The sequence below is a fragment of the Triticum dicoccoides genome, chromosome 3A (assembly GCF_002162155.2).
Source record: "Triticum dicoccoides isolate Atlit2015 ecotype Zavitan chromosome 3A, WEW_v2.0, whole genome shotgun sequence".
Lineage (NCBI taxonomy): Eukaryota > Viridiplantae > Streptophyta > Magnoliopsida > Poales > Poaceae > Triticum > Triticum dicoccoides.
In genome coordinates, this window is record NC_041384.1 from 578,838,744 (window position 1) to 578,902,500 (window position 63,757).

At 46.1% G+C, this 63,757-nt stretch overlaps 4 protein-coding genes and 2 long non-coding RNA genes across 10 annotated transcripts; 1 reads left to right on the top strand and 5 right to left on the bottom strand.

The window, feature by feature from the left end:
• Positions 1 to 580: 580 nt before the first annotated feature.
• Positions 581 to 1,921, bottom strand: LOC119269325. 2 transcript variants are annotated; one of them, XR_005133561.1, is made up of 2 exons: positions 1,241 to 1,921; positions 581 to 905 (listed from the first exon to the last, which is right to left on the bottom strand). It is a non-coding gene; the product is annotated as an uncharacterized LOC119269325 (long non-coding RNA). The 2 variants fall into 2 exon arrangements; XR_005133562.1 differs by having other exon boundaries at positions 1,237 to 1,921.
• A 2,674-nt stretch (positions 1,922 to 4,595) lies between these two features.
• LOC119272204 lies at positions 4,596 to 8,679 on the bottom strand. Of its 2 annotated transcripts, XR_005134710.1 has the most exons (5): positions 8,402 to 8,679; positions 8,080 to 8,305; positions 6,462 to 7,322; positions 5,101 to 5,387; positions 4,596 to 4,959 (listed from the first exon to the last, which is right to left on the bottom strand). It is a non-coding gene; the product is annotated as an uncharacterized LOC119272204 (long non-coding RNA). The 2 variants fall into 2 exon arrangements; XR_005134709.1 differs by lacking the exon at positions 6,462 to 7,322.
• A 737-nt stretch (positions 8,680 to 9,416) lies between these two features.
• On the bottom strand, positions 9,417 to 13,952 carry LOC119269327. The gene is made up of 8 exons (XM_037551125.1): positions 13,500 to 13,952; positions 13,332 to 13,423; positions 13,163 to 13,237; positions 11,930 to 12,036; positions 11,789 to 11,844; positions 11,476 to 11,626; positions 10,680 to 10,994; positions 9,417 to 10,454 (listed from the first exon to the last, which is right to left on the bottom strand). Exons 1-8 carry the CDS (start codon positions 13,860 to 13,862, stop codon positions 9,595 to 9,597), a joined length of 2,019 nt encoding a protein of 672 aa, XP_037407022.1. The 5' UTR covers positions 13,863 to 13,952; the 3' UTR covers positions 9,417 to 9,594.
• On the bottom strand, positions 13,822 to 25,223 carry LOC119269326 (disease resistance protein RGA2-like). Of its 2 annotated transcripts, none has more exons than XM_037551124.1 (2): positions 21,690 to 25,223; positions 13,822 to 13,952 (listed from the first exon to the last, which is right to left on the bottom strand). In XM_037551124.1, the coding sequence occupies exon 1, from the start codon at positions 25,221 to 25,223 to the stop codon at positions 21,693 to 21,695; it is 3,531 nt and encodes a 1,176-aa protein (XP_037407021.1). In that variant the 3' UTR covers positions 13,822 to 13,952; positions 21,690 to 21,692. The 2 variants fall into 2 exon arrangements, with proteins under 2 accessions (XP_037407021.1, XP_037407020.1); XM_037551123.1 differs by lacking the exon at positions 13,822 to 13,952 and adding an exon at positions 14,178 to 14,280.
• A 1,908-nt stretch (positions 25,224 to 27,131) lies between these two features.
• Positions 27,132 to 31,103, top strand: LOC119269328 (dihydropyrimidinase-like). 2 transcript variants are annotated; one of them, XM_037551128.1, is made up of 13 exons: positions 27,142 to 27,546; positions 27,642 to 27,812; positions 28,192 to 28,246; positions 28,334 to 28,603; positions 28,688 to 28,899; positions 29,047 to 29,167; positions 29,472 to 29,559; positions 29,629 to 29,707; positions 29,938 to 30,025; positions 30,118 to 30,158; positions 30,256 to 30,308; positions 30,415 to 30,571; positions 30,655 to 31,103. In XM_037551128.1, exons 1-13 carry the CDS (start codon positions 27,466 to 27,468, stop codon positions 30,853 to 30,855), a joined length of 1,617 nt encoding a protein of 538 aa, XP_037407025.1. In that variant the 5' UTR covers positions 27,142 to 27,465; the 3' UTR covers positions 30,856 to 31,103. The 2 variants fall into 2 exon arrangements, with proteins under 2 accessions (XP_037407024.1, XP_037407025.1); XM_037551127.1 differs by having other exon boundaries at positions 27,132 to 27,546; positions 28,334 to 28,899.
• Positions 31,104 to 31,527: 424 nt separating this feature from the next.
• Positions 31,528 to 37,084, bottom strand: LOC119269329 (transcription factor HBP-1b(c1)-like). The gene is made up of 12 exons (XM_037551129.1): positions 36,832 to 37,084; positions 36,514 to 36,718; positions 35,354 to 35,457; positions 35,096 to 35,169; positions 34,787 to 35,008; positions 34,113 to 34,187; positions 33,977 to 34,036; positions 33,638 to 33,715; positions 33,487 to 33,538; positions 32,824 to 33,095; positions 32,401 to 32,649; positions 31,528 to 31,956 (listed from the first exon to the last, which is right to left on the bottom strand). Exons 2-12 carry the CDS (start codon positions 36,606 to 36,608, stop codon positions 31,810 to 31,812), a joined length of 1,428 nt encoding a protein of 475 aa, XP_037407026.1. The 5' UTR covers positions 36,609 to 36,718; positions 36,832 to 37,084; the 3' UTR covers positions 31,528 to 31,809.
• Positions 37,085 to 63,757: the final 26,673 nt, after the last annotated feature.

The window sequence follows — 63,757 nt, forward strand, 5'->3', positions numbered from 1 at the left end:
CCCAATGAAGAGATGGTTTCTAGCTATGGTATGAAGCTCACTTCCTATTTTTCACGGCCGCTTAATTTTAAAATGTACTCTCTTCGTCCCAAAATAAGTGTCTTAAACTTAGTACAACTTTGTATTAGAGCTAGTACAGAGTTGAGACAATTATTTTGGGACGGGGGAGTATTTCATGGCGCCACACTTTTTCATCAATTGCAAAGTTTTGTGTGTGTCACATTGACATGGTGAATTTCAAACAATGACACACGATACGGGTATATCCAAACAACGGCCAAAATTAATATACTGATCTACTGGGGTTACCCATGATATTAACTAGATAATACCCCGCGCGTTGCGGCGGGAATTTGTAGCAATGAATTTTTTTGAACAAAATACCAAATATATTATATGCATGTGACAACAAATAATGTACTAATGCAGAAATGTCATGTATGAATTCTCATCACATCAAATGATGTTTCGACCATTTAGAAAAAAAATCAAGCCACCTAAAAAGGTAAATAATAACAGCTTATAACCACCTAAAAATGATAATTAATAACAACTTAACCTTTTGGGTATACCTGTGGTCAGGTTGAAAGGTTTCAATTTCGTAAAATCATCTAAACCAATAAGATGTTCACAAAAGTCATTACAATCTTGGCCGTATTTACATATCACACATATTACAGATTTTTTTGAATTACATAACAATAAAATGAGTATCTTACATTTGTCGATCTTCTGTACATGCATGAGAAGAATTTGGCGGTAACTAAATGTTCTTTCTGAAGTACGATCCGAAAGCTCCAAACTTGAATGTTTCGGATAGACATGACCTAGAGCCCTCAAATGAGAAATAAAAAAAAATCAGTGTACCAAGTTTTTTCTCCACCTCGAATTCAGTTTGAATACTCCTGAAAATATTAGATGGATACCATATGAAACAAAAATAATAATAAAATGCTACCGGTTTCTGTTTTTTTTTTGGAGAAAAGGGATCACACTTGAAACCAAAACTTTGCTAACTTAGCGACTTGTGTCTTCTTAATTTTTTTAATTGTTACTCCTTATGCCTGCTATGATATGGCACTTCAAACTAAAAACTGCAGTTCGCGCTTTGCTGACAAATAAATAAATAATAATGCTTCGAGATAAAATAATCAAATGGGTTGGGCTGTGTGAAGTAAGTAACCATCAGAAGTTAATAGAGACCGATCCGTAGAGAAGGATAAGGATAAGACGTACATACAGTAGTAGTGGGAAGGATAAGAAGGAGTCGCTCATTGTTCTGCTGTGGCGCAGGTGGCCGGATCAGCATGCACCGGCGGCTGTGCAGCCGATGTGGAGGTAGCCCATGTTGGCCGCGGCTAGTTGCTGGATAGCAGCACGGTCCAGATTCTTGAGGTCATCCTCTCGTCGCAGATCTGCAGCCCTGCGCCCCTGCCCGACGCCGCACCAGTGGCTGGTCTGATTCCGGTGGAACCGACCAGAACCAATCTCCCCAACGGCGTCGGAGCTCCCTTGGCCAGAATAGAGTAAGAGACGAAAGGTAAGGACCATGTCTCCACGGCAGTCATCTCGACTAAACACACGGGGATATGGGAGATTGTAGGAAAAAATGACTTGAAGATCAGAGAAATGAATCTGGTACAGAGAGAGGGAGGGAAAGGTCACTGCACAGGGAGCACCCATCTGTCCCCAACCAAACCTCGCAATCTTCGCTACTCCGTCGCTTCGCTCAAGCATAGCCGCTCATACCATGGAAGAGAGATATTTGTAGAGCGGGGGAGAAGAAGGATCGTGAAGGGGAAGAGATTGGGCGGGGGATAGGAATGGCCATGAGGACGCGGATGGCCCGGCGGAGGAGTAGTGGGGAGTCGAGGATAAGAGGCGATGTGTCATCGGTTATAGAACAACAGGAACACGTCGACGGGCGGAACTGTCGCTGGAGATCCTTCGCTACTCTAGCTATTTATATTGGAGGGGTTGTGGGGAGTCAGGATAAGAGGCGATGCATCATCGGTTACAGACCAACATGAAGATGAGCCAATACTAAATTAAATCACACCATTTACTTCAAAAAATCATACCATTAACTGAAACAGAGAAAAAATGAATTGCTGACATGGGTGGGTTGCTGATGTGGAAGGCTGCTGATGTGGATATGCTGCATGTTAAGATAAATAGATTAGTGGGGATGAACTTCTTAAGTATATAGGATTAGACAAACCTCACTTCCATGGCTGGTAGCTTTAAACTGTGGTATTGTATAAAAATTGTGGGTAGACAAGGCTGATCGTGAAGATTAGAACATGCAAAAAAATAAACTGACATGTTCTTCCCAGCCTTCAATGACGGGTGGATGATAAGGTGTACTAGAGTACTCGCAAACATTGAATTATTAGCGGGTGAACTACCGAAGAATGAGTTACTCAGCATCCTAGGCCGGTGGATATAAACTCACTTCTTCGTTTCATATAGTATTACATGGCCTGCAAGTGAAGTACTGAGAAGAAACACGACACAAAGGAGACAATCAAGCAAGAAGGAGCATATGGAGTGGAGCATGTTTTTGAGTGTCTTGGTAGCTATCCGGATGTACAAGGGAATGGGATGCATCGGGAATTCGAGCAGCAGTTGCACACGCTTGCCCTGCAGCTGTTTCTGGCTTGTATGAAGGAGTATGCCCTGGTTCATGCGAGGCCGGTCAAAGGATCTCCCGGATCTCGGTTGTTAAGCAGCCGAAAACTGATGGTCCTAAACAGAAACTCGTAAGCTGAGAATTAGTTCCAGCAAAGACTCCGCATGCTACTGGTCTCGTGCAGGAAACTGACATGACTGTCTGTACACAACAAGTCCATGAGTCTCCTCAAGTGCGACACCACGTGTTAGAATTGCATGAGCTTTTTAACATGTACTCCATCTGTTCACTTTTATAAGACCTTGAAGACATTTCAGACAATGTGCAAAACAATCCATTTTGAGTTGTCTAAAACAACTTACAAAAGTGAACAGAGGGAGCACGTGTTAACAAAAATACTCTCTATTGTCCCAAATTGTGAAGGAACTGAGCAAAACTGATTAGCGAGGGTTCTTCTCATACCCCAAGAAAAAGCTACTACCATTTGATCGATTACAGAAGAAAAATATTTTACTGCTGAGTGGGGAGAATAACTAGCCAATATCACAACAAAATTTTCATGCTTGACTTTATGGAGACCAAGTCTTCTTCGGTGACCTTTTTCCACACGCCACCAACCAGTAACGTACCCCTGAGACCAAAGGTCCGCTCTGGAACATCAGAAATCCCATGTTCAGGTGGCGATCTTGATATCTCTAGGATGCCTTCACCATCCAACTGCTGCTCCGGGTGAGAATAACAGTCGAAAATTTCGATCTGACCATCAGGCTCAAAATTTCCATGTTCTGCTGTGTCATGCTTCAGTTCATCATCAATGACATCAAGGACCGGAAGAACAGCAGTTGAACTATATGAACAAGGTATCATTCCTGGCGGACAGGGGGTCCAGGACTTCGCTATAGACCACCTAGTGCGTTTATCTGGCATGCTTGTGTTGAGCGTTCCCTCAGTTCCATTTTCAGCTGAACACGCATTATCCGGTTTCCTCAACTGCAACTTGAACGCTTCCAGCTTCTGTGTTGCGCTTTCAACCGATTCTTGTCCATTGGACAAGATTCTGGATTCAAGGAGGGTACAATCTTTGGGTGACCTTCACAGGGACAACAAAGGAAGCTTCCTTAGTTTCTCCTTCATGTTGTTATCGCCGGTCATCTTAATCAGCAATAGTGCTATTGCTGCTCATCCACTTCCTCAAAGTATTCCTGCTCATCTAGATTGCCTAGTGTCGGAGAGGTCAGAGGAAAGAGCGAGGGAGAGGCGCATGGTGTCGGCAAGTGAGTGGAATAGGATCATGGAGGAAGAAGGCGAACTCCTGATGCGCCAGCCCCGCGCCGTCGACGATCGGTACGGTATTGAGCGGCACGAGCACGAAGCCCAAGAGCTAGGGTTAGGGTCGCACTGCATTAGGCGTCGAGTAGAGGGTTTTGGATGGCCGCCGACTTGCGGCAACGCTCATGCTCCACATCCCTCTGCAACACGTCCAAGATACTCACGATCCATAGCTAACCCACCTCCGCCTCCACATCTTTCTTTGGTTTGTTGTAGGCAACCCGAGCGGCGGCGGCGAGAGTTAGTTGCGGTTGGAGGCGCTGGAAACCTACAAGTGGGGTTTGTAGGAAAGATCGGTGAGAGGGAGAGGGGCACGGAGACCTTCGCAGGGACAAAGCTCCCTTCCACGGTTGGGAACATTAAACTGCGCTATTGAACGGAAATGATAGTAAGACAAGGACAAGTGTGAAGATTAGAATATGCAAAAAATCTCTGAATGTGTCCTGCCCAGCCCGTCCTTCAACAAAGTGTATGATAAGGTGTACAAGTGTACTCCCAAACATTGAATTACTAGTGGGTGGGTGAGCTACCGAAGAATGAGTTACTCAACATCTTGATCCTGTGGATATAAACCGACTACTTCGTACGAAAGTCCTATTCTGAGCTCGAGCTCAGATGGACCTGTTATCCCAGCCGTTGTCTGGCGCTAAGATTCGCACCAGGAGATGTATTTTACTGCGTATTCTGAGTAGTATGAGATGCTTTTCTATAGAATAGGGCCCACTCACCGACCGCATTTATTGGGACATCCATCATCCAGCACTAGCCGGCTCAGATGGACACTAGCGTCGTGGTCCACGGCTCAGCCGTTACACACCTAACGGTGGCTTCCAGCAAACATTTTTTTAATATATACATGCACTGCATCGACCGCACACACCCTTGCTCTGGAAGATTCACTTTTCTTCCTTGCAGCCTCAGGAAGTGCTGCCACCTATCCCTTGCCCCGACTACCTCGACAAGGTGGTCACCTTCGCCTCGCGCGCGCCGAGCTTGCTCTACAAATGCGTCAGGAAAGATGTAAGTGCCCATCTACCATGAAGAACAATCTTTTGGAGCTTGGATCCCCACTCCGTGTCTGAAGTTAGAATCCATGCAGGTTGAGCTATGCGGGTTCATTTAGACCCACGGACACGTACCTGCCCGAGCTGACTCGCGCAGGGCTGACGCAGCCGTACGTGCTGCAACCCCCCTTGCTATGCACCCGTCGGCTCCCCTTCAGCAGAGATACAGGCGAGACCACAACTTCGACCATAGCAGCCAGGCGGAGATTCAGCCAGCACATGTGCGCATGCAGCCACAGATGCAGCAGCTGAGCCTCCCCCGTGCCGCGCCTCCACGCTGCTCCGCCGACAGCCAGCGCACGACGCTGCTCTTGGCCGGAACCAACTTCATCCTCGTCCTGCCAACTAATCCAACCCTAGTCCTGCATGACAAATCAGCAAACTGATTACACATCCTGGCCGAGATTGTTCGTTTGTAGTGGAGCACATATACTTAACACATTTCTTTTATCATACTTCTGCATAATCATGGAAATTTCAAAACATACTCGGAAAACATTACAATTAAACCTATTTTTTGGGCAAATGACTCCTGAAAAGCTCACCGGATATTCTTCACACAAAACGTTACTATCACTAGTGCCTAATCATAATTTGAACAAATAATTTTTTTACAAACACTTGATCTCCGGCTATGGTGATCGGTCACAACTTTATGTATTTTGCATAGTGCTACAGGGCCTAAGTTTAGATGAAACACACTCGCTGCTGTCTAGCCGCTACATACATTCAGGAAAAGTGGAAAACCCATGCCTTTAAACTAGTTTTGTCTTAGTAAGTTTAGACATTTCCAAAATCAGCAGCACTAATTTATATGGTCAATTACTTCGAACTTCTGTTCATAATAAGCATCAATTTTATAAAATCCAAGGGGCCCTACAGATTGCAATAAGCTGAATATTAACCGTAGACATTTCGAAAATTCAGCAGCACTAGTTTCCTAAAATTCAGCAGCAGTAGTCTGTCATATTAAACCTACACATTCCGAAATTCAGCAGCAGTAGTTGTCCTCCCGTAGTCCTAGTCAATTTCTTAAAATCCAAGGCTAAGGGTTTTACCTTCAAATGCATGCACACAAGTTCATGAAAACCTGGGGACAAGCCAACATTTGAAACTAAACCAGACATGCCAAGCTGGAACACAGTTCGACTTATTACATTACCTAGCCACTGGCCAATATGCAGAGTTACGAAAAGCATGTCAACACCTAAAAATTAACCATGGTTTAGATTACGCCGAAGCTAAAACATGTCACCTACAGGCATATGCCTCAATAGCAAATAAGATAATTGAAAAGACATCATGAGCCCATCAGCTCCTACCCAGTGCATTCCCCAAACTGCATTCTACTTGCCAGCCTTAGTTCCATTGATTTATTAAAATTATTTTGCGGGTGCCCCTCAAACTGCATTCTACTTGCAAGCCACAGTTCTTACATTTGGCAGGCTTCCGAGGTTGCTTAGGGACATCACCACATCAGGGCATTTAGTTTGCTTATGCCCTTGTTTTCAGCATATCGTGCAAAACCTAGTCCTCTTGCTTAGACCTTCATATGGAGCCTTCTCCGTACTTGTCGTTGGCCATCCCATATCTTTCTTTTTCGCTGGAGCCAGCAGTCCTTCCAACCTGTTGCTTGTCCTCGAAACCGAATCATTGTTAGCTAAAACAGCAGTAGCTGCTTTGGCGTTCATGTTTTGTTCCGCCGAAACCAGCTCCATGGGAGTCTGATTCACCACAGCCCCCCTGTCTGCCAGTCTATCCTCGAGGCCAAGACCATCCCTAACTTCTGCATAGGGTAACATCACTGTCAAATTCGACTTGAACAACTCCATCAATTGATTGTAGGCTTCAAAACTAGTGTCGCCCAGCCTGACTAGTTCCATTGCGTGCATGTACATCGTGAAGTTTCTGTACGAAAAAGGGTTGTTCTACATACTGTCCTTCTGGTATTGTATCAGATGAGGTGGCAGAATGTCGCGAGCATCCCTCGTCCATGTCTTCACTATATGCTTAGCTGGTATTTTTTAGCCCTAATGAAACCAAGCATCTCTTCATTATGTGCACGCTTTTCATGAGCTTCTCAGATAAAAATTGTACTCCATTGTATCTGATTTACTAACAACAAATCAGTGAGAGCATCACCAGAAGCCTCGCCCAAGGAGTCGAATGTAATGCCGAGAACAGGTGTGATCACATTTTCAGCCGGTTTCTCTGCAAAACATTTGACAGCCTTGTCGAACGCACTGATTCGATTTGGGCATGGTGTCCTGATTGGTGCAGCAGCACCAAGCCTCAGCCTGCAAACACCAGGCAGTAGGTATGATTTATCCAAATGCATTGTACCAACTGCTCTGAATCCACAAAGCTATAGCTGACTGATTTCTTTTCTGCAATCCAATTTTCTATAATAAAATCTTTGCATCTCTCATATCAAATGGTTTCATTTTAATACAGTTTGCTAACTACTCTGAACCCATACATCTCTAGCTGCCTGATTTCTTTAGTGTTGTCAATTTTATTTAATAAAATAATTTCCATCTGTGATCACATAATTAAGCTTTTCATTATCTGACTGTCTGATTTTCATCTGTGATCACATAATTTCCATCTAGCAGTGTACTTATTCCTCTGAACTCAGCAAACTGCAGCTGCCTGATTTCTTTACCGCACTCAATTTTTCTTTACTAAAATCTTTGCATCTCGCATATCAATGAGTTACAACTGAATGCAGTGCACAAACTACTCTGTTTTACTGAAATCTTTCCTTATCTGATGACATAAGGAAGTTTTTTCTTATCTGAATTTCAACTACGTGAATGCAATGGAGTTAACCCGCTAAACCTGGTAAATTACAGCTGCCTGATTTCATTAGTGCTACCAATTTTTCTCCACTAATTTCTTTGCATCTCTCATATCAGGAGGGTTCAGCTAAATGCATTGTACTAAATACTCTGAATCTAGAAAGATATAGTTGCCTGATTTCTTTACTGATGTCAATTTTTCTTTACTAAAATATTTGCATCTCTGATGACATACGGAAGCTTTTCCACTGACCTCTTATTCCATCCGGGCGCCTGGGGATTCGTCTTCCCCGTTGAGAGCTCGAGCGTCGGAGGGGAGCTATCCCTTCTGCCCGCTGCGGCCTCCGCCCCTGATTTGTGCTTTGCCGCTGTCCGCCGCCCTGTGATGCTGCCGCACCGCATGCTCCGCCACCACTTCGTCATCGGCAACCAGAGGGGCAGGCACCAGGCTCTCTTCTATCTCCTCAAGCACAGCAGATCTAAACCAAGGGAAAAAACAAATCGCTGTCAACAAGCTGACCCAGACGCCCGAAAAATGCAGACAACCTCGCGCGGCGAAGGAAGGATCGATGTACCTGCCGATCGGCTGCATCAAGAACTCCATGTTGGATCGCCGCTGCCGCTCCTGACCTTTATCTCCCAGTCGTCGCCTTCAAATCGCCAGTCGCTTTGCAAGAGAAGACGACTGGACTCTGGATTCAACTCGACTCGTGCGGCGAGACAGTAAAGCGAATTTCCTGATCCACGGATCAGACGGCGGCTCTGATTCTGATCCATGGAACACCTCCCCGACGGCAAACTGCCATCCTCCCCAGCGTTAAATCTGGCTCACTGGACACCGCTGCCGGGGACGTATTTTGGAACAATACCCGATTTCTGGATGACCACCAGCGCTAGGATAAATTAATGGCACACATCCAAAGAGGCTAACCAACGACGTGGATAACGAGCTCATTTGAGCTCGCGCTCAATTACTCCACGTCCTCCTACTTCGTATTGTATTACAGGAGTGAAGTGGTAAGAAGAAAACGTGGGACAGAGGGAACAATTGAGCAAGGAGGGGCGTGTTTTTGTTAGTTGAGTTTTTGAGTGGCTTGGTAGCTATCCGGATGCACACGGGAATATGATGCGTCGGGAATTTGAACAGCAGCCCCACTGGTTTTTCTTGCGGTTCTTTCCGGGTCTGATGCACAGGTACGCCATGGCTCACACGAGGCCAATAAAAGAATCCTTAGGAACCTCAAGAACACAGAGGTGTCAGCACGTCTTGTAGGAGTCACATAGCCTGAAACTGGTGGCCCTAGAGACATACTAGTAAGCACGGAGCTGACGCAAACACATGCGAGAAGACGGCATCTGTCTTCGTGACTTGGAATCGTCAGCTTCTGTCTTCGTGACTTCAATGGGCTGTGCAGAAGACGGCATCGCCCCGTGCGAGAGTTCGTGTCAGATGAGCAACGAGATGTCCCCATAGTGGATACTTTAGTTGTATCCGCCAAAGAAAAGAAGTTGGACTTTTGCACTTGATCTCCTTTTTGACAGCGCCCAGAAACAGATTTATGTTACTCGCACTGAAAACATTTTAAGTGATAACAGAACAAAATCTCAATTCAGGTCAAAGAAAAAAATTGTCTCTGTTATCTAAAATAGTGAAGAAACTGAGCAAAACTGATTAAAGAGGGTTTTGTCATGCCCCAGTAAAAGCTAACGTTTGATCGTTTACAGAAGAGAAATATTTTACTAATGAGGGGAGAATAACTAGCCAATATTACAACAAAATTTTCATGCTTGACTTTATGGAGAGCAACTCTTCTTCGGTCAGCTTTTTCCACACGCCACCAACCAGTAATGTACCCCTGAGACCAGAGGCCATTTCTGGCATATCAGAAATCCCATGTTCAGGTGGCGATCTTGATATTTCTAGGATGCCTTCACCATCCAACTGCTGCTCAGGGTAAGAATAAGAGTCGAAAATTTCAATCTGACCATCAGGCTCAAAACTTCCATGTTCTGCTGTGTCATGCTTCAGTTCATCATCAATGACATCAAGGACGGGAAGAACAGCAGTTGAACTATATGAACAAGGTATCATTCCTAGCGGACAGGGGGTCCAGGACTTCGCTATAGACCACCTATTACGTTTCTCTGGCATGCTTGTGTTAAGCGTTCCCTCAGTTCCATTTTCAGCTAAACTCGCATTATCTGGTTTTCTCAACTGCAACTTGAACGCTTCCAACTTCTGTGTTGCGCTTTCAACCGATTCTTGTCCATTGGACAAGATTCTGGATTCAAGGAGGGTATCTTTCGGTGACCTTCGCAGGGACAACAAAGGAAGCTTCCTCAGTTTCTCCTTCATGTTATTATTGCCGACCATCTCAATCAGCAATAGTGCTGCATCTGCAATGCATCTTTCACCTATAGCGGGCAAACTCAATAACTTCTGCAGAAGTTTTGCGAGACAGAAACGAGGGACCGCATTCCTGTCCGAAGAGAGTACTCCTATCTCGTGGACAAGTCCAATACGGCCGGAATCCTTTAACTCTTTTATGCTTGTGACAATCCATAGAACCAGGGAGCACAAGTTTTTCATTGTTGATGACTCAGCTGGCAGGCATACATATGATCCACCTATACATATAACGAAACTAATAAGACCAGTATATCTGTACAAACAAAAGTCTACAAGAGCCGTGAACGGAAATGCTAGCATCAAGTTTGAATAATGAAATAAAACATAGCAAGCCATCCAGTCCAGGATTGTGATGTGAAGCAAATCATGGTATAAATCAAGGAAATAAGGTTGCAGAGATGGTAGAAAACTGAAATTAGGACACCCAAATATCAGGGCAGTACCTTTGTGTTCAAGGTCGTTCCTGGCCTCAATCATTTCAATTACCGACTTTAGTAAGCCAAGAAGCACTCTTGGTTCTTTTTCTGATAGTTTTGTTATAATGGTTTTCATATCTCCATTTGATATTTGATTCTGAATTTGAACATCAGATGAGTGATTCACATCCAAACTATCAGATTGATGTATATCGCTGTTTTCAGAGATTTCTGGGGCATCGAGCTGACAAAACTCCAAAAGAACAGAGACAGCCTCAGTGGGACATGTATAGTAAAGTTGACGTACATATTTGATGGCATTTAAAATATGTTTCTGGGAACCTGCAATTTAGAAAACAAAACTCAATTAATACTGAGCTATGCTGATCATGAGATACACTGGGCTGAGAGAGAGTTATAATTATAAATAATTCTGTCATAGCTTGAAGCACTACCGAAAGTTTTGTCATAAATACTACAAGTAATTGATATTCATGTCACTATCAGGTGGTGGAAAACAAATTAACTCGAGCATATTCACAAAGCAGATCAATAGATGGCAGCAAACAGATGACGACAAGAACAGTTATTCCAGCATTAATATATGTAATACTTCTGGGCAGTTCAGATTAATGGAAGATATCACTAACTCAATCCAGATTTGGTAATCAAGAAAGCATTAGTCTCTTACTGAACACAGAAAAATCTGAGGGCAAACCAAAGCAGAGAAGACCTATTTCTGACAACCCATATCCCAAAGAAACAGAACAAGCCCAAGTGCCAAGCTTAATCAGAGTTCATGCTACAGGATGACGATACTCACGTTTCCTTTTGGAACCTGATTTTGCACTTTCAGAATCTTTTCCCTTCAGCGACTGAGCGATGTCATGCAATACTGAGTTTAGTTCTAGTCGAACATCAGGAATTGCACTAGTCTGGGAATCCCAGTAATTACACTTCAACCAATCAAATGCCTGAAAGTAATCCCAATTTGTTAAAGATGCAGAATCACTGACAAAACATACCAGCAACTCTAAAAATTATGTTATTTGATTTAATACCAAAGCCACCATCCAGAGAGAAATAAAATAATTAGCTAGATGTCCTAGAAATACTAATCAATCAACTCAGTGTACTTTAATGGCTGCCAAACGTAGCAGTCGCAGAGAGGGGATGCCGCGATGTGAACTCTCTGCATGCATGCGATATATATCTTCATTAGGACTGAATTAGAATAGTGCAAAATAATCTAGATGGAATAGACAAAAATTACTAACCATGACGAATGTCAACGAGAATTCGTGGTACTCCAACAGTCTCAGCTAAATCAGATATTGAACGACCAGTTTCCTTGTGCGGGCTCTCCATAAAACCATTTACAAGCCTGGGAATAAGATTAAACAAAAGTAGAAAATAAGCCTTGTACATAGTCATCGCTGTTGAAGTCTTTCCCTGATCAGGCATACATTCAGTTTTTAATCTCATTAGAGCTCTACAGTACAGAAATAAAAAATAATAAAAGCAAGAATTTGCAGTAATGTTGATATGTGCATCTAGATTGCAGTGTCAGTAACTACTTGGTGCTAAGTTGGGCACTCTTTCCTCTGAGACATGAGGCTGGTACTGACCATAGCAATGCATTATGCATAACTAATACAAAGACTCGGTTTGACATTGTTTTGGATTATGATAATATTATCTTGTTGAGACACTTGTGTATTTGGATAGCTGTGTACAATCAAGTTGCAAACAGATGGCTCCAAACATATGTGAGGAAAGTGAAACTGCCGGCTTACAAAATTTATCTAACTTGTATGATATACTAAATTAGCCTACCCCAACTTCTTTGGGACTAAAGGCTTTTGTTAGCCTACTCCAACTTGTATGATACTAAATAGAGCAATATATTTTTCACAACTTTCTTTCACAGCAGCTTAATGGATAAGCGCAGTTCCGGCAGCAACCACAAACTGAGCAGAAGAATACGATGGAAGTGAACAACATATGATAATTTTGAAATCAACTATGGAAAAACTAAAGCAGAGCAACTTTGGTCAGTGCCACCAGGGTGGTTGGTTAGATTTCGTGCCGTTTTGGCATCCATCAAATACAACAGACCGGTGTTTTGACGCATGTTCCAGAAAAATGGGACCACAATATATTGACACCAAAGTATGTTCTAGACTTCTAGCGGCCTTCTAGTTCAATTGCATCAGGACGACTATGATTAAGCTCCTGATGATCTGCAGAAGTAAACTATGCTCTTTCATCAAAAACTCCTATTCAAGAAGAATTCTGAACCACATGAAAAATATGAAAAACAGCTTTAAGAACATCAACTCACGAATACTAATTTGTTCTCTAAATTGCTTGCACAGTCCACCTCTCTGCACAACAAGATGTGGCACCCATTCGAACCGACCTGATAAAAGGCGTCGTCTCTCCTTTGGCACCGTGATAAATCAACAGTCTATTCATTTTTCAACACATAGCACCAGGAATTTCCTCACCTGATGATTGCCATACTGTACAGCAAGGCGAGCATCTCGTCCGACTCCAGCTTATCATCCGAAGCCACTCCATTCCTAGAGGAAAATTTTCTTTCACATATATAACTTCGTCCCAAATCCATCCACACGCAAGAGAAAAAGGTTGGAACTATGCATCAAAACAGCATACCGGAAGAAGGGATCCCGCAGCCTTATCTCGAAGAGGGCCGCAGTGACCTCCACGGGGATCGGGAGGCAGCCCCTGCTCCGCCACGCGGCGATCTGCGCCAACGAAAGAGTCAGATTTCTCACCACTCGCCTGATAATTTTGGGGGGCCTTCAGGAAGAGGATACCTACCCTGCGAAGAGCGGCGCCAGGGTCGGGGTAGGGGGAGAAGATGGCGTCGCGGACGAAGCGCCACTCCGCCCAGCTCGACCACGGCACCAGCTTCCGGGCGGTGGAGCGGCCGCCGCCGGCGTCGCCTGCATCTTCCGCCGCCTCCATGGGAACCGAGCCGAGGCGAGCAGCGAGTCCAAACCCTACTAAACCCACCGGTGGGGTAGCGCCGTTTCGCTTGGGGGAAAAGGCGACGACTCGCTGCCAGGGTGGGGCCAAGGGTGTGTGTATCGTTGCGAGCGACGAGCAGGGTGCTTTCTGCAATTTGCCCGAGCCGCTGAGGGCCACCGTGAAGCTGCGGCCGTGGCCAGCCTCCGTCCACATGGCCTCCCCGGCCGCCCCTCGTCGGAGGAGAGGCGGGCAGGCGGCCGCCGCCGGAAGGCCCGCGCCGCCGCTCACATTGTCCGCTCCACCCTGCACGATACCAACATGTGAGTACCCTAGCCTGACCCCACTGTGCCAACCAAATTGCAGTTTCAGTTTGTGCGCATGCTGTAAATTCGACATTCAGATGGTAGGATGCACAACTTGGAGATAAATTTTCACAATGAGGATTAATTTAATAATTTTAACCAAATTGTTTTTGTAATTTGGGGATAATTTTTTTTAGAACGTAGACGCTGGGAGCCCACCCTTAGGCTGGCACCACCGGCTCCCTAGCCGCGACATAAACCTGGTGAATACGGACTTGGGCGTGCTTCATGAGATCAGCGTCCTTCGGCTTCACCAACGGACTCCATTGCTGCAAGAGGAAAGAGCATTTGTAGATAATATTAGCTGGGTGCGTCGGGAACTGTCCTTCGATGGTAAATTTGTTGCGTGTCAGCCACAGGGACCAAAGCATCGCGCCAATGCTAGTCCACAACACCCTCTTGCCCTGGCCCTGGACCGAGTCCAGGAGCGCCACCAGTTCGTGCGAGGAGCGCGGATCCCACGAGACCCCGGCCGCCTCACGCATTGCACTCCAAGCAAAACGCGCCAGCGGGCAAAGGAAAAAGACATGGTTCGCGTTCTGTGGCGACCCGCACAGCGCACACGGCCCAGAGGCCGGGCCGTTCCTCTTTGCAATGTTAACAGATGTGGGAAGCCGATCGCGTAACAGCTGCCAGAGGAACACTTTGATTTTCAGAGGGACGCGGGCTTGCCAAAGTCCTTTAGCCACTGTCTGTACCGACCCTTGGCACAGTTTGTGGTACAAAGACTTGACGGAGAACTTCCCGGACGCATTGAGGTGCCAGGAAACCCTATCTCGTTCCTCAGTTAGCGTCACGGGGGCTACGAGTTGCAGCAAAGCCTCCCACTTTGCTGCTTCCTGCTCGTTCAGGTTACGGCGGAAGGCAATGGCCAGGGGATGAGCCAATGCCTCTGCCACTCGCTGGTCCGGCGCCACAGCTAGAGCATACAACTCAGGGAACACTTCCCAAAGAGGGCCTGTGCCCACCCAAAAATCTAGCCAGAATCGGGTGGAGCGACCATTACCGACTTGGAACTTAGCACCTTTATCAAAAGCGGGTCTGATGGCCTGTAGGTCTTGCCAAAAGGGGGAGCCCCTTGCTTCCCCTTCAAAGAAATTCCCGTTGGGGAAGTACTTGGCCCGAAGGATGTCAGCCCAAAGTCCAGTCGCTCCTTGCGAGAGTTTCCAGATCCATTTACACATGAGCGCTATGTTCTGTAGTCTGGTGTTGGTGATCCCTAGTCCTCCCAAGGATTTGGGCCTACATACCGCAGCCCATTTTACCATGTGGTATTTGCGCTTAAGGTCCGACCCCTCCCAAAAAAATCGTGCCCGCGGCGTGTCCAACTTGGCATGAACCCCTTCTGCCAATAGGAACATCCCCATAGCAAACAAGGGGAGCGAGGAAAGACTCGAGTTGGTGAGAACCAGTCTGGCTGCGGAGGACATAAATTTGCCACGCCACGGGCTCACCTTCTTCCCCGCCTTCCCTGTTAGTGGTGCCCATTCGTCTATCGTCACTCTACGTGGCGCTAGAGGCAGCCCCAGATACGTAAAGGGAAATCTTCCCACTTTATAATTGAGGAGGTCTGCGATACGGAGCCCCTCCTCTCTGTCAATCCCCATAGACAGAACTTCACACTTGTGGAAGTTTATTTTTAGGCCGGACATCACTTCAAAACTTAACAGCAGGGCCTTCACCGTAGCGATGCCGTGGTCGTCTGGTTGGAACAGTAGCAGAGTGTCGTCTGCGTACTGTAAGTGGGAGATCCCCCCTGGGATAAGGTGGCCAACCACACCCTTGATATGGCCAGCCGCGGTCGCCCTGCGCAGCATTGCCGCAAGGGCGTCTACCACGAAGTTGAACAGGAGCGGGGAGATGGGATCGCCCTGACGCAGCCCCCGCTTGTTCCTGAAGAAATTCCCTACTTCTCCGTTTATCGAAATAGCAGTCTGGCCACCCGAGACCAGCTGCATAATCCGGTGCACCCACATGGCCGAGAAGCCTCGGCTAAGAAGGACCTGGCGCAAAAAATTCCAATGCACGCGGTCGTAAGCTTTTTCAAAGTCAAGTTTTAGTAGAATAGCCGGTTCGTTGGTGCGTTTGAGCTCGTGGATGATCTCCTGGAGCGCAAGAGAGCCTTCTAGAATGTTTCGACCGCGTATAAAAGCCGTTTGGGTGCGGCTGATTGTGCGATGCGCAATCGGGACCAAGCGGGAGGTAGTGGCTTTAGAACATATCTTGAACGGTACGTTGATGAGCGCGATCGGCCTGAACTGGCGGATGTTATCTGCCCCGGCCACCTTAGGGATCAGCGAGAGGAACCCGAAGTTTAGCCTAGAGATGTCTACCGTCCCGTGCATGAAACCGTTACACACGTCAAAGATTGGGCCCCGAAGAAGCGGCCAGAAGTGTTTGAACATGGCAACGGGCCAGCCGTCCGGGCCTGGCGCAGAATCTGTCTTCATGCTCATGAGAGCCGCATCAATCTCCTCGGGTAAGAAGGCTAGTCCCAGCTCCTCGTTTTCCCGTTCTGAGAGAAGCTGTGAAGGGTCCCAAATGTCAGCGTGAACCCCTGCACGCTGTTCTTCGCTCGTCCCCATAAGATTGATATAGAAATCATACACGTGCCGCGAAATGGCCTCCTGCGTCAACAGCAATCCTTGGTCGGATCGCAAGCGGAGGATCGCACATCTGCGCCGTCTCCCGTTGGCGTAGGCGTGGAAGTACTTAGTATTCGCGTCCCCTTTGAGGATCCACTTTAGGCCTCCCCGGCGCCTCCAGTACTCCTCTTCCGCCCGCAGCAAGGACTGAACTTGGTTCTCCAACGCGTAGCGTCTAGCCCACTCCTGTTCGGAGAACGGCCGAGTGTCTGCTTGCTGGTCAATACTCGCGATCTCGGCTAGAATACCCTCTCTTAGCAATCGCGCTTGCTTGCCCAAGTTGGCTCCCCAGCCCTTGAGGCAAGCCCGGAGGCGGCTCCCTACCGCGATCCAGAGGTCCATTGGGCCCCTTTGGTAACCCACCTGGCTGACACAAGCTGACCACTTTTCCCTAAAGAAAGAGTCAAAGTCAGGATACTCGAACCATGCCGTCTCAAAGTAGAAACGAGGGCTGCGGCGAATCCTTTCCACCCCTGAGGCAAGGATAAGTGGCACATGGTCCGAGCCGATCCGGGTCTCTGCTACTAACGAACAGAGCGGATACAGCAGTTCCCATTCTGGGGAGATGAAGACTCTATCAAGCACCGACCGCATAGGGTCCAATTGCTTGTTCGTCCACGTGTAGCGTGCGCCCGACCTAGCTACTTCCTTAATAGCCATCGAGGCGATCGCATTGTTGAACATGGACACCCTCGTCCAATTGATGTTATTGTTGTTTTTATCCGCACCCGAGCAAATAAGATTAAAGTCGCCCCCACCACTAGGGGCGTGAGCGTGTTGCTCACCGCAAGAACCTTAGCTTGCAGTTCGGCTAGAAACGCGGCCGAACGCGCGTGATCTGCTGGCCCATAGACCTGAATCACCACCAGCTCCCTCTGAGTCTGACGGTGGCGAATGTGGCCAGCCAGGAAAAAGGTGCCCGCATCCCACGCGATCACCTCGTATATAGCTTGGTCGAAACCCAAAAGCATACCTCCGGAGTGCCCGTTTGCGGCAAGGTGATACCAGGAGAATCTTTCCAGGGGGTCTATAGATAGTAGGTCGTGGTGTCGGAAATCCGATTTAATGGTCTCCTGTAAAGCTACAATATCTATCCCTTCTTTGTGCATGTACTCCTTCAGTTGAGATCTCCTGCCCGCGTGGCCGAACCCACGAATATTCCAAAAGATGGCCCGCATCTAGATGATTCTATTCCGGAGACGGATGCCCCTTGAGGACACCGCTTTGGCCACTCGCCTCGCCTTGACCCTGCAAGGTGAAGGAGGGGGGGCAACCCCTGTTGCCAACACCACCTCATTGGGCCGAGACGTTAGAGCTTGCGAAGCCCCTGCCTCCTGCTCTATCTAAACTGCACGCGCCGCTGCCGCTGCAGCGATCGCCGCTTGCGCCTGTTCGGTCGCTCGTAACAAAGGCACCAGCTCGCGCATACCCCCAGAGAAAGACGCGTCCACTCCACTCTCCCGTAACACCTCACCCAAATGATCGTCAGAAAAGGACTGCAGAATAGTAAAACGGGGGGAGGGTTACCTGATGTCTCAAGGTTCTTCTGCGCCTGGATGAGCTGGGCCCGCTGCATCGCCGGCAGGCCAGCCTTTGCGCCCCTGGAGCGCGAGCTGGAGCGGACCGGAGCCGCTGCCACCGCCTTGGACCTCTTGGCCTGCGCAATCGGGGCCGCCTTGGATGCCTCCTGGAGCAGCGCGTCGCCAATGGGCAGCGCGGTGGGAGCGGCAAGCGCCATCACCGACTGCCTCGGCGTAGGCGGCGCGCCCAGCGACTCCATGGGCCTGATCCCCTCTGTGGTCACCTTGCGCCCCGCAAGCTTCTTCATCTGCCGCACGGACCCACTCTTGCTACCGTCGTGCCCACCCGAAGCCGGCGAAGCAACCAAGGATGGGATGACGGTGCTCACAGACAGCAGAGTCGGCGTGCGATCTCCCGCGGGCACTCCAGTGTCGCAGGAGGCTGTGTGCCCCTTGTCGAGCCCGGACGGAGCCTGGAGAGTCACCAGCTCCAAGTTGGAGCCGTATTGGTTGGCCACGTCCGTCTCCATCGGCCCCATCGAAGAAGCCCGGTCTTGACGCGGCTGGGCCGGTGGCGAGCTCGCCCCCCTGATGCCAAGCTTCTCCCATGCCGCCATGTCAATGGAATCATCCTCCATGCTCGCATCGGGATCCTTGTCATGCTCCTTGTCCTTTTCCTTGTCGCCCGGATCCGGGCTCTTGTTGTTGCTTGGCGGTGGAGGAGGGGGAAGTGCCGGAGCCCCGCGACGAGGTGCGAGCTCCGGCTCAAGCTTGATGAGGTAGCCTTCTCCGTTGAGCCAAAGCTGAACCGATCCTCGCAGCTTCTCGGGCTTGCGACAGGCGAAACGCATCCTCACCGGGCCGGAGCGGATCAAAGACAGCTCATCTACCACCAGCGGGCGGCCCGGCATCGTCAGTCCGGCCATGAGGCGATCCACCTTACGGTGCTTGGAGGGAATGCCCCAGAGCTTCACCCAGACCTCGGGCATCGTCTCTCCTTTGGGTTCGTCTGCCATGGCGTCGCGGATGAGAGCGGTAATGTTGTTGAGGGACAGAAAGATCTTGCCACTGCGGGTCGCCATGCGCAGCATCGCCGGGTCCGGGAAGACCACGGAGAAGCAATCTTCATCGACCTGGGCCACCTGCCAGTCCCACTCTCCCTCAAACAGATGTGGCAGCTCCACCTCCAAGATCTCCTTCGACAGCACGCCCGGGGCCGCAGAGAGGATGGCGGCATTGACCCCGAAACCGCTCTGAGCGTCGTCAGCAGCTTCGGGGAACTGCAGGCAGAAGAAGCCCCCTCCTGGGATGGCATGGCCCATGGTCTGGAGGAGCAGCGGCTTGCCACGGGAGGGGCAGCAAGCCGAGACATGGCCCTCCTGAGAGCAGTGGATGCAGAGAGGCGCGAACTTGCAGGAGCTCTGAAAGTGCCCCGCCCTGCCACACTTGAAGCACTCTCTGTCGTCAGCGTCCTCCACCGGGATTGGCTCGGCCTACGTGCCCTTCGACGACCCCGCCTGTAGCGAGGACGGCGGCTTGGAGCCCGCCGGCCCCGCGGCCTTGAACTTCTTCTTCGACGCGAAAGGGTCGCCGATCCGGTCGCCTTGGAACTGCGGCATCTCCTTGATGCGCTTGAGCTCGAGTCCCTTTCTCTTGTGCTCTTCTTTCCTCCGCTTCTTGCGTTCCTGGTCCTTCACCCACCACGCCGGCGGCGGCCCCCATCCACCCGACTCGCCGTCGCGCGCCGCGCCATGCGCCTTGGACCGCACCTCGCGCTCTCGGCCGCGCTCCGGCACCGCAGCAAGAGGAGGGAGGGGGCGCTTGTCCAACCGCCGCTCGCCCTTGGAACCCATGGCCACCACCTCGGCAAAGGAGCGCACGAGGGGCGGCGGAGGGGGAGTGGGGAAGAGGGAGCGAGCAGAGTGACCGAGACGGCGCACCTCCGATTTGGTGGCTGGAAAACCTAGCGACGGATCTAGGGTTCCTCTGGGCAGCCACAACCACTTAAGTACCGGAGCCTCTGGGCTTGGGCCATTTGGACCGGGCCGGCCACCCACAGGCCCAGTGGGAGCCTGGCTGCACAGCCCCTGACGGACCGCCCGCGCGTGGGCTGGATCGGGATCCGAGTGGGCCGAGCAGCCTGGGATCCGCCCCGGCCCACCTGGCCCGCCAGCGCCAGGGCACCAACCCTAGGGCCTGGCAAATCCGACGCTGTCGCCGCCTCCCTGGCCGCCGCTGCCGGCGCAGCAGCCACCCCTGGGCTCTGCGGGCTCGCCCGCAGTAGGAGCCCGACCTCTGCCTCCGGCGCAGAGAGGCCAGCACCCTGCCAACGCGGAGACCTCGACCGGACCGCCCGACGCGCCGCTCCGACCGGAGGAACACGCCGGCGAGGACCACGGCCCCCGGGCGCGAAGGCACGCCGCCTGCCAGGATGAAGCGAGCCCCCGAGCTCCACCGCCCTGGCTACGAAATCCCCGACCGAGCTTAGGGACGGGCCACGGGCCGTCCCCTCCCCGTCGACGACCGCGACCTCCTCCGCATCTGAATCCTCTGACTCCTCCCCCACCAGGGCCCAAAAACGGCTGCCGGACCAGTCGCTAGCGCCCACCGGCGCGTCACACCGCCCCTCCCTGGGCGCAGCGCTCGCCGGCGTCACGCCGGACTTGACCAGCGTCCACTCCGCCGCGCCTTGCCGGCCATCCACCGCTTCCCCCGCGTCGCCCCCTCCGTCGCCCATAGGATCGCCTCTCCGTACAGGAGCCGTTGGGGACATCCGGAACCCTTTCCCATGAGCAATGATTTGGGGATAAATTCTCATAGCGTGATCTGGAAACCTCCTAGAATGTCTCACACATGGGCGCTACCATGCTTCGGACTGAGATCTAGTTTGTACTTAGAATTCTCCCATGCAACCTCAGTTAACCCAGATAGCTGATAAGTACAAGTGTGAGTATTCAGCATGTGTACATTTTAGTGCACTATTACACTCATGGTGTACTTTTAGTACACTATTACACTATTAGATCTGTAAACAAGATATCTACGACTTCATAACACTACTTCTTTTCATGGTTTGTACTTTCTAGTACACTATTACACTCGTGGTCATTAATCACTTTCTATAGTAGTTAATTACTATCACCAAGCTGCAAAGAGATTTATCAAAAGAACTAATTCGCAGTATGTTTAATATTTTGATGGTCTAGTTTGTTTCTTTCCTCCTAGTTTGGTTAACCACCCTATGACTGTTGCGATATATAAACTCGAACTGCTTGCTCATGAAAAAATCATCGTCACATCAGTTTAGATATTTAATCACAATTGCAGCTTGCAACAGAAATTTAACTCTTTATTGAGACTAATATTGGAAAATATATACTCCCTCCGCCCAAAATAAGTGTCTCAAGCTTGGTACAATTTTGTACTAAAGCTAGTACAAAGCTGAGACACTTATTTTGGGACGGAGGGAGTATATGATTGCAGTATCAATGTCATTATGAGAAAATGTGTCACCTTCTATATCTGCTCAAGCACAATAACATCCCCATCAATCTCGATGTCTCTGATGTGAGCTATCTTGACTCGGTCCTGCCCACCTTCTTGGCATCGTTGCTTAATTTTTGGGCATTGATTGATGTAAAGCTCCTTGAGCCCCCTGGGCAGACCTTCTTCTGGCAAGCTTTCAAGCTCACGACAGTTGGAGATATGTAGTGTTTCAAGTGAGGAGACTTTATGCAGACCAGGAGGCAAACACTGGAGGTCATCACAGCGTGATATATCTAAGAACTGAAGTGTGTGAGGTAAAAGCTCCAGTGGAAAGTTACTGATGTCAGGGTAGTCAGCAATTTGGTAGTCAGCAATTTGAAAATGCTTGAGACGAGGAAGGTATTGTAGGCCATCTAGAAGTACATGTGCTAACAGAGAGCAAGATACTAGACGGATTTCCTCAACTGAAGCGGGAAGCAAGCCTCGCTCCAGGGCTGTCCAAGGTACCAGGCAAGGGCACTCGTAGATGTGCAGGAACTGAAGTGATGTAAGTGGACGGAAACACTCTTCTGGTAGCGAAACAAGCTCTTCACAGTGGGCTACTGTTAGACTCTTGAGGGCTGTCAGATTATGTGAAAGCAAGCCTACACGCAGAGATGTTAGATTCGGGCAACCATTGATGTATAGAAATGTTAGAGAAGACGGACAAGCTTCTTTTTGAAGATCTGGAAGTGACTCAAGTCCAGCTTCATCTATCCTCAGTGTTGTAAGTGTTGGTGGAACAGGGGGTAACTTCTTCAGCTTTGGGCAATTGATGAGACCAAGTTCAGTTAATTGAGGGAACAACTGATCAGCATCATAAAAAATCCACTCTCCCAGCTTCGGCATATCTTCCAACAGAAGCTCTTCTAATGCTGGAAAACATTTTATTTGCCCAAGTCCTGTGAACTCGCGTCCAATTTGTGTCACCTCAGTTGCTCCTGCTATATTGAGATTTTTGAGGAAAGGAAGTTGGCCTAATGGCGGGAGAACTGTGCATCTGCAGTTGCAGATATGTGTGGTTTGCAGATTAGGAAGAAATGAAGTAGCAAGCCAGCTCGGGAACCTCGCCCCTGGAAAACCTTTAACCATCAATTCCTTGAGATCGATATGTGGTTGAAGGCCTTCCAGAACTTCGTCTTGTGGATCTGAAGGAGTAAGTTTGCAGTCCTCATCCCATATAAAGTGTAGAGCTCGAAGATGTTCTTTGGTTTTCAACTTCGCACAAATTGCATCTTGTTCATCAGCCACATTGTTGAGGCCACGAATGGTAAGTTTTCCTTGCAGCTGATCCATGTTTCTTAACTCTGTGACGTTGTGTCCGGGGCGCTTCAAGACAACAAATTCTTCTAATTCCTGTAGGCAGATCAAATTTCCAATTCCTGGTATCCTTGACAGTAGCCTTGTGCTTCCCTCTAAGTGGCGCAGATTAGTGAGCTTAGTGATGCCATGTGGCACTTCCCTTAGTGAGCTGCAGTTGTTCAGCTTCATAATTTGCAAGTTATAGAGCTTGACAATAGATGCTGGTAATGTTTTTATTTCAGTGCTGCTGAGATCTAGGAAGCGAAGTTGTTTCAGATTCCCTATAGACTCTGGTAATTCCTTAAGACCTCTTCCATGCATATCAAGAACTCTAAGGAATTGAAGTTTCATAAAGACACCATCAGGGAACCGAGACATCTTAGAATTGTATCCATGCATGAGAATTAGTGTTCTTAACTTCCTAAACCCATACAGTGGATCAAAATGCTTGGTCCCGGCACCGGTGCATGGAAATGAAAGATGACGGGTCTTTATGGCATTTTTGTATCTTGTCCCATCCTCAAATCGCTCGCAGTGTTCCATGGAAACTGATATAGCAAGGTCATGCATTGCATCATGCATCACATAGTTCTCCTTGTAGGGCTGGAAAAAAGACCTGCTTACTAGCTCATTAAAATCTGCATTACCAGAATCCTCCGGTATCTTCTTTCTAGATTGCCTGATGAAACCAAGTGCTAGCCAAATCTTAACCAACTTCTCTTTACTGAATATATAATCTTTTGGATACACGGAACAGAATGCAAAGCACTGCTTCAGATGTGGTGGTAAATGGTTGTAGCTTAGCCGCAGAGCTGGCAATATGTTATTTTTGTCTGCTGGTAGCTCCCATATATCACTTCTTAGTATCCCCTTCCACTCCTCTTCATCTGCTTTGCAGAAGAGGAGGCTCCCTAATGCTTTCGATGCGAGAGGCAATCCCTTTAGCTTCTTCACAATTTGCCTTCCTATCACCTCCAGCTGCGGGTATGTGCTGCAGTCACCATCCCTGAATGCATGGCTCTTGAATACGGACCAGCTGTCATCATCCGATAGTTGCTGTAACTTGTAGGGCTCTAGCCCTCCCATGATTCTGCCAACATTCTCATTGCGTGTTGTAACCACTATCTTGCTTCCAAGCCCTCCTGAAATTAGGGCTGCTCTGTAGCTGAGCCATTTATCATAGTCTTCATTCCAAACATCGTCCAAGACAAGCAAGTACCTCTTGCCCCGCAACACTCTAGAGAGTGTTTCCTGTAGCATATTCATGTTGGTGCTAGGAAAGGATTGGTCATAGGCAGCAGCCTCAAGAGTTTCTTGCGTTAGCTTTCTCCCGTCAAAACATTCAGACACATAGATCCAGATCCTCAACTCAAAGTGTTCTTTCACTCTGTCATCATTGTACACCATCTGCATAAGAGTTGTCTTACCAAGCCCCCCCATGCCAACAACTGGAATAACACAAACATTGCAGGAACTGTGCCCATTATCAGATAGCATGAGCCTCACCATTTCCTCTCTGTCTCCCTCCCTGCCAAACAGAGCTGAACTATCCACAAGAGAGCTTGACTGTGGCCTCTCCGGCGTCTCACGCCTGCTCATTTCACCCAACATCTGGAGCCCAATCGTGTTGCGTTCTCTTGCAATTTTATCCAACCTCTCCAATATCCCGCTAATCTTACGCTTTATCCTGTACTGGTACAGATTCCTATGCAGGAAGGAAGAAGGGGAACCGACACTTGCCTTGGTAGAGAGTTTCACCTTCCTCTTCTTCAGATACATAATCTTGGCTGTATACCTGTCGAGCAGATCATCCAGGTCGTATGCGACGTCCTTGAGCTTCGCTAGCCACCCCCGCACGGACGCGTCTGCCAGCTGCTTTGCCTCGGCGTCGTCGAGGAAGGCCTGTAGCTGAGAGAGAATCTGGGAGAGGCTCTCCAGCTTGCTATGGATGCCCCTGCAAGATTTGAAGTGGTCGAGAAGTGCTTCAGACAATTTCTGGAACAGGGTTTGCATGAAGGCTCCTAAGATTGCCTCTGCTGCCATGGGAGCTTTGTTTCCTTGTTTTTCAGTTGTTTGACTGTGTGAGAAGGCAGAAGGGGAAGAAAGGCTGAAAGGAGTAGACACTGGTGAGGACTGAGGACCATGTGCTTTTGGGGACGTGTTGACTTGTTCACCCGATGGTGCTTGGCCATTTCCATGCATTTTCCTTATCCTGGGCATCAGTAGCAACTAGCAAGTGATGAATTCTCTTCCATGTGAAACCAAGCCAGAAAGGTCTTCTGAAAATTTCAGTTTGAACTTTGCAAGCGTGTCTCTCTGGTTAACTATGCCTAGTCATGTTAGGTGAAGGTTCTGCTTATGGTCGTGCAGTACAGTTCATGAGACTCATCTTCAACACAAACGATTAAATAAGCAGGAGAAGAACCATCCCCTGGCTTGGAGATATTTAACTGCTCCTTTGGACAGAGAGCCTTTGGTGGTGGATGGTGGATGGTGTATGCTGTACCTAACTTTTGGCTTTCACACCTCACTATCTGCGAGTGACAGGACCTAATCATTGAGGTTCCTTTCAAAGTGACACTGAACAAAAATGAAAAACAAGTGAGCAGTTCTATAATTCTAAGGGCCTCTTTGGTTTGCGAAATTTCAAAAATGCAACACAAGAATGGAAAATACAGAAATTTGGTGTCATGGCATGTTAAATAAATCCTATATGAACTGAAAACACGGGAATATGTAATAAAAATTATTTGGCTGCGCCATAGGAAAAGCAGGATCTTTTCTAAATGTTTAGGTACGTTCCACAGTTGTCAATTTATACAAATATAATGGGAACCAAACATATATAGCCTTATTTATGCCTTGTGCAAAGATGTGTTCCTTCAATATCTTAGTTGTAGATCCGATTTGTTTAACGAAATGACTGCCATGGATATACATAAAACTTTTCATGGGGATGCTGCTGTTGTTTTACTTTTGGCACTTTCTGTGAAAAAATAAACATTCTGCTGATCAATGTTTTTTTTTTGAGGGAAATCAATGTTTCCTCTAGGCTTCAGGATATGATGCCTGGAGGTGTTAGGGTGTGCTTGGTTCAAGCCCAAGTTTACGTCATCAAAACTTGGCTTGCCCAAGATACGATTCACTATACCAGAACTTTGTTGTTTGATTTAGCTGAAACTTGGCTTAAATATTTTTCATATATAAATATCAGAGTTGAAGACTATTTGGTATTTCCAAGATATGATCACTATACTAGTAATTTTCTTGTTTGATTCAGGTGAATTTCTGCCTTTATTGGAACTCTGAAGATAGTAACCACCTTTGGTGCTCCATTCTGAAGAATGTGATGTCTGTGAAGCTACCAAGGAAGGGGAGATTGCTGGAGGCCTGGAGTGTATGCAAAGCAAAACACACTCCATGAGCTGAGCTGACAAAGAAAGATCTCTTGCAGTTATTTGATGAAGTGATGACTGGTTTCTGCTTGGCCTAAGGTGGGGATCAAGTGTGCTTTGGGGTCACTCCTGACTTGGCAACATCAGGGATGATCATCGGCATGTTTGGAATCTTCTTGACAGATCCACGGTTCTGCAGATGACAAGAAGAGCTGCTATTACGGCGTTTTTTGAGGTTACGCCAAGGTATAGCAATACTACTAGAAGAAGGATCTTGTCTGGCACCTTTTCGGATCAAGGCGGCTGCGCGGAGGCGACTGAGAAAGTTCTTCAACGGATGCAGCAGGTTCAGTGTCCACGTCTCCAGGCATTTTGCTGCCCCCCGGTATGCAGCGTTTGTTGTTATCTTCATGCTGCTGATTGACTGATTTTATGAGATACGCAGAAGCGCCATGATCCCATCTTACTTGCTGCCCTATGATTTTGCTGGCTTAGCTGAGCTTGCAGCACGCAGCATCTCCTGTGCTGCATGTGTCCTGTCTGCCCACTGGCCACTTCGATGGATGCTCCCTGATAAATACTCCCTCTGTAAAGAAATACTACCTCCGTCCCATAATGTAAGAACGTTTTTATACTACATTAGTGTAAAAAACGTTCTTGTATTATGTGACGGAGGGAGTATATTTCTTTACAGAGGGAGTACTCTATTATTTTCACTAGTGAACTTGGTCTAAAGCACATGCAGGACTTTGTTCCAGCCAGAGTCTGAGAGAATCAATCCACAGAATCATCGGCTCTCTTATGGCACACCGTGAAAATGACCCGGATGAATTTGCCATTGGTGCCTGAGCTATGCAAGTCAACAGCCCGTGGAGTGAAGGAGATTATCCGGATACATTGGGGCCGCACCAGCCAATCCGGAGCTTTTCTGTTAGACAAGATACGCTCCTCTGTCAAAGAGGAAGAAGGCGTGAAACAAACCAACAAACTAGCACCACTACTACTCTGCTGCGATTTGCGACAAGCGAATCGCGGCTAGCAGGAGTTGGAAAGTGGCGGCCCGAGCCATGGCGACGCCCTGCCGCATCCGCCGCCTGCTCGTCCTGCTCGCCGCCGTCGCCGTCGCGGCGTCTCACCCGGCACACGAGGTGGGCGCCCCGCGTCGTCTCATGTTTGTTTCTAGTTTGATTGCCTTTGGTTGGTTTTCTTCTTACGCGGTTGGATTTTGGGTGCGCGCGTGAAGTTCTGCGCGGCCGCGGGAGGAGGAGGAGGAGGCGCCGGCGGCTGCGGAGGAGGAGGGGACGGCACGAGGATCCTGATCAAGGGCGGGACGATGGTGAACGCGCACCGGGCGGAGGAGGCCGACGTCTACATCGAGGACGGCGTCGTCGTCGCCGTCCGGCCGAACATCCTGGTGAGTTCTCGCTCTGCGTCTGGGAGATTCGTTCTTTCAGAATCTTGGGATCCACTCTGAGACCAAGGAGCCACTCTGCTGCGCACACCTGTACGAGTACGATACCAGTTTGGGTGCTTTGGGACTGCTGCCGCTGCTTATTTAGGGCGAACTGACACTGCTAGCTTCGCCACAAAAATCTCACGGTAAACTTGAAAAGTACCGACGGGAATCTGCAGGGACAGTAACGGTAGATTTAGACTGTTGACCTTATTTTTCTTTCTTTTTTGCTAGATTTCCTTTGGCTGGAAGTGAAATGTTCTGAGGAAATCATGTCCTCCCTTTGCTGTCCAACCTTACCAATTAATTCTCTTATGTTCTCATATCATATCACTTGTAGGTTGGTGACGATAATGTCAAAGTGATCGATGCAACCGGAAAATATGTCATGCCAGGTGATTTCTTGCAATAGTTCTGAATACTGATAATTCAGTCGTTGCTGGTTTATCATCGGTTCATCAGGCTTCTGGTGAATATCACAGGTGGAATTGACCCGCACACCCACCTGGAGATGGAGTTCATGGGAACTGTAACCATAGATGACTTCTATAGTGGTCATGCAGCAGCCCTGGCTGGTGGGACGACAATGCACATTGACTTTGTCATTCCAGTGAATGGAAACTTGACTGCAGGCTTGGAATCCTACAAACACAAAGCAGAAAAATCTGCTATGGATTATGGATTTCACATGGCCATTACCAAGTGGAATGATGAGGTTTCAAGGGAAATGGAAGTGATGGTCAAGGAACATGGTGGGTGCATACTCTCTTCTGCATTCTTGGATTATTCTGTTACATATTGTTACATGACGAAGATCCTCTGTGCCAAATTTTCAGGGATCAATTCTTTCAAGTTCTTCATGGCATATAAAGGTTCATTGATGGTGACGGACGACCTCCTCCTTCAAGGCTTACAGAAATGCAAGTCTCTTGGTGCACTGGCTATGGTTCATGCAGAGAACGGGGATGCTGTTGCTGAGGGACAGCAGCGGATGATTGATCTTGGGATAACTGGTCCAGAAGGGCATGCTCTCTCAAGACCTCCAGTTGTAATTCCTTTGTCTTGACGGGTTCATGTTTTTTTTTTTTTTGACAAAATTCAAGTCCCTTGATGAGATAGCTTTAACATGAAATTTGTGCTTTCCTCTCACAGGAAGGTAGTGATGAGTCAATTAAGTTTCTCTTCTTTTCTCCAGTTGGAAGGCGAAGCAACTTCACGGGCAATTCGATTAGCAAAATTCGTCAATACACCGTTGTATGTTGTTCACGTGATGAGCACTGATGCAATGGAGGAGATTGCCAAGGCTAAAAGAGAAGGTATGGTGCCTGGTCATTTAGTTCAAATTTCAAACTAGTTCCTCATGCATGCAAACAGCCAGAGTTTTTTTATGAACATTTAATTTCATAAACATTGGCTGGTTTCGGTTTTATACCAACACACACAAAATTCAGGACTGGGTGCTCCCAAAATAACTGATTGCTTTTTTTGAGGAACCAAAATAACTTGTTGGGGCTTCAGAACTGGGTAGTCCCATGGGATTCATCATACCCCCAAACCTAAGTTGATTTAAATTTTCAGTGTGTGTCAAATTGTAAGTTGATGCAAACTCGAACTTTGCAGGCCAGAGAGTCATTGGTGAACCTGTGGTATCTGGGCTAGTCCTTGATGATTCTTGGCTTTGGGATCCTGACTTCGCAACTGCTTCAAAGTAAACACAACACATACAATCAGTATATGTTTATGTAGTGGTTCCTCTTATTTCATATCATGCTTCTAGGTATGTGATGAGTCCTCCAATCCGGGAAGCAGGGCATAATAAAGCGCTTCAAGCTGCTCTTTCATCAGGGATATTACAGGTGACACGCTTGAATCTAGAATCCCACCTTAATTTCCTAAAGCTTAAAGTTGCAGAGTCCTTAAAGTAAAGCGCTTCAAGCTGGTGTTTAGCTTATACAGTTGAAGATTATTTGTGGGGCTATAAATAATAATGGAATATTATTTGCTAAAATATTGTTTGTACATTGTCTAGTATGGAGACAGAAACATCCCTTGAATAAGCACATAACTGTTCTTTGTTCCTGTGCAGCTTGTGGGAACTGATCATTGCACCTTCAATTCCACTCAGAAAGCTTTCGGTTCTGATGATTTCAGGAAGATTCCCAATGGCGTAAATGGTAAGCCATAGGGCTTGAACAAAGGAAACTGTGTTGTGTCATTGCAAATGGAAGCTGGCTAAGGCATCTCTCTTTTCATTACTTGATCCCAGGTATTGAAGAAAGGATGCATATAATTTGGGATAGCATGGTGGTAAGTTTTGATTTCAAATGTTGTTTTTCGTGATGGGTACTAAGTTGGTTCCATTGCCGGTATTTCTGTTTTCTGACTTCATTCAGTATATGTACAGGAGACCGGCAAGATCACAGTCACCGATTATGTGAGAGTGACAAGCACAGAATGGTAGTGCAGAAATTCTATAGCTACATCAAAACAAAATCAGAAAAACAAAACAAGAAGCAAACAGTTTTAAAGTATAATGATGCACACTACTCTCTAATCTTTTCAGTGCCAAGATCTTCAACATATACCCGCGAAAAGGAGCAATCCTCGAGGGATCTGATGCAGACATCATCGTCCTGAACCCCAAGAGGAGCTTCGCAATGGGCACGCGCACACACCATACGAGGTCCGACACGAACGTGTACGAGGGCAGGAAAGGAAAGGTTGGCTCTTCGCAGCTCACAACTGTTAATATGCCATAACAATCCAGATCCAGCCTGTGATCGTTTCTGTCTGATTGGTGTAGGGAATGGTAGAGGTGACCATCTCAAGAGGGCGAGTGGTGTGGGAGGATGGCAATCTGAACGCCGTGCCCGGTGCAGGAAGATACGTCAGGACACCGCCTTTCGGATACCTCTTCGACGGCCTTGACAAGTCGGACGCCGTCTACAGGGCTTCCCTCCGAGCACCTGTACAGCGTGGTGAGGCTGCTGCTGCTGCTGCTTAACTGCGTGTTCCACGGCTGGTCTCATTGCCCCACTGACGGTACCACTATCCCATCTGGTTCAAGGACAAATTGCACCTAAAGGTGAACGCCGTCTGCTCCATGTGTAGCTTCCTTGTACATACAAATCTGCCTCGTTTATATCCAGATTCGGACATAGGTGAAATTGTAAAGTTAATTATGCATACAAGGCACTTCATTTATTTTCTTGCGAATATAAAAATCACATTTCTGATTGGGGAAATTGCAAATTTGCTCGAGCTTTGCCAAATCATGATGTCAAATAAGCTTTGGGAGTTTCGCCATATCACGCTGATACCTTGAATGGTCAAATTTTCTACCATAATAAGCATGATGCATGCCCACTAAAAGGGGAATGAGGAGGATCACGCTTCTTTTTAAACATGTTCAGATCCATGAAGCCCAGGCTACCGTGGCCTGAAGGGCTTCCTGATGGTGTAAGGGTACTCCTGGACGGCATTCATGCTGGTCCACTGTGAGTGGAATATACTGTTCCATTTCAAAAAAAAAATGATCCATTAAGTAACTTGGCATTTCTTCGAAAGAACAGAACCGATGTCGAGATGTTTATGAATCTGAACATGTAACCTCATCAGGCTGTATGGTTTATTTAGGCGATTGTACACCACAAGTCCACAAGCACATCACATCATCAGATCTCAAGCTATTCTGCAAGTATGTACATCCCCAATGTTTTCAAAAATGGTACGAACTTGTTCGATAGTTGATAATCTGATGTCATCTACAGGCAGCAATATCCACTGAACATTTGCTGTAAACATTCATCACATGATTCTGATCCAAATTTCTCGCCAATACAAGAACATTGTGAAGAATCTAGGGAGTAGGGAATACCTGAATTCCTATGGTGCTGGCTAATGCAACACTCGAGATGCAGTACCTAATATTATTATGCTATTTATGAATCGATTCGATTTATTCCCGTGGACGGGCAAGCCAAAGTGAACTCAAAGCGCGTAGCCGAGAGAAGTAGTCGCTTATTGCAAGCAGAGCTCGTGCAGACTGGCGAGTGGTTAATATGCGTTGCATCTGCTGAAGGGTTTGTAGCCGCAGATTATCAGCCTGCAGATAAAACATTGTTGAACAATTCATCACCAGTTGAATACAAATTTAATATTTCTTTTTCTATGTTTTCTTGCTTTCCCCCCTTATTCCATGATGCATCAGTTCAAGTGAAAATGTGCAGCTGAAAGCTCAGTAACATTTGGAAGCTCCTAAATTTATTCTCCAGAATTAAAAAAATGCAAAAAAAATGGAGCGTGCTATGAAGGAATCGCATGTTTTAGTAATGAAGTGGAAAAAGGGCAATTCGAGCTAAGAACTCGATCTGAGTAGTGAGAACACGCAACCCCCACACCACCCTAGGCTCAGATTCTATTCTCCAAAATAAGGACCAGGGCATATCACAATATTCTAACTCCCCAAATAGTCTGCCCAAAACACCTCAGGCAATATGGCAACAACTTAAGCAGAGGAAAGAGCGACTGCACGGTTTGTGTAGGTTACCTGTCGGAGGAAGTTTTCTAGGGTGCCAAGTTTCCCCATGGCCATTGCCATCTGCCCCATGTAGCTTGCAACATTACCGGAAGATCCTGCAGGGCCCAGGGATCCAGATGACAGGGTTTCTGCAAGCGACTGTTGTAGTGCCTCCATACCTTGAGAAAGAGCATCCTCAGCTTGTTGAGAAGATTGTTGGAGGTTGCATATGCCAGTAAGCTGCTGCTCAGTAAGAGGTTCTAGTTGACCTGCCAGTAACTGCAACAGAAATATTGGTATTAAAGTATAGACGGACATGGTAACTACATATTGAACACAAGTTAATCATCTTGACATGCTCATAAGGGCTGCGGAAAGAAAACTACTCACTAAGTTGGGCCCTGGATCAGGAATTTAATTGTGTCTGTAACATAAATCATATCACACTGGTACCTTAAGGAGCTCGGATGATCTGAAGCCACCTAACCACATGAAGCACCTCTCAGCAGGGGTCTTCCACATTCCCGACAGCACATGGAAAACATCTGCTTTGGCTGCTACACCCTTGAGCCTGAAAAATTCATCATACTGTGCCATGATGCTATCAACAATTTTCCGAAGATCATCATCACCAGCATGTGCATTGGCTGCAGCCCTCAACTCATTTATATGCTTGTTATGTTCCTCCAACCATCGTGCATACTCCATGTCAAATGCCACAGCTCCTACAAATTATAGAACATTAACATAAAAGGCACTGACAGAATAATGGCACAAAAATCGAGCTTCACCAAAGGCCAAGGATAATGTATGTAACCTAGTAATCTTTACAAGATACAATACTTGTTACTGTTACTGTGTAAGATATAACAACTAACAAGTACTAGGCATCAGCGGAAGTATCTATATGTTGAAAGCCCGAATACGGGTGCAGAAAAAGAATGGTACTACTCGCCAACAAATCAGTTGATAATTGCATCTTGTGGTTGTATCTAGCTTATTTTATCTACCACATTCTAAGGAGCACTCAGGTAAAGGGCAAACAAAAGCCCCATAACAAAATACAGTACACAGTATAGTACTGCTGATACCAATCTAATAATTAGAGAATATTACCATTTCCACCCGCTGACTGAGACTGATCCCCTGAAGATGAAATAAATATGCCCTGGAGAAGTATACATCAGTCAAACAAAAGGGATGGATGTTTAACGGCTTAACACAAGAAATTTCCGATGAATCTTGTATGGAAATGTAGAGCATATACCTGTTGACGAGCACGCTGAAGCTCTTGCTCTAGTTGAGTAAGTTTCAATCTACTACTCTCCAGGTTTTGGATATATGCCTGACAAAGCCAAATGGTGAAATAGGCAGGGTTAAGATGATAACAATAAAGTTTGCCAACCAAATCTACCACTGAAGCAAAATCATGTATTAGGCTCACAAAGATTGCCTAGCACAAATCCATGCTACAGTAGTACTAAAGCTTCAGGATGAAATGATACCTCATACACTTTTTAAACGATCTACCATGCTACCACAGTATGTGAGCACATTACAAATGGAATCTGATATGAGTGAACATTTTAAGAATATACAGGCTCACCTTCTTTCTTAAACGGCTTTTCCTAGCAGCTTCACGGTTTTGGGCAAGACGGCGAAGTGACTGTTGGCAACGAAACTTATCTTTAAACAATGGATATCATGTGATCAAAGCATCAGATATGTAGTGGCAACTGTACCTTATGATCTAATTTGTCCCTCGATTTGTCACTAGAATCAGAAGCCGTGGGGGCAGCAAGCTGTCCTTGTTCAAACTGTTAAGCAGATAATCATTAAACCAATATGCTTCGGTATAAGCTGATCACTCATACTAAAACAATAAGCATAAAGAGAACTGAGGGGAAAAAAACTACCGCAACAGTATTTTTCAGCAATTGTGTTAATAAGAATTAAATTCAATGAGTTATAGGCAACTAGGCTGTTATGTGGGAAGATAATGGTGCTACTACTTGAAATAGCATTAAGATATGACACCATCCTGGATACAACATAGGACCATTTTCCTCTGTCGAACACATATTATTAAGAAGCATGGCGAAATGACGCAAATGTCCAAACAGACTCAAACAAAAGGATAGGAAACTGAAAACAGGAACAAGGTATCTAACTAGCACTACCAAAGGACCTTAACACTAACAAATCATTCAAGATCTCAAGCCATGTGTACACGTGCATAATACTGATATTTCAAAGATCTTTTAGGGAATTCAAACAGCTCTTTAATTGCAAGGAAAGAAACATTTTGGAAACAAAATTTTGATCTCCAAAACCTGAGAGTATGAAAAGTTCAATATCGAGTGCGCAATCACAATGAGACAGTCTGACAAAAAATTGAGCTGAGAATAGTAGGTACCATTTGGTTGCGCTCATCAATGTCTATATCCGGATCCGTTGATGTATCAGTCCTAGGACTTGTATCAGCCATACTTGACTCTCCCCAGTTATCATTGTTATGAGTTCTTAAAGCTACTAGATTTGGTTGCGCTCCCTTTTGCTGTAGTAGTGCCTGAGGATCAACTGCTGTTACTGCTGCTGCTGCCGCCGCCGTAGTAGCTAGATCAGTCGGAGAAATGGACTGCAATTTGGGGTGCAAAAACTGCATCAATTCCTCATGTAGATGGAATAACACTTAATAATTGGGGCTCTGACTTGTCACTGGTACCTTTCCGTAATTTCCAAACTGAAGGGGTTCACTGGTATATGCATGTGTATTTGGCTTCAGATTGAATAAATTATCTGAACATCAGCAAACAAAGGAGAAACCAGTAAGCTTTAGTAATCATGAACCTCGACGGTGCTACTCACTGAAATCTATATGGAGTTGTAATTTTTTTTACAAGCAGAAAAGTGTACAGGATCCGTAGTTAAAATCACTGGAGGCAAGTTTCTAGCGCAATTGATTGAGAAAAGAGTGACATACTTGTACTGAAATTAGCAAGATCTTCTATTCTGAATCCAGCAGAGTGCGCGAGTGCCCCGAAATCAGCAACTCGAGAAGGCTGCATGATGTTCACATCTGTTGGGCTGCAAGCAATTTTCACCACAGTTAAACAAAGCTCAGAAAATCCTTCCCTCAAAAAAAAAAGCTCAGAAAATAGTTTGAGCCTGCAACAAAGCTCCTCCTTTTCTTATTCTAGTCTTGCATATCACATTCTACATCCTATGCCCATCCCATACTGTCCATTCAGTAATTGCTATGATGCATTCTATATGTTTCTTTTTTCCTTTGGAAGAATCACCCTGCCATTCATTCAATTGCATCGGTCGCAGACTTATGTATCTGCACCAACCATCAAGAGGGACCGCTCGGACGTGTGATAAATATATTTGGCTCTGGTCCACAAACGCATAGCACAGTTTCTTCAAAAAAACAAAAATCTGAAGATCATGACAGACCCCCACCCCACCCCACCCCCTACACGCACAATGTATTACACTCCTACTAACACGTAAGTAGTAGTACTTTGTTCAAATTATTACTCCATGAGTTTAACCCCAAACGTGCATGCCCAACCAGCATGTGTTCTGCCTTTTTCTGAAGATCTGGACCTACCAGAGCACCACTGATTCCCAGAGATCAGTGATGAGCCCCCTGGAGAGTTAATGATGCACGCCCAAACGAATCAATGATACCTCCCCAGGCAGCAGCAGCAGCAGCGAGAGAGCGAGGCCTCGCGGCAATCATTGCTCCTTCTTCTCCCTCCCGAGGCACACGAACAGCAGCAACCAAATCCCTGTTACTACTACTACTAGTGCTAGCAAAGCTGCTCCGCCCCTCTAATCATCACGGCACTCGAGCTAAAGGTCGCCGCACTTGACACTCCACATCGACAAGAGCTAATCAGAGGGGGAAAGCGGCCCGCTTTTCCTTCCCGTCCTGGAAAGGAGGAGCAATCAGCGGCGCCCCGGCGCCATGATCAATTAAGTAATCGGCAATCAGGGCTCGTAATCGCACGGTGGAGCGCAGGAAAGCGAGTGAGACAACACGGAGACGGAGCATGCAGAAATGAGCGAGCGAGCAAATGGGACAAGGAAGAACTGGAGATGGGGTTGGTCGCGGGTGGCGGCGCGGGGACTTACATGGTGTGCTGAGGAGCCCCGAAGCCCGGCATCGGCCCGCGCGGGTCGCCCGCCGCCGCCGCCGGCCCTCCTCCTCCTCCTCGCCTACTCTCCATCCGCCACCATCAACCGCCGTGCACCCCCGGTGCTGCTGCCTGGCGCATCACCCCGCCTCACCAACCTGCGGAAGAGGAAGAAGCAAGGGGTTCTTTCTCCGACGCCGCCGCTGTCACCAACAGAAGCGAATCAAGAACGGGCAGAGGAAGAAGAACAAGCTTGCTAGGATCTCTGAATGTCCTGACACTCTGATCAGTTTGCTGAGCAAGTAGTGGTAGTAACCTGACGGGACGGGGCTGCGAGGTGGTGGCGGTGGCCTCGTGTGGGTGAAGCCGTGAAGGGGGAGGAGGGAATGAGAGGAGGAACGGTGGAAGCTGGGAGAGTCCTCCACCGGCGACAGTGGCACAAGGGAGGGAGGGAGGGGGGAGAGCTTAGCTTAGCGATGCAGCGCCTCGAATTCCGGCCATTATTTTTATGATGGCTCCTTGGTTTTGCGAGTCCCGCTGGAGGAGTGACGTTTGGACCATAGCAATCTCTAGGCGGGAGTCATCCTCTGCCTCTGCACCACAGTGGGCTACTGTGAGGCAGTCAAGCCTCATCACTCACTACGCCTGCCTGCCTGCTTAAGAATTTCCAAATGTATGTAAAATTTGCATGGCCGCTTCAGGACAACTATTTGAGATACTGTTGAATCATTTGAGGATGATGAGAGGTGAAAAAGAAGGTGGTTTTACCCGAAAAAAAGGTGTTTTTTTACCTTTTTTTAAATACTCCCTCTGTCAGTCCGTTCTGGACCGGGTCCTAGTTTCCCCGGAATGGGACCTCCGTTGTTCCCTCGCCTCCCTCCGAGCTATCACTAGAATTGGCTCAGACCACGTCCCCCTTCTTCTTTCCTCTGCCGACGAGCGCCCCCCGATACCCCCACGATTCCGGTTTGAGACTTTCTGGCTGTCCCAGACCGGCTTCGTGGAGGCGGTTCGTGCTCGTTGGGTTGAGGCCCGCGGTCACCCTCACCCTCGTCCCCCCTCGGCCATTGATTCCTGGCATTTTTGTGCCAAGCGGGGCCGACAATTTATGAAGGGTTGGGGTGCCAACCTGGGGCGTGACCTTCGCGAGCGCAAGAAGACCCTGCTGTCCGCCATCCAGGCCCTCGACCTGCGCGCTGATGCGGTGGGCCTCTCGCTTGAGGATTGGCTCTCTAGGTACGACTTGGAGGACCAGCTCTCGGTCATTTACACCGACGAGGAGGCCTACTGGCGCTTGCGCGACGCCCAGAAATGGGTTCTGAAAGGTGACGCGAACACGGCCTACTTCCAGGCAATTGCGAATGGTCGGCGTAGACGCAATACCATTCCCCTTCTTTGGGATGGGGATTCTCTGCTTCAGTCCCCCCGAGACATCAGGGCTCATGTCGATGGATTCTATAGGACCCTTTTCTCTGCCTCCCCTCGGGGAGGCTTATCTTTGGCCCTCGACTGCTGGTCCGGCCGCCAGCTTGTCTCCGCTGAGGAGAACGCGGCCCTTACGGCCCCCTTCTCCGAGGACGAGGTTTGGGATGCCATCCGCGGCATGAACCCCACCTCGGCCCCGGGTCCGGATGGCCTCTCGATGAAATTCTTCATGTCTTTCTGGAATGTGATCAAACCGGAGATCATGGCCATTTTCGAAGAGTTCTATGTTGGGTCTATCGACCTCGGGCGCCTCAACTATGGGATCATCTTGCTCATCCCGAAGGTCCCGGGCGCCTCCGACATCCGTCAGTTTCATCCAATCACGGTCATCAACGTGATTTTTCGGATTCTGGCTAAAGGGTACGCCAATAGGGTGACCCTCCTCGCTGACCAGATTACCCACCCCAACCAGTCCACCTTCATTCAAGGGCGATACATTCTGGATGGGGTGCTAGTCCTTCACGAAGTCCTCCATGAGGTGCGTGCTAAACACCTTAAGGCGGTCTTCTTGAAGATTGATTTCCATAAGGCCTACGACACGGTTAGTTGGCCCTTCCTTCGGGAAGTATTGCTCCGTAAGGGCTTCGACGACCGTTGGATCTCCAGGGTAATGCAGATGGTGTCTTGCGGTTGCACTGCCGTGAACATCAATGGGGAGATCGGCCCTTACTTCCCCACCTTCTGTGAGGTAAGGCAAGGTGATCCCTTCTCCCCCTTCTTGTTCAATATGGTGGTGGACGCGCTTGCCGCCATTCTAGATAAGGCTAAGGCTGCTGGCCATATTCAGGGAATCACTCCCCACCTGGCTGGCGGCTCCGGGATCTCCCTCCTCCAGTATGCCGACGACACCATTATCATGGTCAAAGGCTCGGAGTCGGATATCGCCAACCTTAAGTTCCTCGTCCTCTGCTTCCAACAAATGTCTGGCCTTAAGATAAACTTCGACAAGAGTGATGTGATGGTGATGGGCTACTCTCGGGCCGAGTCGCTTGCCATTGCCAACCGGCTTAACTGCCGCCTCGGCGCCTTTCCCACAACTTACCTAGGAACGCCCATTAGTGACTCCCGGCTCACCGTCGCGGACCTGCGCCCGACCGTGACCAAGCTCCAAACGCGCATCGAACCTTGGCAGGGTAGATGGTTGTCAAAGGTGGCTCGGACCATTCTCATTAACTCATCCCTCTCCAGCCGCCTCCTGTTCCTCATGAGCTTCTACAGCCTCCACGAGACCCTGCACCATGAGATCGCCAAAATTCAGTCCCGCTTTTACTGGGCCGGCGACAACAATAAGCAGAAATACCATATGGTTAGCTGGCCTGACATCTGCAAGCCTAGGGATCAAGGAGGCCTCGGGATCATGTGCTCCAAATGCATGAATATCGCCCTCCTATCCCGTTGGCTCTGGCGGATCTCGCAGGACCAGGGGGGTCTCTGGCTTGACATCATTCGGAGCAAATATCTGCGAGGCCAACCGCTCGCCTTTTTTCAGAGATCTGGTGGCTCTCAGTTCTGGCAGTCGGTCGTCCAGCTGCTCCCGGTCCTTCGCATCGGGACATCCATCTCGGTGGGCTCCGGATCGGCGACGTTGTTCTGGTTTGACAGATGGGCTGGAGACTCCCCCTTCGCCGCGCGCTTCCCCGACCTCTTCTCCATCGCAGTAGAACCCTTGATCTTTGTTGAGAGGGCCCTTATTGACCTAGGGCGCCTTGCTTTTGGAGGCCCTTTGGCCCCCCGGAATCCGCCGCCTGGCGCGAGTTGTTGGACTGCGTTGCTCTTCACGAGCCTATAGTGGATAGTAGCCTTGACCGGGTGAGATGGCGTCTCAAACCTTCGGGACAATTCTCCACCAAGTCTCTGTACCAGGCCATCGCTCCCTCCTCCACCCCTCCCCCCTTGTGACGGTGTGGTCCATCTGCCTGCCCCTGAAAATCTGGATCTTCATGTGGCAGTGGATTCGCGGTCGACTCCCGTCTGGCGTTGAGGTCCGCAAGCGCAATGGCCCAGGCTCCGGCCTCTGCCCACTTTGCGGCGTCCCCGAGGACTCGAATCACATCTTCTTCTCCTGTGTATCCGCGCAATTCGTGTGGAGTTGCTTCCGTGACGTGGTGGGTGGAAATTGGTGTCACACCAACTTCCCCGACCTATATGACGAGCTCCAGTCCTCCTCCTTGTCTTCTCGCCATATTAGGCGGCTTGAGATTGGTGTCCTCGCTTGGACCCTCTGGACGATCCGCAATAAGCTTGTGATCCAGCGCGTTCCTCTTCGACGGGCTACTGACGTTATCTTCAAACTGTCTGGTTTCTTGCAGCTTTGGCGGCCGCTTAGCTGCCCCCAGGACCATGACGCCATCTCAGCCTTCATCGCCGAACTTCGCTCGATGGTTGTCCGCCTGTCTCCGCCGCCCCCGCCGCCCCCGCCGCCACCGCCGGAACCCGACTAGCCGGTTGTTGGGCTCCCCGGCTCTTTTATTTTAGTTTTGTTTGGGCTTGTTGAGTTGTGCCCTCAGCAGAACCTTCTTCTTGTTTGTGAGACTTGGGTGCGTGTGAACTAGTCCTTGTTTGTGTGCTCTGTGGCGGTTTGCTTTATTTATAAAGCGGGGCGAAAGCCTTTTTCGGTAAATACTCCCTCTGTTTTATATGCAAGTCCTCAGGGCTGACATACTATTGAAGAATATATGAAGATAATGATAGGTAAAAAGAAGGCAGGTTTAACCAAAAGTTTGAAATGTTCCATCTATCTTTTCTTTTCTTTTTTGCGAGAAGGCAGGTTTAACCAAAAGTTTGAACTGCTCCTTCTATTTCAAAATACCAAGTGTATTAGTTTGTTACACAAGCTGTTGATACAAATCATAACAGTAAACAAGTACATATCTTAAATATGAAACTGATAACATCAATTTTATGCCTCATGTTACTAGAGTAATATTTGGTCAAACATTTGTCCTAATGAATCTAAATACCTAAGTATTTTGAAACGGAGGGAGTATGTATACACCGCAAAGGCATGAACCATCACCAACTTGGCATCATAAATATGGGTGTGAGTGGTCCTCCAATACACACATACTTCATTAACATATCTACCTTGATCACAACCTCTCTAGGACAACCAACAACTTTTAGCTTCCAGATTGATTAATTTCGAATGGTAGAGATGCAAACATTTAGCTGACCATCCAACTTCTAATTCAGATAAAATCACCATTTTAACTCAAAATATATTGCACTCTCTCTGTCCCATATTAGTTGCCGCTGAAATGGATCTATCTAGACATGTGTTAATGTTAAATACATCCGTTTGAGTGACAACTAATATGAGACGAAGGGAGTACTTGGTAAAACGGGTGGCAACATGTTTATTCCTTATATATATATCTATATATATATATATATATAACTTTTAGAAGAACAATTATCCAAGACAAAAAAAAACACTAACTGCAACATAAGTTATGTTTGCTTCTAACATTAGGTTTCGACAAAATGCAACCATGAGCGGGATGAAGCGGTGTAGGTCTAGAATTATGATAAAAAGTACTATGTCCGCTAAGACGGTGCTTAGTGCTTAACTAGGGTTGATGAAACTATACGCACAAACTTGGCAAACAAGTGCTCCGCTCATTAGTTACTTGCCAAATACTCCCTCGGTCTCAAAATAAGTGTCTTGTCCTTAGTACAACTTTGTACTAAAGTTAGTACAAAGTTGAGACACTTATTTTGGGACGGAGGGAGTATATAATAGACGGTTTCATTTTTCAATCCTCATACTCTCGGTTGAGTTCACATTTCAATCTTCAACTCTCACTCTCATTCTAGAATTCTAAATTTTTGAACGCCTAACTCTTAGTTGGTGTTGGTCCCATAATCGGATTTAACCATGGTATCTATGATATGTATATGATGTGGCCTCCACAAGTGTTTTACTAATACAACAAACTAAAATACAATTTCACATTATCCTACTTAAGAAAAGAAAATATTCCATGTTTCGCTCCTTCCTTCACCTGACCTCCTTGCATACGTCATCCCCTGTCCATTTTGATTATTTACTCTCATCTCTGGTTTTTTCATTGGTTTTCCCTAAAAGTCACCTCAATTGTCCCACATCTTAGTGGTTTATCCAAAAAAATCATGTTCTTTGGTAAGCCAATAAGTGATGTTTCAGTCAATTACTAAAGTCTACTTTTTCAAGTACACTATCATATTAACTCAATATAATGTTTATGCCCATGTTGCAACACATGTGCAATTGCCTAGTAAAAATTAAAAAGACCAGTCCATGACCTGTTGTTGGTAGCACTACACATATCTTGATCTTTCCATGACAAACACGATGTCGATTGGGGTGGAGACGATTTTGACGATCCGACTACAACATGCAACGATTTTTAATCATTAAACCAGCTTCCAGTGGTTATTAATCATGTTGGGGCATGATCAACCAAGCATCAAGATCTAATCCGTCTAAGAAATTGAAAAACAAGCAAGAACATATGCAATCTAGTTATTGCGAATATAGATAGAGCATAGATGAAAATTAGGGTTTCATAAGAGGTCTTAACATGGTCATTGCACGCAAATGAATTACACAAAGTTGCAACTATGGTGAATATTTAAGTAAACACAACCTGAATCTAAATGATGTTGCGGAGATGATGTTTGTGGGGAGATAGAGCGGAAATTTGAACAACCATCAGAGCCTCCCAAGGCTGTCCAAGAAAGAGAGGGGCGGGGAGGGTGGCCGGCGTCTATCCCTAAATTTTTATGTTACATCTCACACAGAAGTAGCAACCTCACGCGGTTAGTCAAACCTGGTCAAAGGAGCCAAAACCGCATTAAAATGGTATATTCCATACAGTTTTGAGAAAAATCAAGGTCCTCAAACAAATAATTTCATGGTAAGATAATGTGAACTCCAGTTGTTATTCAAAGTTGAAACAGGAGCATTTTTCAGTTCATCAGCCTGACTAGAAAATATTGCTTGCAAACTACTCTCCTCCTTCAATGGGATGGTTCGAACTAAATACAAGTGATTCTCTTCCACATGTTGCTCGTGCACGGGGTGAAGGGGTGAAAGTGCGTTATATCGACTAGAGGGGGGGTGAATAGGCGATTTTTATGAAATTCTTCACTGAGGAATTTGCTCGTGAGGAAATTCCTTAGCGAAGAACTACTAGAAGCGGAATAAGTACTCAGAAGTAAACATAGCAGAATACATGCATGGTCATCATGATGAAATGAAGACAAACACAGAGTACAGAAAGCGTAAACACAGGATAGCACAAGATGAAGACAAACAGACTGAAGAAATTGAACTGAGGAAATTGAGAAAGTCTTCAGTCAAAGTCTTCAAACACAGATATGAACAAACACACAACACAATGATGAGGAAATGAAAGTGTTGAAGAAATAGAACCAGTTGGCTTGGTGAAGACAATGATTTGGTAGAACAGTTCCAACTGATGTCTCAGTTGTACATCTGGTTGGAGCGGCTGAGTATTTAAACTCGAGGACACCTAGTCCCGGACACACAGTCCTCACCGTATTCCCCTTGAGCTAAGGACACACAGTCCTCGCCCAATCACTCGTGGTAAGTCTTCAGGTGACTTTCGAACCTTGACAAACTCGGTCACTCGGTGATCCACAATTCCTCTTGGATGCTCTAGACCATGACGCCTAACCGTCTGGAAGAAGCACAGTCTTCAAAGGTAACAAGTGTCGGATCCACGCAGGATCAATCTCTTCAGTGATGCTCAATCACTTTGGGTTTGTAGGTGTTTGGGTTTGGGTTTGGATTTTCCTCACTTGACGATTTTCGCTCAAAGTCCTCGGAGGATGGGATGCTCTCAAATGACAAGTGTCAGTTTCTCTCGGAGCAGCCAACCAGCTAGTGGTTGTAGGGGGCGGCTATTTATAGCCTAGGGAGCAGCCCGACATGATAAGACATAAATGCCCTTCAATGATATGACCGTTGGATGGATAAGATATTTTGGGACAGCTGGCGCGTAGCACAGCAACGGTCGGAAATTTGAGGTACAAATTCCTCAGGGCTATCATGTTCCTCACTGTGTAGGCAATTCGCACTGGCGAATTCCTAACTCCTCAGTCAGAACAAAGTCCTTAGTGACTAGAAGAACTGCATCTCTGTCACTGAAGAAATTGACTGAACTGTATGAGATTTCCAATGGCTTCACTCGAAGGGATTGGTAGGTGTAGGATTTGAGTTGAGCATCACTTGGAAATTTTCTCCTTAGTATTTCCTTGACCCCCTTTAACAGTACGGTGTTTCCTATGACTCAAGAAAGAGAAAATGAAACTACGAAAACAAAAGTCTTCACGCTTCATGTTCCTCGAAAGAATACCAAGTCTTCAGGATTACACCAATTTCTTCACTTTCAAAGTCTTCAGAAAGTCTTCAAAATGTCAAAGTCTTCAGTCGAAGAACTTCATTTTTAGGGGTCGACTTTCTCTGTAAATATCAAACTCCTCATAGACTTATAGACCTGTGTACACTCATAAACTCATTAGATGCTTAACCTATAAGTCTTCAATACACCAAAATCACTAAGGGGCACTAGATGCACTTACAATCTCCCCCTTTTTGGTGATTGATGACAATATAGGTTAAGTTTTCAACAGGGATAAATGTATGAAGTGTAAATACTGATTTTGAAGAATTTGATTGCAAGATATAGAAGAACTCCCCCTGAATATGTGCATAGTGAGGAATTTGCTTTTGACGCAATGCACACTTGAAGAGTTGAATCATGGAGATCTCCCCCTATATCTTGTAATTCATACACGCATTTGATATATAATATGAAGAATTTGAAATGCATGATGAAATATGGTGCCTGATGAAATTCAGCATGCGTGCAATAGTATTAATGAGGAATAAGCATGCAGAATAGCGCATCAAAAAGCATGAGAGCACAGTGCATCAAAAGTATCAGGGCACCATCGGGTTTAAGATTACAACTCGATCCGATAAAGTTTCAGAAGAACGAGAGTTGTAACTTAGCAAAAAAACGATGTATAATAGACCCGCTTGAAGACTAACTCAGATTTCTCCCCCTTTGTCATCAAATGACCAAAATGATCGAAACTGAGGACTAACGCCCCTGAAGATAATCAAGTTGAAGAAGGAGCGCCAGCGTTGTTGGGGTCGGTTGTTGAAGTAGGGCCTGCCACAGTGTCGTCCAAGTCTTCATTTTCATCAGTCTCACGCGATGAAGAATAGGAGCTAGCCACCAAATAAGGAACCTTGACCTTCTTGTATTTCTTCGGAGGAGGTGTAGACCAGTCAAATGCTTCGTTGAGACCCATTTTCTTCAGATCTTCAGCGCTGTAGACGTGAGATAGAACAAGCCAGGTGCGGTTGAGGGTTTCATGGAGGTAGTAGTGGTTTTTCTTCACTGCATTGTGTGTTGAAGTCATGTTGTGAAGAATTGAACCAAACTGACGCTTGACCCATTTGTGATTGCGATCAACCTTCTGATGAAGACTGAGGAGTAACTCACAATCAGTCATCACCCTGGGTGCTGTGCCTTGAGGATTTGGCTTGGCATTGTTGGCGGCAGAGTCATGTGTAGTAGAGTCATCATTGGTGGAATAAGATGCAGCCTTGCGAAATTGACCATCCAATGGACGAATGCCTTCATCTATCACAGCAGTTGCCTTGCCCTTTTCTTCAGCTGAGGAAAATGTCCTTTTGAGGACTTCAATAGGAGGCAAGTAGCTGCAGTGGTTCAGAGTGTCAGCCTTGTAATTGAGTGAAGACCTTGTCCTGATGAATCTCATAATCCATGGCGCATAAGGCTTCAGCTCAAATGGTGACATAGCAATATTTGCCAGAGTCCTCATGAAGAAATCATGGAAGTTGACGGGAACGCCATGAATGATGTTGAAAAGCATGTTCTTCATGATGCCAACTACTTCTTCATCATTTGAGTCGTGGCCTTTGATAGGACTCATTGTCTTCGACAAAATGCGATAGACGGTCCGAGGCACATACAATAATTCCTTGACGAGGAATTTGGTTCGAGGGGCCTGCCCTGGCTTCAAAGGCTTCATCAGCACTTGCATATAGTGATTTGAAAGCTCAGGTTCGTTGTAAACACAACGTGCATCTTCAAGGGGAGGACTTAGAGGAAGGGCACGAAGCAATTCAGACGTTGGTGCCTTGTAGTGAGTGTTCTCTGTCATCCAGTCCAGAACCCATGAATTCACATCTTCAGAGTTGCCGGTGATGTGCAACGTTGCATAGAACTGAAGAATGAGTTCTTCATTCCAATCACATATGTCAGTGCAGAAATTGAGCAGCCCAGCGTCATAGAGAACACTGAGGACTGGCGTGAAGCACGACAAAGACTCCATGTCTACATGAGGAATATGTGCATGGTCGAAGACTTTATCTTTGTTGAACAACACTGAGGAATAGAAGTTGGCTTGACTAGCAGTCCAGAAACGCCTCTTCCTTATGCGAGCAGAGTCATAGGGGTTGTAATCTGTGAAGAATAAATGCTCGCCAAAGAAGTCTTCAGCCTTGAACTTTTGTTTCCTGGAGAACGGATCCTTTGGCTTGGGCAGAGGAGTATCAGTGAGTTGCATTACTACCTCAGGAATCGCGATCTCAGGTTCTTCAGGCTGAGGAATTTCAGGTTCTTCCTCAGGTGCAGTCACATTTTCAGTAGCAGCAGCAGTTTCTTCAGCACTAGTGGCTGGAATTTCTTCACGGACAGATGAGGAGGGATGAGTTTCTTCAGAGCCCAATTGAACTGTTGGTGCAGGGGAGTGAGGGATTTGCTGCAATGGGGTGGAGAGTGGAGAATTGGGATGCTGACTTTCCCAAAAGTCGTCATTCATCACTGGTGTTGTGCTTCCAATGTCCACATCTTCATCATCAATTTCTTCAACACCAGCCTCTTCAGCAGTAAACTGAGGCATTGGTGATGAGACCACTGGAGTTGAAGGGATCGCATCCACTTCAATTTCTTCATCAATCTGCTCTGACAAAGCAGCAGATTGAGTTTCTTCATCGGATCCGCTTGGGATCACAGATTCTTCACCAAAAGGAACAAGGTCCTTTGATGGCATGGTGGAAATAGGAACAACATCGATCGGATTTTCAAATGAGCTGGTCATAGGCTTCATCTTCTTTGGAGCTGAAGATTCTGAAGCACTTGATGCTTTCCTTTTCTTCACTGCAGCTCGCTCTGCAGCCTTGGTCTTCTTCACATCTGATGCAGATGGAAGGATTGGAGTTGGTGTAGGCGCAGGTGGAGCTGAGGAATCTGGTTGAATTTCCTCAGGCGCAACTGATGCAGTTGCCCTGACTTCTTCAGTTTCTTCAGGCGCACCACTAGTGGATGCCCTGGCAATTTCTTCAGCGGCTGGAATGGAGTCATCAGCCCTAGAACTAGCATTTTCTTCAGCAGCCTGAAGGTCATCAGCGGTGCTGGCATGTTCTTCAGTGGGCTGAGCAGAAGCTTCAACTTGAGGAACTTATTGTTGCGATGGGGCTGCAACATTGGTGAATTTCTCAGTCAGTTTAACAAACCTGACTTTGGCTCCTTGCCAATCAGCATAGTAGGCATTGAACTTGTCGCTGAGGGCTTTGATTTCAGCCTGCATCTTGATAAGTTCTTCAGTTGTCATCTTGACAACATTTTTCTTCAGCAGTTTCTCTTTTCTGTACTGCGATTTCTTGATCTCTCTGGCCCTGTCATATTTCCATTTCTCCTCTTGGATGAAATGAGTCAGCATATGATTCTGACCAGGTGTCAGCTTGAAGTCAGGCATAGGTGAATTTGGGTCCTTATGCCAGAGATCAATATAATCGAGGATCACCCTTGGATCCAAAAGGAGTGGCACAGGTGTGCCTTTGGCTCTAGCGGCCCTTTCCTGTCGGTCTCTGATGATTTCTTCAAGTTCATCATCATCAGCTTCATCATCTTCAAGCGGCTCTTGGAAGGCGACCTGTTTCTTCTTGGGACTTGGCCGCGGACCTCGTCCAGCTGTTGCCTTAGTCTTCAGCAGAGTTGGGCCAGATGAAGAATTTGGCGCAGCTGAGGAACTTGCTGAGACACCAGAGGCTATTGAGATGCCTGCAGTCCTTTGGCACGTGGCTAGATGCACAGGTGCTGAGGACTTTGTCGGAGCTGCTGAGGACTTTGGAGGAGGTGCTGAGGATTTTAAAGTAGCAGGGTCAGCATGAGGAATCGGTCTTGAAGATTTTGACGTTCCTGGCCGTGAGGGCGCAGCTGAGGAACTTGGCCGTGAGGGCATTGTAGGTGAAGCACTTGGCTTACGAGCAGGCTTCTTAGCCATTGATTTCCTCGGCTTGACAGAGGCCTCAGTGGTAGCAGCAGCAGCAGAATCTTCGTTGAATTTCCTCACTGCTTCTCTGGCTTGTCTTGCCAATTTGGCTTGATGCCTGGCCCATTCTTCAGGAAAGTCCTCACCGCGCTTGAGGCTAGTGGGATCAGCAAGTTGACCAGGTGCCAGTGGATTTCTTGGGCATGGAGGGTTGAGAGCGAATTTCTTCATGTACTTTGGAGTGACATATCTGTACTCCCTCCATTCACGTGCCCATCTCCGTTCAATCCTCTAAATGCGCACCTTGCGCTGATTTTTGTTCTCTTTGCCAAACTTGGCTTCATCAGGTGTGCAGTACTCAACATATATATCTTTAGGGATCTCAAAAGCAGTCATGACCTCAGGTTTCTTTCCTCCTTTCTGAGGCTTCTTACCATCTGCCATGTTCTTCAGCTGAGGAATTTGAACAATGGAATTCTCTGAAGAAGTATGCAGTTTTTCTTCGAGGAACGCTGTAAACGAGTTAAGTTGATGAGAACCTAATGATTCAGCAGCGGACATGTGTACCTATGAACAGAATGTAGTTGCGAGGAATTTGGAGAGGTCACATGCGTTCTCAGAAGATTTTTAAAAAGAACAAGTTTGAGGAATTTGACTAGATGCGTCTTGAAGAATTTCACTAAGCATGCTTTGTCTTAGGTTCCAGAGTTGTATAGATCGGAGATCCACACAATTGAGGAATCTTGAAGAAAATAAAGCTTAGAGAAACGAATCAAGAACAGAAGATTTGTGAGGTGTTTTGTGTGTGAAGATTTGAAGAATAAAACTCCTTTTGAAGATTTTGTAGAAAATTTTCGAATCAAAGAGGGCAGTAAAAGTAACTTTTAATTACCCTGAGTGAAGAACACGACGAACTGTGAGTGGAAACAGTGAAGTTCGTCGATGTAGATCTTCCACGCCCTAACTCGGCGGAGGAAGACGTCTACGGCGGCGGCGTAGGTGAAGATTTCCGCGGTCGGCGCGAGTACGACGGCGACGAGGTCGAGGCAGTGAAGCTCTTCCTCACCGGCGACGATGGAGTAGCGGCGGCACTAGGGTTTGGGAAGCTCGAGCGGGAGAGAGAGATCGAGTGGAGTAAAAGAAGTGAGGAAGGGGACGGGGGTATTTATAGAGGCAGTGAAAAACTGTTCGCCCGAAGATTTAGGACGAACGTGCCCCTGACCGTTCTCCTTCTCACGACATGTGTCACCCACGTACTGTGTAGTGGAGATCATGTAAGATCGTGGGTGAATAGAATAATGCATCGTGGGATGCGGAACGGTTTGAGAAGCAAAACCAAAAATTTGGATAAGATTAGTTTTAATGTTCCGTTCGCAATTTCTTCAGCTGACAAGGACACAGTGAAGATTTTGAACGAGGTTCAAATAAAACGCACATGAAGAATTTGTGAATAGATTGGATTGAGTATAGCATAGAGGGGAAGGGTCTGATCACATTCACTTAGCAGAAAAACCAACTTGAAGAAATAGCTACAAGTGAATGTTGTAGAGGACATAAACTCATATATATATATATATAGCCAATGAAGAAAAATGACGGCACAAGTGAAGATTTTGAAAGTTGAAAAATTTGAACAACTGAGGAATTTCAAAACCGAAAAAAACTCAAATTGAAGATTTTCAACTTTTGTGGTGGCGTGTCCCACCGTATAAGAATGATGATTTCAGACACCGCGTACAATTGTCGTAGGGTTCTGAGAATCAAATTCTTCATTAATTTCTTCACACTTAGAGTGTTATTCTTCATTGATTGAAGAAGAACGTTTCTTCATGTGTTGCACATCTAAGTCATCAATTTTGCATAAGTGTTAGGATGAGTGCCTTTTCAAAGTACATTCGAAGACTCTAAGATATTTAGCTCACACCGCAACTTGCTAAATCTCTTCTCATCCAAGGGCTTAGTGAAGATATCGGCTAGCTGTTCTTAAGTCTTCACATGCTCAATAGAAATGTCGCCCTTCAACACATGATCGCGAAGAAAATGATGACGAATCTGAATGTGCTTTGTCTTCGAGTGCTGAACTGGGTTGTGAGCAATCTTGATGGCACTCTCATTGTCACAGAGGAGAGGCACATTCTTCACGTTGACGCCATAGTCCTTGAGTGTTTGCTTCATCCATAGCAGTTGAGCACAGCAAGAACCAGCAGCAATGTACTCAGCTTCAGCAGTAGACAGTGATACGCAGTTCTGTTTCTTCGAGGACCAACGGACCAAGGATCGTCCGAGGAAATGACAAGTACCAGATGTTGACTTGCGGTCCACACAATCACCAGCATAGTCAGAGTCAGAATATCCAATGAGATCAAAATCCGAGCCCTTGGGATACCATAATCCTAGTGTTGGTGTGTGAGCTAGATATCGAAGAATATGCTTCACAGCCTTATGGTGTGATTCCTTCGGTGCAGCTTGAAATCGTGCACACATGCAAACACTAAGCATTATATCTGGCCTAGATGCACATAAGTACAATAAAGAGCCAATCATGGAGTGGTATACCTTATGATCGAAGTCAATACCATTTTCATCAGTGCATAGATGACCATTTGTGGGCATAGGAATCTTGATGCCTTTGCAATCTTGCATGCCGAATTTCTTCAGGACATCCCTGAGGTATTTCTCCTGAGATATGAATATGCCATTGCGCTGTTGACGAATTTGAAGACCTAAGAAGAATTTCAACTCTCCCATCATAGACATTTGATATTCTTCACTCATCATATAGGCAAATTCATCACTATAACGTTGGTCAGTACAGCCAAAGATGATATCATCAACATATATTTGGCACACAAATAGTTCGCCATCATAAGATTTAGTAAAGAGAGTGGGATCGAGTGAACCGGGTGTGAAGCCTTTCTTCATGAAGAATTCCTTCAAAGTATCATACCACGCCCGTGGGGCCTGCTTGAGGCCATAGAGAGCCTTATTGAGTCTGAAGACTTTGTCAGGATGTTTTGGATCTTCAAAACCTGGGGGTTGAGCAACATATACTTCTTCCTCAAGCTTACCATTGAGGAGTGCACTTTTCACATCCATTTGATATAAGATGATATCATGATGGTTAGCATAAGCAAGCAATATGCGAATAGCCTCAAGTCTAGCAACAGGTGCAAAAGTTTCATCGAAATCAATTCCTTCAACCTGTGTGTAGTCTTGAGCTACTAGTCGTGCCTTATTCCTCACCACAGCACCATTTTCATCTTGCTTGTTACGGTAGATCCACTTTGTGCCAATGATGTTATGCTTGCGAGGATCGGGACGATTGACCAGTTCCCATACATTGTTGAGCTTGAACTGATGTAATTCTTCTTGCATGGCCTGAATCCACTCAGGCTCCAGAAATGCTTCATCTACCTTAGTGGGCTCTGTGATAGAGACAAAAGCAAAGTGCCCACAAAAGTTAGATAGATGTGAAGCTTTTGAGCGTGTGAGAGGACCTGGTGCTCTAATGTCATCGATGATCTTCTCCACTTGCACTTCTTTTGCAACATGAGGATGAGCTGGTTGTCGTTGAGGAATTTGATCAGCATTTTCTTCAGCATCTATTTCCTCAGCATTTTCTTCAGGTACATCAGCTCGACGTTCTTCATGTTCTGAAATGAATTCTTCAGAAGATTCTTCAGTAGGGATGACATCTTCAGTAGCCTTGTGCTTGATAGAATCCTCAGGTGCTGGTTCATCTAACACAGAAGCTAGGTGCTCTCTTTGCGAGCCATTAGTTTCATCGAACCGCACATCTACAGTTTCAACAATCTTGTGAAGAACATTGTTGAAGACTCTGTAGGTGTGCGAGTCCTTTCCGTAACCAAGCATACCTTCATGTGCTTTCGGTGCAAATTTAGAGTTGTGATGAGGATCTCTAATCCAACATTTAGCATCGAAGACTTTGAAATAACTCACATTGGGTTTCTTGTTAGTGAGGAGTTCATAGGCAGTCTTCTTGAAGAATTTGTGAAGATATACTCTGTTGATGATGTGGCATGCAGTGTCAATTGCATCAACCCAGAAATGACGAGGGGTTTTGTACTCATCGAGCATAGTGCGAGCCATCTCAGCAAGAGTCCTGTTCTTGCGCTCCACGACGCCATTCTGTTGAGGAGTATAACGAGCAGATAACTCATGAGTAATACCAAGTTCATCAAGATAGTCATCGAGACCCGAATTCTTGAACTCAGTGCCATTGTCACTTCTGATGTGCTTGATCTTCACACCAAAGTTGGTTGAAGCCCTCGAGGAAAATCATTTGAAGACTTCCTGCACTTCAGTTTTGTAAGAGACAAGGTGTACCCATGTGTAACGAGAGTAATCATCAACAATAACAAAGCCATATTGAGATGCTTCATTTGAAACCGAGGAATATTGATTAGGACCGAAGAGATCCATGTGAAGCAATTCGAATGGACGAGTAGTGGTCATGATGATCTTTGCTGGATGCTTGGCCTTGGTCATCTTTCCAGCTTCACAGGCACCGCATAAGTGATCCATGAGGAATTTGACATTCTCAATGCCAATAACATGCTTCTTCTTCACAAGCGTGTGTAAATTCCTCATGCCTGCATGACCAAGTCGTCGATGCCATAGCCATCCTTCTGAAGCTTTTGCAAGTAGGCACACGGCAGGTTGTGAATCTGCAGAGAAATCAACAATATACAAGTCTCCTCTCCTAAAGCCTTTGAATACTTTGGATTTGTCAGCTTCCATAATCACAACACAACGATACTTGCCAAAGACAACAACCATATCAAGATCACAAAGCATTGAGACAGACATAAGGTTGTATCCTAAGGACTCAACAAGCATGACTTTGTCCATGTGTCGATCCTTTGTGATAGCAACTTTACCTAGACCCAATACCTGACTTTTGCTCTTGTCAGTGAAGATGATATGCTTCAGATGTGATGATGATAAGGGAGCATCCATCAATAGATTTCTGTCACCAGTCATGTGATTTGTACATCCACTATCAAGGACCCATTCAGTGGCTTTGGGTTGATCATCCTGCAGATGAATTAGTGCAACTTACGAACCTCATATACTTCAGCAGTGAAGAATATGATATCACAATTCATCAGATCAATTTCATCAAGTAGTAAGACAGATAAAACAGAGGGAGGACGTGTGAAATGAAAGTTCATTTCATCATGGTTAGCCTGCGTCCTTTCAGGCAACTTTGTCAGGTCCCCAACAAATTCTTCAGACGTTTATGCACGTCTGGAGACCTGACCCTGCATAAGAGGTTAGTTCTTTTTCTTCACCACCCACATCTGAAGGGGTGGCAAAGAGTTCATCACTCTGCAAGCTCCATATGAGAATGGTGGCATAGAGGCCAAACCATTTCGTTTCACATAAGAGGGGTTAGGGTAAGCATATGAATAAGCAGAGAAATTCTTCGAGGACTTATGAACATAATGATTAGAAGAATAATGCTCATATTCATAGCCCTTGGCTCTTCCTTGCGAAACAGAGTTGTTAGCACGATGATGTTCATGTGAGGACTTTGATCCTTTTGAGGAATTTGATCCACGTGAGGAGTTTGGTCCGTATGAGGACTTGGATCCATATGAAGAATTTGGTCCATATGAAGAATTTGATCTGGGGTTCCTTTTCTTCACAGGTGGTGTCATGAGGACATTCACCTGAAGACTTTCAAGGCACCTTTTGGGAACCCAGATTTTTTTATAGGGGAACCGTTCCTGCAGTTAGTGCCAACATATCTAGCAAATACTTCACCATTCTGATTTTTGAACAATTTATAGTTGGAGTCAAATGACTCATCAGAAGAATGAGAAGATTCACATGTATAGCCAGATAAATTAGATGGATCAACTGGAGGTCCCTTTGCAGCAACCCATGAGGTTTTGGGGTACTGCTCAGGCTTCCAATATGTACCATCAGCATTGAGTTTCCTCTCAAAGGCAATACCCTCTTTCCTAGGGTTCCTGTTGAGGATCTGCTTTTTAAGCACATCACAAAGAGTGTGATGCCCTTTGAGGCTTTTGTACATGCCTGTCATGTACAATTCCTTCAGCCCTGCATTGTCAGTGATACTAGCAATGTCCTCAGGTGAGGAATTAGTGATAGCAGAGGCGGGTGAAGAATTTGTAACATTAGAAGCATTTGAACATTCAGGTGAGGAATTAGCAGATTCTCGTTCAATGCATTTTAAACATGGAGGAATGAATTCTTCCCGAGCAGCGCTGATTTGTTGAGCAAGTAATGAATCGCGCTCCTTCTGAAGATTCTCATAACTCACTCTTAGCTTCTCATGATCAGATGAGAGAGAGTTAAGCTGATCTTGAAGGGAGTCATACTTAGAATGAAGTCTCTGAAGACTTTCAGCCAAAGCTTTTGACTGATCCATTTCTTCACCCAACATATCATCACTCTTACTAAGCATTTCGTGAGCTTTTTCCAAAGCTCTTTGTTGTTTAGCAGCAAGGGAAGCAAGTTTGACATAACTGGGTCCAAATTCATCACCAGATTCATCATCACTGGAATCGGACAGATAGCATTCAGTTACCTGTTCACCATCTGCCATAAGACATAGTGAGGAGGATGATGATTCTGGTTCAAATGTCATTGACTTGAGAGATTCCTTGAAGTCCTCGAACCAAGGATCGTGATAGGTTCGATGGCCTTCGTAGACATCAGATAGGCGGTCCCAGATAAGCTTCGCATGATCGAGATGCATGACGTTCCTGAACTGATTTCGAGACAGACAGGAGCAGATGACGTCCTTCACCGTGAGGTTGAGAAGGGTGTACTTGCGAATGTCATCAGCTTCCGCCGTCTTGCACAGATCGGTCAGACCAATTTCAGTGACGGTCCACAGCTCACTGTTCATCGCCATGAGGCGCTTCTACATCATGGCCTTCCACTTGGGATACTCGTGACCGTCAAAGATAGGGCATGCCACTTTCTTCATACCTGCGGTCGACATAACTAAAACTCCAGGCGGTTAAACCAAAATCACACAGAACAAGGGAGTATCTTGCTCTGATACCAATTGAAAGTGCGTTATATCGACTAGAGGGGGTGAATAGGCGATTTTTATGAAATTCTTCATTGAGGAATTTGCTCGTGAGGAAATTCCTTAGCGAAGAACTACTAGCAGCGGAATAAGTACTCAGAAGTAAACATAGCAGAATACATGCATGGTCATCATGATGAAATGAAGACAACCACATAGTACAGAAAGCGTAAACACAGGATAGCACAAGATGAAGACAAATAGACTGAAGAAATTGAACTGAGGAAATTGAGAAAGTCTTCAGTCAAAGTCTTCAAACACAGATATGAACAAACACACAACACAATGATGAGGAAATGAAAGTGTTGAGGAAATAGAACCAGTTGGCTTGGTGAAGACAATGATTTGGTAGACCAGTTCCAACTGCTGTCTCAATTGTACATCTGGTTGGAGCGGCTGAGTATTTAAACTCGAGGACACCTAGTCCCGGACACACAGTCCTCACCGTATTCTCCTTGAGCTAAGGACACACAATCCTCGCCCAATCACTCGTGGTAAGTCTTCAGGTGACTTCCGAACCTTGACAAACTCGGTCACTCGGCGATCCACAATTCCTCTTCGATGCTCTAGACCATGACGCCTAACCGTCTGGAAGAAGCACAGTCTTCAAAGGTAACAAGCGTCGGATCCACGCAGGATCAATCTCTTCAGTGATGCTCAATCACTTTGGGTTTGTAGGTGTTTGGGTTTGGGTTTGGATTTTCCTCACTTGATGATTTTGGCTCAAAGTCCTCGGAGGATGGGATGCTCTCAAATGACAAGTGTCAGTTTCTCCCGGAGCAGCCAACCAGCTAGTGGTTGTAGGGGGCGGCTATTTATAGCCTAGGGAGCAGCCCGACATGATAAGACATAAATGCCCTTCAATGATATGACCGTTGGATGGATAAGATATTTTGGGACAGCTGGCGTGTAGCACAGCAACGGTCGGAAATTTGAGGTACAAATTCCTCAGGGCTATCATGTTCCTCACTGTGTAGGCAATTCACACTGGCGAATTCCTAACTCCTCAGTCAGAAGAAAGTCCTCAGTGACTAGAAGAACTACGTCTCTGTCACTGAAGAAATTGACTGAACTGTATGAGATTTCCAATGGCTTCACTCGAAGGGATTGGTAGGTGTAGGATTTGAGTTGAGCATCACTTGGAAATTTTCTCCTTAGTATTTCCTCGGCCCCCTTTAACAGTACGGTGTTTCCTATGACTCAATAAAGAGAAAATGAAACTATGAAAACAAAAGTCTTCACGCTTCATGTTCCTCAAAAGAATACCAAGTCTTCAGGATTACACCAATTTCTTCACTTTCAAAGTCTTCAGAAAGTCTTCAAAATGTCAAAGTCTTCAGTCGAAGAACTTCATTTTTAGGGGTCGACTTTCTCTGTAAATATCAAACTCCTCATAGACTTATAGACCTGTGTACACTCATAAACGCATTAGATGCTTAACCTATAAGTCTTCAATACACCAAAATCACTAAGGGGCACTAGATGCACTTACAATCTCCCCCTTTTTGGTGATTGATGACAATATAGGTTAAGTTTTCAACGGGGATAAATGTATGAAGTGTAAATACTGATTTTGAAGAATTTGATTGCAAGATATAGAAGAACTCCCCCTGAATATGTGCATAGTGAGGAATTTGCTTTTGACGCAATGCACACTTGAAGAGTTGAATCATGGAGATCTCCCCCTATATCTTGTAATTCATACACGCATTTGATATATAATATGAAGAATTTGAAATGCATGATGAAATATGGTGCCTGATGAAATTCAGCATGCGTGCAATAGTATTAATGAGGAATAAGCATGCAGAATAGCGCATCAAAAAGCATGAGAGCACAGTGCATCAAAAGTATCAGGGCACCATCGGGTTTAAGATTACAACTCGATCCGATAAAGTTTCAGAAGAACGAGAGTTGTAACTTAGCAAAAAAACGATGTATAATAGACCCGCTTGAAGACTAACTCAGATTTCTCCCCCTTTGTCATCAAATGACCAAAATGATCGAAACTGAGGACTAACGCCCCTGAAGATAATCAAGTTGAAGAAGGAGCGCCAGCGTTGTTGGGGTCGGTTGTTGAAGTAGGGCCTGCCACAGTGTCGTCCAAGTCTTCATTTTCATCAGTCTCACGCGATGAAGAATAGGAGCTAGCCACCAAATAAGGAACCTTGACCTTCTTGTATTTCTTCGGAGGAGGTGTAGACCAGTCAAATGCTTCGTTGAGACCCATTTTCTTCAGATCTTCAGCGCTGTAGACGTGAGATAGAACAAGCCAGGTGCGGTTGAGGGTTTCATGGAGGTAGTAGTGGTTTTTCTTCACTGCATTGTGTGTTGAAGTCATGTTGTGAAGAATTGAACCAAACTGACGCTTGACCCATTTGTGATTGCGATCAACCTTCTGATGAAGACTGAGGAGTAACTCACAATCAGTCATCACCCTGGGTGCTGTGCCTTGAGGATTTGGCTTGGCATTGTTGGCGGCAGAGTCATGTGTAGTAGAGTCATCATTGGTGGAATAAGATGCAGCCTTGCGAAATTGACCATCCAATGGACGAATGCCTTCATCTATCACAGCAGTTGCCTTGCCCTTTTCTTCAGCTGAGGAAAATGTCCTTTTGAGGACTTCAATAGGAGGCAAGTATGAAGTGTAAATGTATGAAGTGTAAATGTATGAAGTGTAAATGCCTTCATCTATCACTTTTCAATGGGGATAAATGTATGAAGTGTAAATACTGATTTTGAGGAATTTGATTGCAAGATATAGAAGAACTCCCCCTGAATATGTGCATAGTGAGGAATTTGCGATGCATACCACATTATAAGCAGTTCATGGTTGCGAATCGTGTACGATAAGGCAACTATCAGAAACGTTTAGTTTGCCCGCACCATTTGTGATATTGTCTGACATCGCACACGCTTTGCAAACGGCAACTGTGTGTATGCTTGCACATGTTTCCTCTCTGTGAACTGTGTCGGATTATGGTGTATATCACAAATGTTTGTGTTTTACCAACCGTGTGTGCTGTAACAACCTGGAGAGTGTAATTTCACTATAATTTAATTATTGCTATTTCAAATTGTACCGGATTTGAATTTGAATGTATGTTATAGCTTTATTCATATCCATCAGGTTCAAACAACCAATGCATTATTCGATTCATAGGTACATATGTTCAATAATTACATAAGAAGCAAATAAATAATGATGAACCACAGTTGTATACTTGTACTATTAAGGACGGTAAAGAAAGAGGTGAAATACATTCTGGTTGCTGAACAAGGTGAAGCGGAATGCCCATATTGTGCCCTCCTCCATGCAGAAGGCACGCACGACTCTAGTCCAACCCCTTGTGATGGCCGACCGCCCATCCTTCATGGTCTTCATGAAAACATCTAGATAATCATCATGTTCTGGTAGAAATACTTTCACCTTTGCATGCCCACCAATCATGTAGTTTGAGAGGTAATCTTGAGTAAACAGCTTTGGGAACCACTTCAAAGAAAAAATATCCAGACATTGTCATCTAACACAACTCATTATGGGCAGTAAAAAGAAGGCTGCAGAGTTCTTACTTACCATCCTGCAGTTCGTTGTTGTCTTAGATAAATTTTAAACAAATAGTTTAATTGCCATCTTTTGACCCATTTACTAGCAATCTTTATCAGCTTCCTCACTTGATGCTAGTTCATCAATATCTCATTGCCCCATACGCAGAAAGGGTCGAAGCGCGGATCTTTACCAATGACATATGTACCTAAAAGCACCAAGTTAATATTAGAAGCTAAACAACAATTGCACAATGATGTAGTACAACACTCTTTTATAATATCTTATAACATCCAATATACTCACATATTAGATGAATTAACATCTTATATTATGGGCCGGAAGGAGTTTATTGCATTCTTACAAATTATCAGCTAATTAACTACTGTTGTATCCATGGGTTAGAGTTAGTTTGAGCTAGTTCGGGCTCAAATAGCCCTAAAGTATATCCAAACATGAGGGCTAGTTCGAGATAGTTGCATCTAACCCACCCAAAAAAACTATCCCACCCAAAAGATGCTAATTGGAGCTAGTTCTCCTAGTGCATTTATTGTCAATATAACCCTGTCATCCAAACACCTCTTTGGATGGAGTTAGTTCAGGGTTAGTCATGAGCTAGAAACTAACTCTGACCTCTAGCTAAGTTGAGTATCCAAACAGGGTTGTGTTGTTGTTGTTGCTGCTGCTCTTCTACGTATATCTAGACATCATCAAAACATTAATGTAACACTCTTCCTTGTTGCTATGTAGCCTAGGATTGCATATTTAGACATTAAGTACAGTGCATGTTGCTATGTAGGCTCAGATATATTACATATGGCCCTAGTTAACCTAACGATAAATGGGTTATAGATATATTCAGTTAAAAGTCCGATTCATCGATTAGTCCCTTATCAGCCCCCGACCTATATGGTACCAGCTACCGATATCCTGAACAGTGAGTATATATAAGCCATGGGATGAAACTAACCTCGATGGAAAACAATAGTCGTTCCCAAAATTCTCCTGTGTAGGTACATCGAGAGGCATGTTAAGCACAATAGGCTAAACATCAACCAAATATATCCATGGCAGACAAAATAATCTCCAAAAGATAGCTTCAGTGTGCAGGTTTAAGCACGCTAGTAAAGCAAAACAAGTGGAAGGGTGTGTTAACTGCAACAGGCCTAACATTTAACAACAAGCAAACATCATTCAAACTGGTATTGTGCCGGTCTAAGTACACTGGTTATTGTTAAATAAAAATGGAAATGCGTGTTAACTACAAGATGCAGCAACCAAATGTAGTCATTCATAGTGGTATTGTTGAAACTGGTATTGATGAAATTGAACTGCACAGTTTATACTTGCACATATAGAACATCATGTTGTGAAAAACTGGAATAAACAAGGCATACTACGAACAACCAAAGATAGCATTTGGAACTAGACATATTCTAACTACAAACAACCGAACAATAAAAAAACTTTAAAAGAGGCATATGCTAGCTATAACAGGCTTAACAGCAGTCAAATATATGCATTCCTATCGGTATGTTTAAAACTGGATTGATGAAATGTACTGCACAGTAAATAATTGCACATATAGAGCATCACATTGTGAAAAACTGAAATAAACAAGGCATACTGCAAACAACCAAATGTAGCAATTAAAACTGGACATATTCTCACTACACTACAAAAGGGACTCAACAAAACAAATCATGGGTTCCCCCTGTGAAGAGGCACGACAAAACAAATCATGGGCTTCCTCACTTGTCATAGATGGGCTTGTTTTCGTGGGAAGAGCACGGACCCTGGATGCGCTCCATGTTGTCACAGATGGGCTCCTTCCCCTTGGAAGAGAACTGCTGTATGGTGCCCCCCCTGATGTCGCAGATGGGCTCTTTCCCCTTGGAAGAGCAGATGGGCTCTTTCCCCTTGGAAGAGCCAGAGAGGGTGCCCTCCTCATGGTCGCCGTCAATGAGGTCTGACTTGGAAGCTGTGGATCCCAAGCCAACATCACAAAACGTGTCCTTCAGAAATGACAAAAGGGGCTCGATGGCGATGTAGGATGGCAAATTCTTGACAATGAGCCAGAGGAGATTAGCAGCGGGGCCATGGATGAGATCAACGTCGGTTGAACCCGAGGGGTTGGGGTGGGCCACTTAACCTATGACATAGTCCACGTCAGGTCGTGGCTGTCGACGACCTCGATATCGTAGCCGGCGTCCGCGACATACCCGCATACTCTAGCCCGTTGATTGAGTTCTTGCGGCCAGCAATGGTCGTCAGCTTCCTCGGTGACATCGGGCGAAGAGACCGCGATACACCTCTTTTGGGCCAATCACTCCTCGAGCTCCACGGAAAGCATAGTCGGGATTAGGTTTTGACGCTCTGGAGTGGGGGATGGGGATGGGGATCTGTGGGAAAGGGGTATTTGGCAGGCTTCATCTAAGAAACTTTGGGCGGCCTGGGTATGGAGATCGATGGGTAAGCTGCACAGGTGATGCGGCTCGAAGCTACGTCGGTATTTCCCCAAAGAGGAAGGGATGATGCAGCACAACAGCGATAGGTATTTCCCTCAGATATGAAACCAAGGTTATCGAACCAGTAGGAGAACCAAGCAACACAACGTAAACAGCCCCTGCACACAGATAACAAATCCTCGCAACCTGACATGTTAAAGGGGTTGTCAATCCCTTTCGGGTAACGACGCCTTAAGATAGGCAAACGGACGTGAGATAAAATTGTAGTAGATTGATAGATCAAACGACAAATAAAATAAATAAGTATAAAGCACAACAAGGTATTTTTGTATTTTTGGTTTAATAGATCTGAAAATAAAAGCAAAGGAAAAGTAGATCGCGAAGGAAAATAATATGAGAAAGAGACCCGGAGGCCGTAGGTTTCACTAGTGACTTCTCTCGAGAAAAATAGCAGACGGTGGGTGAACAAATTACTGTTGGGCAATTGATAGAACTTCAAATAATCATGGAAATATCCAGGCAATGATCATTATATAGGCATCACGTCCAAGATTAGTAGACCGACTCCTGCCTGCATCTACTACTATTACTCCACACATCGACCGCTATCCAGCATGCATCTAGTGTATTAAGTTCATGGAGAAATGGAGTAATGTAATAAGAACGATGACATGATGTAGACAAGATCTATCTATGTAGAGATAGACCCCATCGTTTTATCCTTAGTATCAATGATACATACGTGTCGGTTCCCCTTCTATCACTGGGATCAAGCACCGCACAATCAAACCCACTACAAAGCACCTCTTCCCATTGCAAGATAAATATATCAAGTTGTCCAAACAAAACCCAAATATCGGAGAAGAAATACGAGGCTATAAGCAATCACGCATAAAAGAGATCAAAGAAACTCAAATACTTTCATGGATATAAAAAGATAGATCTAATCATAAACTCAAAGTTCATCCGATCCCAACAAACACAGCGCAAAAAGAGTTACATCATATGGATCTCCAAGAGACCATTGTATTGAGAATTCAGCGAGAGAGAGGAAGCCATCTAGCTACTAACTACAGACCTGAAGGTCTACAAAGAACTACTCACGCATCATCGGAGAGGCACCAATGGAGGTGGTGAACCCCATCCGTGATGGTGTCTAGATTGGACCTGGTGGTTCTGGACTCTGCGGTGGCTGGAATTGATTTTCGTCGACTCCCTTAGGGTTTCTAGAATATTGGGGTATTTATAGAGCAAAGATGCGGTCCCGGGGGCACCCGAGGTGGGCACAACCCACTAGGGCGTGCCTGGGCCTCCTGGCGCGCCCTGGTGGGTTGTGCTCTCCTCGGAACACCCCCAGGCGCAGCCTTGGCCCATTAGGTGTCTTCTAGTCCATACAAAATCTCTGTAAAGTTTCGTTGAATTTGGACTCCGTTTGGTATTGATTTCGTGCGATGTAAAAAACATGCAGAAAACACCAACTGGCACTTGGCACTATGTTAATAGGTTAGTACCAAAAAATGACTATAAAATGATTATAAAATATCCAAGATTGATAATATAACAGCATGGAACAATATAAAATTATAGATACATTGGAGACGTATCAACGGGCAAACCGGCAGATGTTGACAATGGGGGCCTTGCAGCGACAGCGACCTTGCTAGGGTTTCGAGCGAGGGAGAGGGTGTGTGTGTGTGTGCGCGCGCACGTGCACCAAAGGAGGTTTTGGTGTGTGTGTGTGGAGGGGAGGAGGTGTGTTTGAGGAAATGATGTGGCTACTAAAAATTTTACAATGCGGGAGTCAAACGCGGGAGTGAAATGCCGGGGCTATTGAAAATTTGGATGATGGTGCATTGCACACGGTCCGGAAATAACAAACGTGTGTTATCAAACAGAAAAACCCTTGAGGCGGGCAGATATTTTCGAGGAATGCAGGCGGGAGCGGGAACAAGAAACATCACACACAGTCGAAACATAATAACCATGTGTTATTAAACAGAAAAAAGCCGTAGGCGGGTAGATATTTTTTAGAGGGGAGGCCTTGTGGAGCCCAATGTACGATGCAGATGTGTGTGACATGGGCACCGGGGTGGCACACGGTTACTGTGAGTGAACCGTGTCTGTTGTGTCATCCGACTTGTCTACTGTTCATAAATTTGGCGAAAAATTACGCGGGAGAGGGTCAGAACACGAACACACTTGCATGTGGACCAAATATATGTATGAAAAGGGTGGTTTGATATTCAAATACCAAATGCAACTTCGATGTGGCACCTATCTCGCGAAGCACACGGTATTGCTTGCCCCCTCCCCCCTCATGTCGGCAGGAAGGGAA

Excerpts from the sequence above, each read along its gene's own strand:
- LOC119269327 (XM_037551125.1), bottom strand. The coding sequence starts at position 13,862 with ATGTGGACGGAGGCTGGCCACGGCCGCAGCTTCACGGTGGCCCTCAGC. Across the intron at positions 13,238-13,331 it reads CTGCGGGATCCCTTCTTCCG|GAATGGAGTGGCTTCGGATG; the intron begins GTATGCTGTTTT and ends ATTTTCCTCTAG. Across the intron at positions 12,037-13,162 it reads TACAGTATGGCAATCATCAG|GCTTGTAAATGGTTTTATGG; the intron begins GTGAGGAAATTC and ends TCTTATTCCCAG.
- LOC119269326 (XM_037551124.1), bottom strand. The coding sequence starts at position 25,223 with ATGCCCAGGATAAGGAAAATGCATGGAAATGGCCAAGCACCATCGGGT.
- LOC119269328 (XM_037551127.1), top strand. The coding sequence starts at position 27,466 with ATGGCGACGCCCTGCCGCATCCGCCGCCTGCTCGTCCTGCTCGCCGCC. Across the intron at positions 30,026-30,117 it reads GATTCCCAATGGCGTAAATG|GTATTGAAGAAAGGATGCAT; the intron begins GTAAGCCATAGG and ends ACTTGATCCCAG. Across the intron at positions 30,309-30,414 it reads AGAGTGACAAGCACAGAATG|TGCCAAGATCTTCAACATAT; the intron begins GTAGTGCAGAAA and ends TAATCTTTTCAG.
- LOC119269329 (XM_037551129.1), bottom strand. The coding sequence starts at position 36,608 with ATGGAGAGTAGGCGAGGAGGAGGAGGAGGGCCGGCGGCGGCGGCGGGC. Across the intron at positions 34,188-34,786 it reads TTGATGAGCGCAACCAAATG|TTTGAACAAGGACAGCTTGC; the intron begins GTACCTACTATT and ends TCTGCTTAACAG. Across the intron at positions 33,539-33,637 it reads TTCAGCGTGCTCGTCAACAG|GGCATATTTATTTCATCTTC; the intron begins GTATATGCTCTA and ends ATACTTCTCCAG.